The sequence below is a fragment of the Salvia miltiorrhiza genome, unplaced genomic scaffold (assembly GCF_028751815.1).
Source record: "Salvia miltiorrhiza cultivar Shanhuang (shh) unplaced genomic scaffold, IMPLAD_Smil_shh original_scaffold_404, whole genome shotgun sequence".
Classification (NCBI taxonomy): Eukaryota; Viridiplantae; Streptophyta; class Magnoliopsida; order Lamiales; family Lamiaceae; genus Salvia; species Salvia miltiorrhiza.
Genome location: NW_026651542.1, coordinates 539,835 through 611,923, shown reverse-complemented (window position 1 = coordinate 611,923; position 72,089 = coordinate 539,835). Strand labels below are relative to the sequence as shown.

Sequence of the window (72,089 nt, the reverse complement as noted above, 5' to 3'; positions counted from 1 at the left end):
ATAGGTGATTTATAGCTATGCTGAGTCATTTATAGACGTATCCATAGGTTAGTAGGTTTGATTGGTTTGTTTCTTAAATTCCTACACTTGTTTCGTAGCTTCATAGGTATGGTTAGTCACTTTATCAACTTCTTACACTTGTTCCTGCTTAATATATATATCAATACTTTGCATGATTGCTACGTAATGGTATTTTTGTCCATGCATTTATATATATATATGTTTAACTCTTATGTTTTCAATAACTATTATACACTTTTCGTTTATATATATGATAGCTAACTATAGCCATGCATGCACACGTACGTAAGTACACTTTCAAATTTATTAAGTTAATTTCATGCATTCCATGCACATATATGTATATATATATATATTATAATATACACACTACATGCTATTATATATAATATAACTAATTATTAACCTAAGGCTTTTTAGTATAGCTATATATATATATATATATATATATACGTATATAATAATCAGTTTAGGATATATATATGTATATGCTAGCTATACATTATATTATATATAAAATCAATTTTATAAGAATATATATTTATATATCTATTATATATATATAAGTATTTTTATTTCACAATTTCTAAATAAATTCTTTTAGGTAAAATATATCTTTAAGTTTAGGATAAATAAATAATATGACAATGTAATGCAATTGAGCTAATGCTGTGAAAATGCTTAAGAAATGTAAATGCAAATTCTAAATATGAGAGAAATGAGTAACGACATATTTATTCTAAAATCTAATTTATTCTAGGCTTAAATAAATCCCAGATTTTTTTCAAATCTCACCAAATATCCTATAGAATAATCTAATATTATCTTATGGAAAATCGGGGTGTGACAGAGTGGTATCAGAGCAGGATCCTGTCGGATCCGCGCTCCCAGTTTGGTACCAATTTAATATCAAAGTAATATTTTTGACTTGAGTCAATCAATAAATGAATAAGACTATATGATTAAGTATGTAAATGCAGCAACCCCCAGCTAGCTATCTCTCCACCAAGGTACAATATTTTTTTACATGCAGCATGAATTAAAAGTTGCATATGTTTAAATTACATATGCGTAATAGCGCGCAAGAAATGACTCTTCAGGAAATATTTGACATGTTCTATTTGAGTTTCTCATATGAGTTTCTCATGATGAATGAATCACAAATGACATAAAATTAGTATGCATTAAAGATATATTTAAAAATGATGATTGATTTCTTCCATGTATTATGATTGAAAGTTTGTGATTATTTACATGTTATATTATTAAAAGTGATAATAATGAGTTATAAAGGAATGATGATAAAAAAAATGTGCATTGATCACGAGACTATAAGAAGAGGTTTCGTTGTACCACTATACATAAGTTAGTGGTCTTTATAAATTAATTATGCTAGTTGATATATATTATATTTTCTATCGATTTGTTGTATCACAGATGGACTTATGGGATGTAGAATCCGAAAATGCTTGGTACATGAACCAACTTTTACAGTGTGATGTGGAATACTTCAAAACATATACGGTAAACCAAAACAAGTCCCTAGGACAGATGCTTGCCGATTTCTGTACTATTTGGCAACCAGTCAGATATTGGATTACAGATTGGGAAGTGGCAAATATGTTTTGTTCACAAGTACCACTGTCATGGAAGCCATGGGTGGAGCAAGAAATCATGAGGCTTAGAGAAGATGACTCAATGTACTACCCAGTCATTCACTTCCCAACTTTTGCAACCACTCTGTTCAAACAATGGGTAACTATTGGTGCACCGCCACCAGAAGTAGATGATATGAATATATATCAACAAATGACCCGTAAGAAATGTAGCGAGCAACAGGTCCAAGAAAGAAAATATATGCCAGTTTCCCCAATAGGTCTTCAACAACCTAATTATCCAATCAGGGCACATGACCACGAAGCGGGTTCTTCTAAGTATCAGTCTAGGAAGCCACGTTGCAGGATTTGTACGGATTTTGAATATTTTCGTTTTGAAGCACCGCGTGAAGAAGATATCAAGATGAAAGATAGTGATGATGAGGAAAATTGGTCAATGATTGTGGAGACTGCATCAAATACAACACCGGGAAGTCAGAAACGTCCGCTCGAAATCTCTAGCGACAACGATAATGATGAAGTTAAGAGTTTGGGTTTAGGCTATGGAGGGGAAAATAAGAAGAATAAGAAGAGTCAGGGATAGATTGATAAAGCAAAGTTTTGATGTCAGGGATTGACAATTTTACTTCGTCACCTTGACACTAGATCGGCTATATTTGTGTAATATATCTAAACATGTATCTGTGCTTCCAAAGACCTTAGTTGAGGCATTGTAAAATATAAAGTTTGTATGTGTATTACCTTTGAATTTGTTCACGTAATACACGTTGAATACTATAAAGTCTTATTATTACTTCTTTTGACAGATGACAACTAGAACTCGAGCTAGAAACAACGAAAATCCCGAGGGTGACGAACTAGTTAATCACATCCCAATCCGTGATACCGAAAACATGTTTAGAAAACAACACCCTCCAACTTTTGACGGCTTAGGCAATCCGTTAGACGCCGAAAAATGGGTTAGAGCGATAGAGCGAATATTTGCATATATAAGGTGTGAAGATCGTGAGAAGGTAATATATGCAAAATACCAGCTGATTGATGAAGCTGACTTTTGGTGGGAGTCAGTCGAAAGGACTATGACTCAAGCGCAAAAAGACACTTTGACTTGGGAAGGCTTCAAAGAAAAGTTGTTTGAAAAATTTATTCCAGAATGTTATAGGCAAAAGAGACAAAATGAGTTTTGGAATTTAAGACAGGGAAAAAGTACGGTCACAGAATATGATCGTGCATTTAATCGATTGTCAAGATATTATCCACAACTGGTGGATACTGATGAAAAGAAAGCTGACAGATTCAGAAAAGGGCTGCGTCCTGAAATCGCAGTTTCATTGGCTAGTCAGGGAACACTAACCTATGCCCAATCACTAACAAGGGCATTAAACATTGAGACATTACTGCCAAAAGAAAGAGAGAAAGGAGCCATACAACAATTTGAGGGGGATAGAGGAAAAAGGAAATGGGAGGATCGAGCATCGGGAGAAGAAATTGTAAAAAGGGGATTTTGGAGAGGGCCACCACAACAACAATTCCTGCCACAACAACTCCAACAACAACAATTTCAACCTCGACAGCCACAACAATTTCAACAGCGGCCATCGCGACCCCAACAATATTATCAACAGTACCCCCAACAGTGGGGATTTTCGGGACAGAAACCTGTGTGTCCCCAATGTAAGAAACCTCACTTAGGAGAATGTCGGATTGGAACAAATGTTTGCTTTAGATGTGGGAAGTCGGGATATATGATTAAAGATTGCACCAATGGAAAATGGTCAATGAAGGGTCAGCAACAGCAAGGTCAAGGACCTACTAAGACTCACGGGCCAATAATGAGACAACCTCAACAGGCAAGGGCTTATGCTTTGAACAAGCAACAGGTTGGAAATGCGCCCGAGAACTTAGCAGGTATGATCTATATAAACGAAACTCCAATCTTAGCGCTATTTGATACAGGAGCTTCACATTCGTTTATATCTAAGGTTGCGTGTGAAAAGTTATCTATAGTAACTGAAGTACCTGAATTGGCATTGAGCGTGAGTATACCAACAGGAAATACGGTTACTATATTAGAAGTTAGTAAGGGTCAAGATGTTAAAATTGGAGACCTAATATTTAAAGCTGACCTGCATGTCATCGACATGAAAGGAATTGACGTTATTTTCAGAATGGACTGGTTAGAAAAAAATAGAGCAACGATATGTTGTCAGGAGAGGGAAATTTTGTTCCAAACACCTAATGGAGAGAAAATTATTTTTCAAGGAGGGAGACTTGGAACAGAAGTGCCTGTTATAACCGCAATGAAAGCCAATAAGATGTTGAGAAAAGGAAATTGCCAAGCATTCTTGGTAAACTTAACGGCGGAAAAGGAAAATGAATTGAAAATAGATGATGTGTCAGTAGTATGAGACTACCTAGATGTGTTTCCCAATAACTTACATGGATTACCACCAGATAGACAAGTGGGATTTTCCATTGACTTGGAACCAGGAGCAGCTCCAGTATCAAAAGCTCCCTACCGTATGGCACCAAAGGAATTGCATGAATTAAAGGTGCAATTGCAAGAATTATTGGATCTTGGATTTATCCAACCAAGTGTATCACCATGGGGAGCGCCGGTTCTCTTTGTGAAGAAGAAAGATGGAACCCTGAGAATGTGCATTGATTACCGTGAACTGAACAAATTGACCATTAAGAATAGATACCCATTACCTCGGATCGACGACTTGTTCGATCAATTAAAGGGAGCGGGCGTGTTCTCCAAGATTGACTTGAAATCGGGATATCATCAGTTGAAAATAAAGAAAGAAGATATACCGAAAACAGCGTTTAGGACGAGGTATGGGCATTATGAATTTACAGTTATGCCTTTTGGGTTAACAAACGCTCCCGCAGTTTTCATGGATTTGATGAATCGAGTTTTTCATCAGTACTTGGATAAGTTCGTATTAGTTTTCATCGATGACATATTAATCTACTCGAAGGATGAATTACAACACGAGGAACACTTGAGAATCGTGTTGGAAATTTTGCGAGCAGAACGACTCTACGCTAAGTTTAGTAAATGCGCATTTTGGTTGAAAGAAGTTATGTTTCTTGGGCATATAGTATCAACCGAGGGAATTAAAGTTGATCCCGCTAAAGTAGAAGCCGTGAGTGGATGGAAAACACCAACAAGCGTGAACGACATCAGAAGTTTTCTAGGATTGGCAGGTTACTATAGAAGATTCATAGAGGGGTTCTCGAAAGTAGCAAAACCCATGACACAACTTTTAAGGAAAGGAGTTAAGTTTGAATGGACTAAAGAATGTGAGAAAAGTTTTCAAGAACTCAAGAAAAGATTGACTACAGCACCGGTATTAGCAATACCAAAAGAAAATGAAGAATTCGTAGTATATACCGATGCTTCGAAGTTGGGGTTAGGATGTGTGCTAATGCAAGATGGGAAAGTAATAGCCTATGCGTCACGACAGTTGAAACCTCACGAAATGAACTATCCTACCCATGACTTGGAATTGGCCGCAGTAGTGCATGCGTTGAAGATTTGGAGGCATTATCTTTATGGAGCTAAATGTGAAATTTTTACGGATCACAAGAGTTTGAAATACTTTTTCGAGCAAAAAGATCTGAATATGAGGCAAAGAAGGTGGCTCGAATTAGTAAAGGATTACGATTGCACTATTAGTTATCACCCTGGAAAAGCAAATGTGGTAGCAGACGCCTTGAGTAGAAAAACAAAAGTGAATTTGGGTTATCTTCTCACTAAGCAGAGAGAATTGATAAAGGAATTTGAAGGATTGAGTCTAGAAGTGGTATGCCCGCCCGAATCCATAACAAGTTGTATCGCAACCTTGGTAGCAGAACCCGATTTAAGAGAAAGAATAGTAATTACTCAAAGATCAGACTCATCTTTAGCAAAGAAAAGATTAATTGCAAGGACTGATCAGACAAAAGGGTTTACCGAGGGCAAGGATAACGCTTTGTTATTCAAAGGAAGGTTGTGTGTACCAAATAGTGAGGAGTTAAGAAAAGAAATCTTGACCGAAGCTCATGAGACGCCCTACACAGCCCACCCAGGAAGCACTAAGATGTATAGAGATCTAAAAAGAAACTTTTGGTGGGAAGGTATGAAGAAAGACATCGCCTCATTCGTTGAACGATGTTTAGCATGTCAACAAGTAAAAGCAATACATCAACGACCATCAGGTATGTTGCAACCCTTACCTATACTCGAGTGGAAATGGGAGCATATCACGATGGATTTCGTGACAGGATTACCAAAAACTATCAAGGGGAATACTGCGATATGGGTAATAGTAGATCGTTTGACGAAATCCTCACATTTTGTTCCAATCAAGATTACATTTGGGCTGGAACGTCTAGCTCAATTATATGTTAAGGAAATTGTACGTCTTCATGGAGTACCGGTGTCAATTACATCAGATCGTGATACAAGATTTACTTCATGTTTTTGGAAAAGTCTGCAAGAAGCCATGGGTACGCAACTAAATTTCAGCACAGCATTTCATCCCCAAACTGACGGGCAATCAGAAAGGACGATTCAAGTTCTAGAAGATATGTTGCGAACGATCATTATAGATAAAGGTGAAAATTGGGAAGATGTTCTGCCTTTGGTCGAATTCGCTTATAATAATAGTTATCAGGCAACGATCGGAATGGCACCTTTTGAAGCATTGTACGGGAGAAAATGTAGATCGCCTCTTTATTGGGATGAAGTTGGTGAACGAAGAATTCTAGGGCTGGATCTGGTTCGACAAATGGTTGAGCAAGTTGACCTTATCAAGAAACGAATTAAAGAAGCTCAAGATAGACAAAAATCATATGCTGATAGGCGTCGAACCGATTTACAGTTTAATGTTGGAGACCACGTGTTTCTGAAAGTTTCTCCATCAAAAAGAATAACAAGATTTGGTAAACGAGGAAAATTGAGACCCAGATTTATAAGACCTTTCGAGATCTTAGAAAGAATAGGCCATGTCGCGTATAGATTGGCATTACCTCCGAGTTTGCCAGATGTGCATGACGTATTCCACATCTCAATGCTAAGAAAGTATGTTTACGATCCAAAGCATATCGTAAGATATGATGAAGTTGTTTTAAACCAAGACTTAAGCTATGAAGAAAAACCAGTAAAGATACTTGACCACAAGGTCCAAGTCTTGCGGAATAAAGAAATACCTATAGTAAAGGTTTTGTGGAATCGTCATGGCCAAGAAGAAGCTACATGGGAACTAGAAGAAAAAATGTTAGCTGAATACCCTGAATTGAGTAACCAAGGTACGCAAATTTCGAGGACGAAATTTTTACAAGTGGTATCAGAGCCGAACCTCTCCCAGTACGGTGTGGTTCGGGGACGAACCAAGCGGAAGCTGGTGGGCCTGTGACGCCCGGGGACGAAGTACGGAGTGATCGCCGGTGCAAAGAGGCACGGACAAAGAGCGGCTCCGATTAAGACTTCCAAGCGGAGGAGCGCAGGGATGAACCAGAACACACCCGAACGAGAGGGATTCCGAGAATATGCAGGTATGGGACTGCATATTCGAGGAGAGCTTAAAGGATTTGATTGGGCTACTCATATCAATAAGATGCATCTTCTTTTCTGGTGTCCACACGAAAGAAACTCCAAGGTTAAGCGTGCTTGGCTTGGAACAATTCCGGGATGGGTGACCCCCTGGAAGTTTCTCAGGGAGCGTGCGAGTGAGGACAAAACACGCTAGAAAAGACTCGTATTGATTTGTGGGGACAGCCGTCAAGTCTGGAGCCGGGCTGTTACAATTACATTTCATTGTAACAATAATTACTTTTTATTACGACAATAATTAATTGATCAAATAGCTAAGAATAAAAGTTATAGAAAGTAAAAATAATATTACTTTTCTTCACATCAATACTTACTTTTGCTTATAAAATTAATTACTTTAACAAATAACTAAAAATAAAAGTTATTATGAATAAAAATAAAAATTATTGTGAAGAAATTTTATCTTGTTAAAATATTACCTTTCATCATATCAATGGTTACTTTTTCTTAAGATAATTTTTACTTGACTAAATAACTAAAAATATAAGTTCTAATGAGTAAAAATAAGCACTACTTTTATTCATATCAATACTTATTTTTTCTTATTATAATAATTACTTAACCAAATAATTAAAAGTACTAGGTCTAATAAATAAAAGTAACAATTACCATAAACAAATGTAATAATTTGAAACATTTGTTCACGATAATTGCTATTTTTACTCACGGGAACTTATACTTTTAGTTATTTTCCTCAAGTAATTATTGTCGTTATAAAAAGTAATTATTGTTATGAATAAATGTAATATTTTAAAAATATTACATTTTTCACAAAGATATATATATATATAAAAGCAAAAGAAAAATAATAAATAAAAAAACCAACAAAAAATAAAGAAAATACCGAAAGGATAAAAAAATAAAATATCTAAAATAATGCAAAAGAAAAACAGTAAAATTTAAAAAAATGCAATAGAGAAACAGTAAAAAAGAAGAAGAAATCATTGAAAAGAAAAGAAAAACAAAATATATAAAAAATGCAAAAAAAATAATAAAAAAAAGAAAACTGAAAAAGGAAAAAAAAAACGTATAAAAAAAGAAACAAAACTAAAAAAAGAAAATCCAAAAACTGTAAAAAAAAAAAAGGAAAAAGAAAAAAGAAAAAAAAAACAAAATACCAAAAATGTAAAAAAAAAGGAAAAAGAAAAAAGAAGAAAAAAACAAGGGGTTTGAGGTTTCGAACTTGAAACCTGCACGAAGTGAGGCATTATGAGCCTCATGCCACTGCGCCACCATGTAATTATGCTTATCTCTCTTGAAATATCTATATAAACCTTGAGTGGCACATGCAAGTTTTTGCGTTTTGTATAATGCTACTCAAATCGCTGGCAAACCTTACATTACAGCAACAGAACAATCTATAAATTCCAACAATACATGACAGATGGCATAACAAAAACTAACGAAGCCAATCGCCTTGCCTGAAGTGGGGATGATGCATCAACGGCTAATGATTTTTAATGCCTCAAATAAACTCAAGACTCTGATTTGCAACTAAAGATGGCTGCAACGCTGTACAGAGTCTCACTGCAAAATATTACAAATGCAGCACATAATTTTCTTCCCAGAGCGCAATAACAGTAATGAGTCCATCATATGTCTTCTAGGTTTGCTGTGGCAGCAGAGAGGTGGTCTGCCACAACGGCCTTCCTAAGATAGCTCTTCCATGAACAGCAAGGTAGGCAGCATTTAACCTAGGTTACATTCAATGAAAAAGGATCACAAAAGCCATCTAAAAAAGAAAATTCTATCAAGTAAATCACAGTTTGAATATTACTTGTCAACATCAGGCGTAGCCAAAGGATCATAAAGTTCCTCTGTGTGTTCCACTGGTTGAGCGACTCCCGATAAGGCAGTCATGTCTGGAGCTCCTTCGGTCTATATAGGAAGAGAAAATGTTAATTCAATATACTAACACCAAATGTAAATTCCACAAAAACATATCGCAACATTCTACCAATCAAATTTTTTCTTCAAAGTGATCTTTCAGTGAGTAAATGAATGGCTTTTTCTAGAACAATTATATCAAAACAGTCGAGCTTGAAGACAGTTCAGAAAAACATAATATTACTCCTACTACACCTCAACTTCGATACTTCTTGGAGTGAGGTAATCTTAGTTCATATGTCAGTGTCCCTAAAAGAAGTACCAGGGTTAAATATATATTCAGAAACTTTTGAGATATGATACGTGTTGTATGAAGTCCATACATTTTTAGTAATAAAGATCTTCACTGAAGTGATACAAGGAACAGTGACAAGTGTGATCGGTATGAACCAGCATTGATCGGTCTTCATTGTGTCACTTTAAATTTTTGAAGCAGCATTGATCGGTCTTCATTTTTTTCTCTCCGCTGAGAAAAAATCTTTACTAACAAGTATGTCTGTGTTGGCCTAGTGGTAGAATGGTTAATGTTTTCAATTTATCCACATAAAAAAAAAAAACTTCACTGCCAAAGAGAATATTTTCATTCTATATATATGGTTTATGACCAAGGATTAACGTAAAATTTAAAGACTTGTAGGATTCAATATCCCAAGTTAGAATGATAAACTAAGTGTGTTAAACAAGACAAAAACTTCTGAAGCTTGGCAATGTTCATACACAATAGCTGATTTAGCACCTATCTATTCTCATGAGAACAAACGATTGAAAGACAATGGTGCATGAGTTCAACAATTCCATTACCCAAGTATTAGAAGTTTCTAGGCATATCTCTTCCTGCCCTGTATCGAAATTTTTAATAGAATTCATATATTATAAGTACGAGAGGGCACCAATCTATAATCACAGATATGTACCATTAGCTGCATTGCAGAAATTATTTTTCATTTATTTTTTTTTTCTTTTTTCTTTTCCTTTTTTAGATAGGCATTGCAGAATATAGAAAAAAACAAGTTGATGATCACCTGATGAGGGTACTGTCCGTAACCAGCATATGCACCATATGCATATGCTGAAGGATCTTGCGTGACACCATATGCATAGGGATCATAGCCTTGTCCGTATGCATAATATGCACTCAATTGATTTGGATCTGTGTGACCCCAAACACCAGCAACATCCTACAGTGTACAGTGATAGACAAGTATTATTGAAAAAGATGTTTGTCCTGTTCCCATCTTGTGTGTGTATGTGAAATTAAGTATTGCAGCAAAAGCAACAAACAAGCCATGCTCAACTTGTACAAAAGATTGTATCTCAAACCAAAAAAAAAAATACACAACTTGCCCAAAAGATAATTGATGCATCAGAAATAAAATTTACACAATGGTTCAAGCTAGATGACCTGTTTTGCCATTGGACTCCTTCCCCAAGATAGCCGGACAACTTGTTGACCAATCACAGTACCCTGCATTCTCTGGATTGATTCTTCTGCTGACGTCCTGTCCAAGTAAACAGCACGGAAGCAAAATGTTCAGGTGGGGAAAAAGACTAATCAATTTTAAGGGAATGACATTGTCCACACTGAGAACGAGGCTCCTTTCCATTAGAAATTCAATGAGATCAGATTAAGACATGCCAAAAGTAGAGGATAAAATAGGGAAAAGAGATTACATTTCACACAAATAATTAGAGATTTAAGAGTAAGTTTGCTTTTCACTTATTTCTGAAAACACAACTGCCTACCAATATTACCTTGTAGCAAATTGCACAAAACCACATCCCTTGGCTGCAGGGATTTTAACGTAAACAATATCCCCAAACTGCAGGAATATCTGCCTCAATTCTTCTTCAGTAACATTAGGGTCCAGATTACCAATAAAAACCTGTAATTTCTAAAGGAAATGAGATCAAGCGTATGCCACAATATTTAGAGCTTAGAGATAATCTTACAGTAGTGTTGTTGATATCGTTATCCACTGGGACTGCCTGCACAGGAGTTGTGTAAGCGGGAGCTGGATATACTGCTGCCATTAGGAGAAAAAGGTCCTTCTAAGAGCACAGAAATTAAGTACTACTCCCTCCGTCCCACTTATCTTGCACACTTTCCTTTTTAGTTTGTCCCATTTATAATGACACTTTCCAAATAAAGTATGTGGTCCCTACCTTCTCTACACACATAAAATAAGTGGACCCTACCCACTTTATACTCTTAACCCTTTATTCTTAATTTTCGTGCCCAAAGCAAATGTGCCAAGATAAGTAGGACGGAGGGAGTACAACATAATGAATTCATAAACATGGTGAACATGGTGCAATCTTTTACAAAAACGGCACAGAATTCACTCGTATTATAGCATTAGTTCAAGTACAACTAGACTCTAAAGAGTGAGGGGTTCCCCAACTAGAAAAAGTCTAAAGAAACTTTGTCAGCTCCAAATAGCTGACAATAAGGACCTGTGTAACTGTTTCTCTGAGTGTGGTCAATACACCCACGCACTCGACAGAACAAAGCCATTAATGTCAAATAACCCAAAGGAGTAGGATGAGATAAACCCAACAAGAAAGAAAACAGATAGAGAGACTACTGACATGACTTAACGTGCAACAGTGGCTAAAAGCTATCAGAAGCCATAAGATGCAATCATGTCAAAAGCATGCAGTCACAACCATTCCAATGAACTCACCTTTAGTTGCAGCATACTGCAGCTGGACGCCAGTGGCTGTTTTTTTTGGAGCTGCTGCACTAATTCTCATGGGCCTAGTTGAGCAATAGAGACCATTCATCTCAACCATTGCTCGATTCCTTTCCGCTTCATCAGCAAACTTAACAAATCCATATCCCTTGGAACGCCCAGTATTCGGATCGGTGACAACCTTGGCCCCTCTAACTGATGGATAACTAACTCGGAAAGTTTCCTGCAACAGATAATCTGTAACATCTGGTGCTAAATCTCCAACGAAGATGGAGTGTTCAGGGCCTCCATCAGTACGCCTTTCCCCTATCCCAGAAGATGCCCAATTCAACCTGAAAGTTAGTTCAGTTCCAGGAATTTGGGTTCCATTATAGGACTGAAGAATACTTTCTGCAACCTGATGTGATGTGAATTCTACAAACCCATAACCCTCTGGCTGTCCTGTTATTTTGTTGCGAATTACTTTAATTGAGAGGACCTGCTGACAATTTTGGGTTCAAGTGTTCAACAAAACAATAGACCAAAAATCAATCTAGTTTCAATTTCATGTAGAGAAAAACACAATAATAGTATCTTTATGGTAAGAGGCAATAGAAAATGTTATCCTTGAACCTTCAGGAGGAGTTGGTTTGAGTGATAACGCATGATTGATAAAATAATTCAACTTAATCAAGTGTTTGATATGCATGATTCGGCCCATGATGGATAACTTGCCTAACACTCTAATCGTCCAATTAAGTGATTATTTATCACCCCAAAGTTGGATCGATTATTTAATCACCCTCTAATCCTATCAATCTCTATCCACCAAACCAAATGCCCCCTAAACTTATAAAAAGTTCCAATTACAGTAAACCCTAAAATATCCAGACTAAATCTAATTGGACTCGAGCTAAGATGAGAACGGAAGAGGCAATTCAGCATTTTTAATTTCTACGGCAATCCCTAAAACCAAAACTTGAAACTACCAGCAACTGCAGAAAGTACAAAGGCAGAACTGGGGTTTGCAAACTGCAGAATAACAACTATTGGTTCCAAATAAAATCTAAAAGAGATTTTCAAGAGTCCTAGATAAAATTGTGTTGCCGACATCGAACTCAGTGTTTTGCAGCACAGCACTGTAATCAGCTCAGAAAAACAGTTCAAAAAGAGTAGCAATAAAATAGAGTGAAATATTAAGAAGCGCCAGCAAATATGGTAAATAGGCATGCATAAGTGTGTGCAAATAGAGAGAGGAAGATACCTCGCCGGTGTGGGAAAACCAGGCACGGAGATAGTTCTCGTCAGCCCAATAAGGCAAATCTCCAATCCAGAGAGTGCGGACTTCTTCCAGCGTCGCTGGCTGGTGATACGGCGCCGTTTGTGCGCTCATTTTCTACTTGTTCTTCTCTTGGTATTTATGCAAGAACCTCACATTCGATCGTCTTTGTTACAGATATGAACTCTGCTGTTGCGAGTTTCTACGACGATGTCAAAAGGGGTTTCGGTTATTCCTTATTAGGGCGGATGACAAATGGAAGTTGATAGACCCATTATATGGAGTATCTATTACTCCCTAATTCTCCACCAATGGGTTAACATGCAAAAACACCCTATCGTTACCGCCTCAACTATATTTAAACCTCTAATTTAACGTTGATAGCAACTAACATTTCAAAGTTCATTAAGTACTACAATTAAATTTATAAACAAATAATTTCTTTTACAAAATTAAAAAATTCATTTTTTTTTAAATCTATATAAGTATATAAAAGAGGAATTTTCTTCCTTCATTTTTTGCCACCATTTTTTCTCTCTCTTCTCTCATCAATTTTTTCATTATTTTTCATCTCTTTTTTCTTTTACAATTTTAACACCTTTCTAAATAATAACAAATTTAATTTATGAAGAAATATTTAATAAGCATCTTATGTTTAAGTTTGTAACAAAATATTTAATATGGTATAAAAATTATTAAAAATAAATTTGAAACAAATAAGTTATTAAAATTTTAAAATATTCTATTTTCTTTCTCTTTGTTAAAATTTTGCAATTCTTTTATTTATGTCTGTGTATGAAAATATTTATTTATATGAAAAAATTGATTGGAGAAGAGAGAGAACAAATGGTGGGAAAAAATGGAGGGAGAAAACTCCCCTTTTATACATTATATAAATAAAAAAAATGAATTTCTTAATTTGTAAAAGAAATTTTGTTTATGGGTTTAATTGTAGTACTTAATGAACTTTGTTTATGCGTTAGGTTAGAGGTTTAAGTGTAGTTGGGGTGGTAACGTTAGGGGTGTTTTTGCATATTAATCCTCCATAGAATAATACTCCATCCGTCCACCAATTGGTGTATTAAGGGAAAGGGACATAGATTTTAAATATATATATATATATATATATATATATATATATATATATAGGGGAGGGCTAGAATAAAAACACTCTTAAGTGTATAAAATATAAATGATTTCCAGCCCTTAGATCATCAAGATCTACGGTTGATTCGTAACCTTGTTGGATGAATTCGTGGTCCTGAGTTCGAATCCCAAAGGTAACAAAAAATTATTTTTCGCAAGTCGTAACTCTGTTGGATAAATTCATACGTGTTCGTACATTAAAAAATGTTTATATTTTATACACTTAAGAGTGTTTTTATTCTAGCCCACCCCTATATATATATATTATTTATTTATTTATTGAGTGGAGAAGGAGATTCATAATTAGTAAAGATCAATACATTATTTAATGAATTAGGACACGAATTGATGAACGAACCAAAATAGCAAATTAGAACACGAATTGGTGAATGTATGAAGTATATATACATACAGGGGAGGGCTACGATATAATCACTTCTTAACATATAAACTACGAATTACCTAAAATGTATGAATTTTATGTAGAATACTATGAATTTGCTTTACAAATGTATGAATTGCGAGAAATAAATTATTTTCTACCTATGAGATTCGAACTCGGGACCATGAATTCATTCAATAAGGTGATGAACCAATCGTAGATTTTGATGATCTAAGGGTAGAAAATAGTTCATCTCTTCATCCCAATTCAATAGGCCACATGATTGGGCATAAATGTTAAAAAATGGATAGTACTTTATAATAAACTAAGAGAGAGAAAATAACTTTTTTTGGCGATATATTTGTCCAAAAGTAGGAGAGATAAATAAAGAAAAAATAATTATGTGTGAGGTAGAATGGCATTTGTTATAAATAATGAGTTATATGAGAATATTTGTCCGTCGAGCACTTGGTTCGAGTTGGTTCGGTTATTTTATCAAACATTTGGTGGTCGGACTTATTTCTGGATTTCGAGTCTCAGCGGCCGCTTTCTTCAGCTGCTCGTAACTTTGGGAGAGTTATGGTTCGTGGAGTACTACCGGCGACGGCGTATAACCGGCCGTGTAGTAACTTTACTTGTGTGGTTTTTGGGTTTGGTTTTTGTGGTGAACTCACGGCGACAGCATATAACCGGCCGTGTAGTTTTTGTGTGGTTTTTGGGTTTGGTTTTTGTGGAGAACTCACGGCGACGGCATATAACCGGCCATGTAGTTTTCCTTGTTTTTGTTTGGTTTTGTTTGCGCTTACGGTGACGGCGTCTAACCGGCTGTGTAGCTCGTTTTGTTGGGAGAGAGCCGGGATAGTTTGGGGACGATGGTTAGGCCGGAGTTCCGAAAACTTTCCCTTCCGCTCTCCCCTTTTTTCTTCTTTCGTTTTAGACGAGTACTCTTTTTCCTTTTCACGGTTTTTTCCACTGGGTTTTCCGTGAAAAGGTTTTAACGAGGCTCGGCCCTTAGTCTGCTTCTCCTGTGCTTTCAAGGGTTTTTTTTAGGTTTCTCTTTTCTTTTTCTAATAAAATCGCAATTTAATAATAATGTATTGACGTTTGACGAGCCCAAGTTTTGTGCTCTTTTTATTTGTTGTGTCTAGGTCTAAATAGAGCCTTTTGTGTGTGTTTTGTGTATTTTTGTGTCTGGGAGGACACTTGTATGGACAGGGACTCGTGGGAGCTATAATGGGCACGATGGAACGAATTCTGATGAGATCTGAGAAGGCGTCTCAACGATCAAGTGTAACGAATACTGCAAGTTGGATGCAATCCAAAGATCAAGAGTCACATATACTGACCTGTTAGGTATGATGTTGATCAAGAAGGTAGTACCGCTCACAAGAGGAGTTATGCCGGGTCCTGGGCATTCTAAAGCCGATTTCCAGGAAAGAGTATTGCAGCCAAAGCTATCTGCCGCTGACCAAGAGGTTGGCCTGACTTACGCTCGAAAATCAGCATCCACCACGAGAGGTACCGAGGGCACGAGAAGGTTAGGATGAAGGACATGAAGGGTGAACAGGGAATGATCCATCATGACCAGGTGTCCAGGGCAGTATGCTGACGTGACAGATCCGGTGCAAGAGGATAAGGCGCGGAAATATTCATTTTCCCATGCGCAGAATGGATATGTCCAAAGCTTCAGAATATGCACCGATCAAGGGCGGAAATTATCCAAGGAAGAGTCCTCGCGCTTGAAGACTCTGTCTAAGGCAGAACCTGGACGCTCCAACTAGAGTCGGACTTTTCCGATGCTCTAGCTGCGTGTTGGCCTTCGGCCCACGCTTGGATCCCTATAAATATATGTTCCCATTTCATTTTCTATGTATGTGCACAAACATAGAGTAGTGAGGGTGTTGCCAAAAACAATCCTTTATTTTCTGCATTTAGTGTTTAAGTCCCGGTTTGGGCAAGATAGTTAGTTTATACTTTTTGTTGGTAGTGTAGCATCCTACCTTATTTTTAGATTTTAGATTTGCAATAGATAATTAATTAAATTATTAAAAATATTAATAAAATAGATATTTATTAAATATAGCAGTTCGGTCCGGTTCAGCAGTTCTGGTCCGATTTTGTTCACCCCTGGTGTTTTCAGTTTATTTTCGTTATTGTGAGTCAAGTTGAGTTTAGTCCCGAGATGTGTCTCGTGACCAGGACGATAGTCCACCCTACCATTTTTTTATTTTTGTTCGTGACAAGAGAGAAGCTACACCAACTCTTTGTGGGATCGACCCTAGCTTACCACTGGAACTACACCTGTATTGAGCAAGGTTTTATAAATTTATTTGTACGTTAGCTAGAACGACAACTTCGAATAAAACCCAAAGTTCAGCTGTCATCAAATTGACGCTGTTGCCGAGGAGTTGCAGTTCTAGTAGAAAGTCTCAATTTCATTTGTTTTGTTATTTTGGTGTATGTTCATTCCTAATCCTGCAGGAGAACACAAAGAACCTTGGGACTGATCCTGAGATCAAAAGAACTTTAAAGGCGAGGAAGAGAGTAGCCAAGAAGGCAAAGCAAGTGTACAAAGCTATCCTGGACAGAGGAGTCCCAGAGGACGAAGGTCGACCGGCGAGCCCGGGCAGAGAGGACAATCCGCCAAACAATCATTTCATTCTTCTTGATCCAGAGGACAACGAGATGGGGGATCAAGAAGGAACACTGCGAGAGATGGTATTCTCTACTAATATCAGTTTGAGACCATCAGGCATCACTTTGCCCACGATAGAAGGAAATTGGGAACTGTAGCATTCCTTTCTTGCCCAAGTTTAGTGACTACCCAAGAGAGGACCCTCAGGGGCATCTCCAGGATTTCGAGATGGTATGTGGCATGGTCCGGAATGCAAGGTGTCGGATTTGTATACTGAAAGCAAGAACCTTTTATGCTTGTATACAATGATTCCTATGTTCACTGTTTTAATCTCCTATCTGTTTGTGTTCATGATTGCATATGTATGTTCTATATCTCTATATAAGTAGATTATATGGTGTGTTGTAGATCACAGAAGACCATATAATTGGAATAACCTTAAGAGATATAATATGATCACAACCGAGATGACTTTAGGACGAGTCATCGGTTTAGGCTGCGGTATAGATGGAAGTAGTTTGTCTTGACTACTTGTCTATACTGGTACGTCATAACGTATTGATAGGACCACAGCGAGATGTATTCTTCTATCTGAATTAAGTGAAGAATCAAGATCTTGGTGACTTAATAAAATCTTAATACTAATAAGATTTCAGATATATATGTTAATTCGTGTATCACCTTGATTTACTATGAGTGAGAGTTATATAGTAACTTGAGTACTCTGTATCTTGGGTGATAGCGGTTAATATATGATATTTGATTATCTGTATTAGTACCCGTATCCGACATAGGATAATGACATCCTCTTAAGGAACTCAATAAGGTTTATTGTGCTAAACCCTGCAGGTTGATTAAATTCAGGCGCAATAATAAAGTTTGAGTGGTACTGTTTAAGGATTACAAAGAAATTAATTAATTTAAGCTGTCAGAGCTCTAATTAATTAATGGATGTCAGATATTTTAAATACGGGGATTTAATAAGTCTAAATACAAGCCCCGACTCATCACCAGCAATAAAGGGGTAAGTCAATATTGGTTCTCTAGTGGAATTTATAAATTAATTATGGTCTGGGCTGACCATGAAGAATTAATTTTTTTGAGGCCCATCTTTATTCCTTGTATCTGGTCCCTGGACTGGCCCAAAGTCTCCTAGCCCTAGAAGGAGCAAAAGTCGCCCCTCACTAGAAACTGGCGCCCCCTCTATGTATTTAATTATTTAAATACAGCTGTCTGCTCTCAGGAAATACACACACTAATTAATTAGGGTTTGAGAGAGCAGGAGGGCGCCTCCCACGTGAATACGCGACATTCTACCTTGGGACTTTCATAGCTCGTTGTCCATCCAACGGTGAAAGCTGAGCGGGATACAGTTCAGAAAATCAGAACTGGAGTCTTTCGATTTGATCATCGACAGCCTCTGCATAAGCTTCTCAAGTAAGTATTCCTAACACCAACGTGCAGCAATTAAATTCATAGGAGCATGTTAGGATTAATCGTTGTATGATAAATTAATAATAATCCAAGAAACGATCATCGGGCAAACGGAGCATTAATTCAGTTTAATATTCCTTCAATTGGTATTAGAGCCCAGGATTAATTTCTTGGCTCTATTATTAATTTATGTACGATTAATAATGTGCGTTGTTTTTACTGTTGTTGTTCTTCGTGGTCTGTTGATTCGTGGGATACGTCGTTTTGACGTTGTAATCATTTTTCACCGCGAGAAAATCTGTGGTTAGATTAGGTTTTTCAAATTGTATTTGTTTTTCCTTTGTAATCTGTAAATCTGTGAAACGAGACGAGGACGACGAATCAACAACGATTGAACGAAGTTTGGAGAAGGAGTCGGTAGGCGGCGGGCGCCGAGGGCATGGAGGGCTGCGCGCCGTGCGAGCCCCGTGCGCCGCGGCGTGCGCTCACACAGCCGAGGAGGCTACTGCCGGGTGCTGGAGCAAGCGAGGCCGCTGGGCGCCGAAGGCAGCGCGCGCATAAGTGTTTGCGCGCTGTGCGCCGCGCGCCTGGTCAGGCGCCGTGCAGGCTGCTGCTGCTCTCGCCGATGAAGACTGCGCGGTCAGGCGAGCGAGGAGACGGGCGGTGAGCAGGGGCTGTGCGCGCCCGGGGTAGCGCCTGCACGCTGCGCGCCAGACAGGCGCCGTGCGGCCGCTGCTGCCACTGCTGCTGCCTGTGCCAGGACCTGCTGCCGCTGTTGCGAGGCTGCTGCAGCTGTGCGCCGGATGCCGGGCCGAGGGTGCCCGTGCCGGGCTGCTGCTGCGGCGCACGCCGGGAGTTGCTGCGGCGGCGCTGTCCAGCAGCTGTCGAGGAAGGGAGGGGGGGCGGCGCCTAGGGTTCCAAACCCTAGGTGGCCGATCCTCAAACCCTAGGGAGCCCAAATCCTATTTTTCCAAAGACGGGCCTGATGAAGCTATTCGGGCCAAGTGTTTAGTTTTTGGGCTTTTCTTTTCTGTTTTAAATGTAATAGATTAGAATTTAGGATTCCACGAATGGGTCACGAAGAATTTAATTCTTTTATTCTGTTCTTTGCATGTCGTGGTGTTTATCCCTTATGCTCTTTACATGCTTTTCTTTGTCTTTGCTTGTTAATATGTGTTTATTAACTGCGCTTAGACAAGCATGCTAGTAGGTTTATCATTTTTGTTAAGCATGTTTTAGAATTCTGCGAGCATGTTTTACATGTTGCGTTCTAGATGAGCATGTTTAGGATTATGTGCTAGAGCATGTACAAACCTTTTGAAAGAAAAATGACTAAGCAGTTTTAATAATTTTTAAGCAATTAAAAATTATTTTATAGACCTCCACATGCGGTCTCTAGACAAAGTGATTGGCGATATGAGTAACGTCCACCCGCGTGGCTTACTTCATATTTGTTCTTTCATAAGTTTGTCAGATGAGATTTCTATAAAAATATTTAAATCCATTAAAGTAGTGGGAGTTATGCAGTAAACGTCCACCCGCGTGGCTTACTTGTGTAATTCTCACAAGTACTTTGGAGAATGGAATTAAATAAGATAACCAAAGTAATTAAATTGAAAGCGACATGGTCCGAGTGAGTATTTCAATTTTGAGAATTTAATTATTAAGGTTAAATTGTGGTCATTGCTTAGATATCATGTCAAGTACAATGTACAACTCCCCGCGGAGTCCCTTCTTGATTATGATATGGTCTAGTTAAAGTCCAACTATTAATTTCCTTTGTCAAAAGGTTAAGTTGACATGAATGGAAATTAAACGACTAGGTAAATAGTCTGGTTGTATGTAAATGTCCACCCGCGTGGCTTGCACATGGAATTCTTTGTGCGGTTGGAGGTTTCATTAATATTGTTTTATCAAAAGGTTACAATATTATTGTTACGAATTATGTGCTTCATGTTCTTACATATTTATTTTGTTTACATTCAGATATGTTTATGTCTCCAATCATCTCTATTCTTGCAAACAATCCTCTCACCGGTCCAAACTATACTGAATGGAAACGCCACATTATGTACATTCTTGACGCTGAGGAGCACAGTTTTGTGCTTACCACTCCACGTCCCGCGGCCCTAACTGATGAGTCGACTGATGCGGAACGTGAGGTGCATAAAAGGTGGCACAAGTCTAATAATATGGCCAAGTGCTATATTATGATGACTATGTCACAAACTTTGCAACTCCAGCATCAGGTCATGGTTGACGCGGCTGGCATCATGTTGAACTTCTTTGAGGTTTATGGGGAGTCCGAGAGATCTGCTCGCTTTAACATGATGAGAGAAATCTTAGCATGTAAGATAAGCGAGGGCAGTTCTGTACACGATCATGTCATGAACATGATAAATCTGTTTGACAAGCTCGACTTGCTCGGAGGAGGTATCGAAGGCGAAGCCAAGATCAATATCATCCTGAACACTCTCCCCAAATCCTTTGAGAACTTCCGTCTCAATGTCGTTATGAGCAAGGTCAACTATACTCTTAATGAGTTGTTGAATGCTCTAGTTACGGCAGAGGGAGTCTTGGGCAACAGGAAAGAAGTACTTGTCACTACTAAGGGACCTGCTTCTTCGTCGAAAGACGGGAAAAAGAAGCGCAAAGGTCCAAAGGGCAAAGGTGGCAAGGAAGCTAGTGGGAGTGGCAAAGTAGTAGGCCCTACTGGTGGCGTGAAGAAGCCAACTGGAAAGGGAAAGTGCTTCAAGTGCGGCAAGACTGGGCACTGGAAGAAAGATTGTCCGGTGCTCAAGGCAAAGGGACAAGGTACGTCACAAGTTCTAGTAACTAAGACATGCTTAGCTTCGTTTTCTACTCATTCTTGGGTAGTGGATACGGGGGCAACTGATCATGTTTGTTACACCTTGCAGGGCTTCAAGCCGACAATGAGTCTGGAAAGTGACGAGATCACCATCTCCATGGGCAATGCGTCGAAGGTCGCAGCTGTTGCTATTGGAGATTTATCTTTATATTTTGGTGATGACATTTTAGTTTTGAGAGATATTTTATATGTGCCGGATTTTCGGCGGAACATAATTTATGTTTTAAAATTATTTTTGGATGGATATTCTGTTACTTTTGATAGAGGTGTCTCTATCATGAAAAATAACATGACTATTTGCTCCGGAATTTTGAACAACTCTCTCTATACTATTACATGTCCAGCTAATAACTCTGTCCATGTTGCATCTACATCACAAATCTGTCCAAATTCAAATAAAATGAAACACTTTTCTCATGAACAATATACACATGCATGTCACCTAAGATTAGGCCACATCAATCTAAATAGGATCCAAAGGCTCGTGTCAAATGGAATCTCGAAAGACTTTCAAGCTGTTCCATTTAGAACCTGCGAATCCTGTATAGAAGGAAAGATGATGGCAAGGCCTTTTAAGGCTAAGGGGAATAGGGCCTCGCATGTGTTAGAATTGATTCACTCTGACTTGTGTGGACCCATGTCCACAAAAGCTCGTGGAGGGTATGAGTATTTCGTCACTTTCATTGACGATTACTCAAGATATGGATACGTTTACCTACTTCAACGCAAGTCTGAATGCTTTGAGAAATTTAAAGAATTCAAGGCAGAAGTGGAGTAGAAGTTGGGTAAATCTATCAAGTCATTGCGGTCTGATCGCGGTGGCGAATACCTCGGGAACGGATTTTTGCAATACTTGTCAGATTCTGGGATTACATCCCAATTGACTGCACCGGGTACTCCCCAACAGAATGGTGTAGCGGAGAGAAGAAACATGACGCTTTTGGAAATGGTACGATCAATGATGAGTTATGCATCGTTGTCTATTTCGTTTTGGGGATATGCCTTGGAAACAGCGGTATACTTACTGAATCTAGTGCCGTCCAAATCGGTTCCTAAAACTCCTGTCGAGTTATGGTATGGGCGCCAGCCCAGTCTAAACCATATAAAGATATGGGGTTGTCCTGCATACGTGCTAGACAAGGAAGCGAAGAAATTGGAGCCTAGATGCGAAGTAATGTTGTTTATAGGATATCCTAAAGGAACGAAAGGTGGTTATTTCTATAATCCTAAGGATCAGAAAGTGGTTGTTAGCACCAACGCACGATTCTTGGAACAGGATTATATAGATAAACATAAGTCTAAGTCCGAGATTGTTCTTCAAGAAATCGAAGGCAATGGACAGGCAATTCCATCACCCCAGCCAAGTGTGCAAGTGAATGCACCACAGGATACTGCACAAATCATTGTCACAGCTGTACCACCACCGCTTCGTCGTAGTGGGAGGGTTATAGTCCAACCCGATCGATTTATGTTCTTGGGAGAATCTTCGAATCTTCTTCCTGCTGATGAACAAAAGGATATCGACCCTGATAACTTTAGACAAGCGATGGAAGATCTAGATGCAGATTCATGGTACGACGCCATGGTTTCTGAAATAAAATCCATGACAACTATGGATGTATACGAGAAAATTGAACTGCCTGATGGCTTTTTAGCTATAGGTACAAGAGAAAGAGAGATTCGGATGGCGAAGTCGCAGCTTTTAAAGCTAGACTGGTGGCGAAAGGATATACCCAGGAACAGGGTATAGATTATGATGAAACCTTTTCGCCGGTTGCCATGCTCAAGTCTATCCGAATACTCCTTGCCATAGCAGCCCACATGAACCTTGAGATTTGGCAAATGGATGTCAAAACTGCTTTCTTAAACGGTTTCCTTGAAGAAGGAAGGGACATCTATATGCAGCAACCCAAAGGGTTTGTAAAAAAGGGCGAAGAGCATCTTGTATGGAAGCTGAAGAAGTCCATTTATGGACTTAAGCAAGCTTCGAGGTCATGGAACAAGCGTTTTGATGAGGTCATTAAATCATATGGATTTACTCGTTGTGAAAATGAAAGTTGCGTATACCGTTTAGATGCCAATGGCGATGTGGTTTTCCTTGCACTTTATGTAGATGATATTATCCTCATTGGCAACAATGTTGAGCTATTATCAGACATAAAGAAATGGTTATCCGAACAGTTTCAAATGAAGGACTTAGGAGATGCAGCATACATCCTGGGGATCAAGGTCGTTCCTGATCGCCTAGAAAAAGATGTTGAGCTTGTCTCAAGCGTCCTACATTGATACTGTGATTGCTCGTTTCAGCATGCAAACTGCCAAGAAAGGCTTGCTACCTTTCAGACATGGCATTCCTCTGTCTAAGGACATGTGTCCTAAGACGCCTAGTGAGGTTGAGGAAATGAGGAAGGTACCATATGCTTCCGCTGTAGGTAGCCTCATGTATGCAATGCTTTGCACGAGACCTGATATTTTCTACGTCGTTGGCATGGTTGCTAGATATCAGTCAAACCCTGGACCAGGACACTGGACTGCGGTAAAGCATATTCTCAAGTACCTGAAAAGGACTCGAGATTATAGGCTAGTTTACCAATCAGACAGTCTAACTCCTTTGGGTTATACCGATTCAGATTTCCAGGCTGACCGGGATGAGAAGAGATCTACCTCTGGATATGTGTTTACCTTGGGAGGTGGAGCCGTATCATGGCGGAGTGCAAAGCAGAAGTGCATTGCAGACTCTACCATGGAAGCCGAATATGTAGCTGCTTCTGAAGCTGCTAAAGAGGCTGTATGGTTTCGGAACTACCTCTGGGATCTAGGAGTGGTACCTAATTTGCCTAAGAGTATCATAATTTATTGTGATAACTCGGGTGCAGTGGCAAATTCTAAGGAACCAAGGACTGACCCACAAGGCAACCAAACACATAGAAAGAAAGTACCACATCATACGAGAAATCGTAAACAGAAGAGATGTGCTGGTTGAGAAGATTAACACCTTGGAGAACTTAGCTGACCCTTTCACGAAGACCTTGCCACAAAAGGCCTACGAGAAGCATGCTCGAGGAATGGGATTGCAGTTGATGCCACCCACTTAGAGAAAACTTTCAGTATAAGTGGGAGAAAAAGTGAAGTGATTGTGTAATAGCTAGTATTTAGACACATTGTATACTAAAAGTTTGCTTTAGTATAAGTGGGAGATTGTTGGATTTGTATACTGAAAGCAAGAACCTTTTATGCTTGTATACAATGATTCTTATGTTCACTGTTTTAATCTCCTATCTGTTTGTGTTCATGATTGCATATGTATGTTCTATATCTCTATATAAGTAGATTATATGGTGTGTTGTAGATCACAGAAGACCATATAATTGGAATAACCTTAAGAGATATAATATGATCACAGCCGAGATGACTTTAGGACGAGTCATCGGTTTAGGCTACGGTATAGATGGAAGTAGTTTGTCTTGACTACTTGTCTATACTGGTACGTCATAACGTATTGATAGGACCACAGCGAGATGTATTCTTCTATCTGACTTAAGTGAAGAATCAAGATCTCGGTGACTTAATAAAATATTAATACTAATAAGATTTCAAATATATATGTTAATTCGTGTATCACTTTGATTTACTATGAGTGAGAGTTATTTAGTAACTTGAGTACTCTGTATCTTGGGTGATAGCGGTTAATATATGATATTTGATTATTTGTATTAGTACCCGTATCCGAAATAGGATAATGACATCCCCTTAAGGAACTCAATAAGGTTTATTGTGCTAAACCCTGCAGGTTGATTAAGTTCAGGCGCAATAATAAAGTTTGAGTGGTACTGCTTAAGGATTACAAAGAGATTAATTAATTTAAGCTGTCAGAGCTCTAATTAATTAATGGATGTCGGATATTTTAAATACGGGGATTTAATAAATCTAAATATAAGCCCCGACTCATCACCGGCAATAAAGGGGTAAGTCAATATTGGTTCTCTAGTGGAATGAACTAATATTTATAAATTAATTATGGTCTGGGCTGACCATGAAGAATTAATTTATTTGAGGCCCATCTTTATTCCTTGTATCTGGTCCCTGGACTGGCCCAAAGTCTCCTAGCCTTAGAAGGAGCAGAAGTCGCCCCTCACTAGAAACTGGCGCCCCCTCTATGTATTTAATTATTTAAATACAGCTGTCTGCTCTCAGGAAATACACACACTAATTAATTAGGGTTTGAGAGAGCAGAAGGGCGCCTCCCACGTGAATACGCGACATTCCGCCTTGGGACTTTCATAGCTCGTTGTCCATCCAACGGTGAAAGCTGAACGGGATACAGTTCAGAAGATCAGAACTTGAGTCTTTCGATTCAATCATCGACAGCCTCTGCATAAGCTTCTCAAGTAAGTATTCCTAACACCAACGTGCAGCAATTAAATTCATAGGAGCATGTTAGGATTAATCGTTGTATGATAAATTAATAATAATCCAAGAAAGGATCATCAGGCAAACGGAGCATTAATTCAGTTTAATATTCCTTCAATTGATATCAGAGCCCAGGATTAATTTCTTGGCTCTATTATTAATTTATGTATGATTAATAATGTGCGTTGTTTTTACTGCTGTTGTTCTTCGTGGTCTGTTAATTCGTGGGATATGTCGTTGACTCAACCTAAACACTACTCTTGTTAGGTCCTGAGGGTCTCGAATATGTGTATGGGGGGGGAATACACCTATAGGCTATTTTTCAATTAATCTACCGACCTCAATCAGAGGGATCTCAGTCAGAGATAAAAACGAAACTTTACATACAAACACAAACGCCTGTTTAACAGAAATCAGTTTTGACCGAACAGGGTTGACGACTGATACTGAAAGCTCTTCAGTAAAGAGTTATCAGTTAAGTTGCTGGAACTTAACTGATGCAAATAAGGGCTTCAGTCGTGTTTGCTAAAACAGAGATGATATCACTCTTCCTGACTATCAGAGGATAGTTCAGTCAGACTGATATCATACGCAGCGGAAATTAAACTTAGTTTCGTAATAGCCTCGGTGGAGCAAGTTGTTGGTTAAGGTTTCTCTTTGCTGTTAGTCAGTGTTCAGTTTTATCAATTGAAATAACACTAGTAAGAATGTAAAACTGAAAGCTGTAAACAACACAGAGACTTTTACGTGGTTCGGAAAAACCCTTTCCTACATCCACGGTTGGTTGATCAGACCAACAATCCACTCCGCAAGTGCTTCACAGGTGCACTACAAACCGAACCGTGTGCTTGCCTGGTGCACACAACCACTCCACTGAAGAAAACCCTTCTTCAGTACCCACGCTTCACTCGCGTCGGATTTCTCTGCTAAGCACAACACGTGCTCAGACTTCTCTGCTCAGCACAACACGTGCTCAAACTTCTCACTCAGAGTTCAGAGTACCTTCCTGAACTCCGAATCACTCAAACACTCTTATGGGGGAGAGGTTTGAACGAGTGCCAACTATACTTACAAAGAACAAGTTCTTTGAAGCAAGTTTGACCTTTGGCTTCTGGGTAAACAGATATATGCCTAGGGTGGGTCTAAGAGAATGTATGTAATCAGCAGTGACTGATTTAGGCTTTGAAATTCTCTTCTTCGATTCAAACTTTGGGGAGGTTAAGCTTTAGGCTGAGTAGCAATTTCGGCAGAGCTTCAGCTTATGTCGTTGAATCGGTGAAGGTTGAAGTGATCCTCGAGTGCTATTTGTAGGAGAACTCTTGAATAGATCCGTTGGCGTAGATCGTCCTCAAGATTTCTTCCGTTGGAGAGCAATTCGAATTTGGGCTGAGGCTTCAATCTTCGAGGTTCCTTGTCTGGGTGAAAACGACTCTCTTTGATGGACAGGAGATGTGACGTCTCTGAAAAGTAACCACCAGATAGGAATGACCTCTGGTGGTTAATGATATATAATTTTCGTCTGCTTGATTATTAACATAAAATCCAGCACAAGACCAAGGTGGTTAATGATATATAATTTTCTATAGTGTTGTTGAAGTAGAGAGATTTCTCTTTCTTTAATGGGCTTTATAAATTTAAAGGAGATAGATTTTCCTAAAATATTAGTGGTGATTCCTGTTCCGTTCACTTCGAAAGGATAAAGGATAGTAAGGAATGGGTTTCCAAGAATTATATCTTGATTAAGATCTTTGACTAATATGAATGGAGTTTTAAAACAATATCCTTCATTGCATATATGAGCATTAGAAAGTTTATATTTTATATTAAGAGGAGTGGCATTTGCAGCAGTCAGTTTCTCATTTGTTTTTTCATAATATTTGGAGGGAATAAGTCCTTCTCTAATACAATTTTGACCGACGACAGAGTACCAAATTTTCAAAAGCAAATGAAGACTTTCATAGCACGATTACATAAAGTGGCCGACAAACGTACCAAAATTTCAAAAGCAGATGAAGACTGATGATCCACTTTCGTATTCATTGATACTGATGTCTCAAAGAATTCTCTATATAAGAAGACTCTCATTCATTTCAACATTCAGACGAAAATTGACGGAGCAAGTCATTTTCTAAAACCTTCAAACCATTCCCTCAGCTTATAAAGCCTTGTTCATTGTATTTCTCATATATCTCTGTACGAATTCATAAATTCTGTAAGTCAAGACACTCTGATTAAAGTTTATCAAAAGTTTGTTATTTCAATACTTCCGCTTATTTTTCAAAATCACTATTCATCATGCATATATTCATTGATATTATACATTACATAATTTTCAATTTATATTTAGCACTCATAAATATAGCACTCATAAATATCATTCTATCCCTGGGTTAGGATAGGACATAAAGCAGATGTCTGTCCTCTCAAAGGCAAAATTGATGAAATATTTTTTTAATCTATTATCTCTAAGGGCAAGATAAACAGGAGCATCAACTCCAATATGAACTAAGGGTTTGACTGCAACTTTAAGGATACAATCACTTCTTTCAAGGATACTGTCAGCTTAATGATATTAATAATGTTTACAGTCTGGATCAAATAAATGTTCAAACAAATCTTTATAAAAAATGGAAATTAGCTACTGGTTCTATATTAACTTCCATTCATCCTTGTCACAGCCCGCCCTAACTAGGGATAGTTAGGCCGAGTGATCCACGACTAGGGATGGGGTTAAAGATGAAGGGGAAGAAAAGGGGCGTCATTTATAGCTGTAAAACTTACTCATCTTAATAAAACTCGTCATTTTTATTCATTAATACTCAATTGAAAACAGTCTATGAAAGACTGCATAAAAGTTAATTAATATCATTAATCAAGTTATACATCATATGCAACCATTCTCTTAAAACTCAAAGTATGACATAACATACTATAACATCAACAACATCTTGCAGCGGAAAGTAGCTAGACATATGTATGAAGACATATTCTAGACAGGTTAACTATTTATTAACAACCCTGGAGACTCCGCTCATTGCAGCACCATCATCACATCAGCTCAACCTGCACATTTAGAAAACATATGCAGGGCTGAGTACAAAAGCACTCAGTGGGCACGTATGCCTAGGTATAAAAATACATGCTTCAAAACTATAAATTGTCATGCCATCATAATCAGTACAGCAAGGGAGTTTTTCGCTGAAAAGGCCCAAGCTTACTAAGTTCATTTGTGATTCTTAAAGTTCGTCTGATCAGACTAAGTTCTTTTGTAATCTATCATATCTGAAACTGTGTGCCGGAGAGGTGGCCACCTCTCACGGTCACTTGACCGGCCAACCCGCTAGATGACTCACGGTCACTGGTGTACACTAGCCCTGGCAGGATAGCTATCAACTGCTCAGGACCCGAATTCGATTGCATCATTGGCAAAGCCAAAGCAGATAGATATCATACTAAAATTTAAACATTTTATGGCAAGACAATACTTGAAATAACTTTAACTCAAATATTTTGTAACGAAATAACTTGCTCAAATGTAACATTAAACTCATTTGATAGATATATATAAAACTGAAATTAACAGTTAAATCATTTCATGCATTCATTCGTATAAGAGGCCTACGACACGCAGGGGATCTCTATATACGTATAGTAAAAGTAATGCCCACCTCGTTGTGTCTCTGTATCAATGAGTAACGTCACTCTCTCCCTCAAGTCGTTACTTCTCAAAAGGACCTTCATCGTTATGAAGAATTGGTGAGAAGTTATAAAAGAAACCTCGATTAATAATCTAATCTCTTTTATGAAACATTAGTATCTCTAATGTTCATCTCTCTTGATTGTTAATCAATATAACAATTATTATCTCTCGTCATTACTCATTAATTATAACATCCTTATGTTATAATTAGCAGCGCTTCAATTAAAAGAAATATTTAACACATCGAAAAGTCCACTTTCTTAGCAGATCTATTCGCTCCCATCTCGTCTAATTAACCGATTAGAAAGTTAAACTTTCCATTAGGCATGTATTTGAGTCACGGGTCAACAAGAATTGACTATGCTCAAATTCTAATTTCACTAAAAATTTCGGCATGACCTATTCATATATAATGTCAGCCACGAGATTTCAACGCGCGAATCTCACTACGTGAACTCGTCTCTCGACTCAAAACTTAACATCTTGACATCTTTTCAACGCAAACCAAACAATTCAAAATCATCAAAACTCTTTATCAGTAAACTATCATTTATACTCGACACCAATTGTTCGAGTGTCAGATACCAACATTTATGTGCGTTAATCATAACTCTCACAACTCACACCATTTAGTCATATCGTATCATCCATCAAAACAAATATAATCAAGTTGTTTTCTAGAAAGTTTTGCTGTTTTTGTGTCATCTTTAAAAATTCATAACAACCAACTCAATCATCATAAACTATCATACCAATTGATCTCAAAAACTTCATGAAGTGTAGTTCACTCTAAAAATGGTAGTTAACCAAAAAGGTTAAAGGTTTTTGGAGATATTGCTCTTTTAGTGCAGGTTGTCAAAGATTGACAGTTTCTGTCGCAGCCCGATTCCCGACACTAATGATAGTGGGGTACGAGTATCGATACGACTATTTTTAAAAGAATAAAAGATAAGAAGAATAGGTCGAACATCAAGCGGAAGCTCGCATCAAAAGGTGTTAAAGAAATCATTATAAATGAACCCAAGGGTAAAATCGTCAATGTCGTTATAACTTTTTAATTATCAGGAATTTCACGAACAAAAACAAAACGGGTATCGCTCATTTTTCGTAAGGAATCATAATATGCAGAGTATCGCAGCAAAAGGCGAACCGATTATATGTATGAAGACATATAACCGTGAGTACATTGCTTAACTTCAAAAGAAAAATAAAGTATATCAATCATCAAGACTTTATCGTCAAAATGGAAATACGATAAAGTAAATACATCCTCCAACATTTCCCCGCCAGCACCAGACCAATCTCGCTCCTCGCTTAGTCTGCACATTTAGAAATACATGCAGGGCGTGAGTATATAATACTCAGTGGGCAAACGCCGAAAAACAAGAAAGGTGCTCATAGAGCTATAAGTTTGAAACTTGCCACATCTCAGCAATACACAGAAATAAAGTTAGCGTAAATGAATCTGTGCATGCAGTTTTCATAATTATGATATCATAAAGAAACGATAGCGCTATCAAAGTACTCATCATCATGCATGTACCACATCTACAACTCATCATTATTAAGGTACTGAGAAGTAGGCCTCCTTCTCAAGCACCGTGACCGGCCGACCCGAAGACGGCTCACGATCACCTCTGTGTACACAACCCCGCTTTTGGCAGGATCCGAATTCGTCTCATCAGTAGAGGGTAACATACAAGCTCAACATCAAAAATTGGCAAGTCAAACAGTTCTCAAACATCATTTATCTCAAAACATTTGTTAATCTCATAACATCATTAAACAATTTTAGAAAGCTCATATAATATTCGTATACTCAAAATATTGCCCACCTGAAGACCTTACTCAAAAACTCCCGTCAAAGCGGAGTTACTTACTTCCCTGCTCTGCTCGTGTCTTCAGGGATCATCGTCATCATCGTAGGTTCATGTCATAAAATGAATCTCGATTAGAAACTCAACGACAAAAACTCATGCCTCAACTCATGTTCTATCTTATATTCTATCTCTTAATCAACTCTACATAAACTCTTTACTCATTTCAAATCCTTAAGTCCAAGGATAGGGTTCAAGAAAATCATGGTTCTAGGTCTCGATTCATCTCTCATATAAGACTCGTCTAATCTCATTCAAACACTTGGGCAACATAAACACATAAGGCACATAAGAGAATACAATCAAACATCAACAAATCATGTTCTGTTTTTACACAGACTCGACTTCAAACTTTAACACGTTCTGACTCCGACATCCCCTGGATTCCAGACTCATACCAAAGAAAGGTATTTGAGTCTAGTTTCATTTAAAAAAAAAGTAGAGTCAGAAACTCCAAGTGGTTTGGGAGATATGGCGTTTTTACCACGGTCTACCATATTCGGCAGTTTTGAGCAATCGGAAACATTGATTTTTGAAAAATAGTAAACGTTGTCAAACTGAGCTCAAATTTGGTGGATATCTAGCCCATACAGTAAGGTTGATACAATAAAAATTTGGAAAGCTAGATCATACAGGAAGTCACTGAAATGAATGACTTTGTCCCCTGTTCTCTGAAATTCCCGGCAGAAATGTGCAGATTTGGTTTTGCATTTTATAAAAATAGCAAATCAAGTCCAAATGACTTGAAATTTTACAGAGGTGCTCAAGACTCATGTAGGGACATTCTGTAAAATTTTCAAAGCTTTTTGACATCGACAAACCGTCGATCACAGTAGGTCAGTAGCCTACGAAAAATCATCAAAAACTCATCTCAAACTCTTAAATGCTCAATTCAACATTCCTTCAAGGAAAACCAATCAAAGCTCAATTTAAACACATATAACACTCAAAAACATTCAAAAACATTAAAATACTCATCATACTCAAATTAACTCTCCTCTTTTACATCTTAACTCAAATCTCAAGGGAAACGTTTCAACAACGTATCAATCAATTCTCTTTCTCAATTTCATGCTCGAAATTTCTCAAATACTCAAATATGATCATTTACATCATATAACTCATTATTCTCATATTTACTCTCTTTTTATCATAAAAACTATATTTATTACATTTTTATGAAAATCCATGTATCAACATAAAACTCTTAGCAAAACATGGATAAAATTCTCATAATGATCATAGAGCAAATAAACCTCATTTTATAAAGCATCAAACTCACATCATATAAAAACTCAAAACTCATACAAACTAAACTTAGTCAAAATTTTATTTAGCCTACAATAGACTTAATCAAAATACAAAGACACTACTATCATGCTTAAAAACATATATCTCAAGCAAAAACACTTAAATAACACATAGACTAAAAGTCCTAATTTTTACTAACTAACTCTTTGAAATTTTTACAACACATACAAATCTTTAATCTACTCATAGATCTTTCATTTTTAACCAATTAATCTCACATCAAAACCATCAATTCACAAATAGGGGCATATATACACATATCCCTAATTTTTAATAAACTAACCCACATCAAAAACTCCAATTGACATCATATACTTAAATTAATCCATCAATCATCATCATCTACACCTCATAGACTCATTTATATCATCAATTCATCATTTAACTCATTAACTCAAAAGTTACCATTTTTGGGGTAAACTAACTTCCATCAAAGTTTCACATCTCATGACACATATTTCACAACATATATCAAACATCAATACACATCACATAACTCTCATTTTTCACCCCCAAACAAGAAAAGAAAAAGAAAAATTTTGAAAGGGGTGAAGACCCATTTTTCGAAAATTTGGGAAAGAAAAGGGAGGGGTGATTTTCTCGCTCATCCTTCAAGAATACACTTACATAACATCTTTCAAACAAGATTTTAGGAAAGACATGGTTACTTACCCAAGTTCTTACCAAAGTTTACACTTTCTCACTCTACTTTGGAGCTTCTTCTTCAAGGATTCTCTTGAATAAATGAGGATAGATAGTGTTTATGGAAAGTTTTAGAGTGGTTTGAGGTGTTTGGTAATTTTGTTGGAAGCTTCGAAGGTTTGCTCTAATGGTGGAAAATGGTGGAATAGAGAAATGGAGAAGATGAGTGTGTGTTGGGAGAAAATGTGTGTGAGGGAGAGAGATGATGTTGGCCGAAAATTGTAAGTGAGGGAGAGAGAAATTAGCTTTGCAAGATTGAGAATGATCTTGCAATCTTTAAAGGAGATTTGCAAATCTTATGAAATATTTGCTAATTAATGAATGATCTTTCTCTCTCTAATCTCTCTCTAATCTCTACACTCTCCCATCTCATACTCTCAATTCTTTACTCTCTCAATTCCATACTTAGCAAAATTGAGACATATAACATATGGTATGGGAAAATAAATAAAGTGTGAAGGGTGATTAAATAAAAATCACAAAACTATGGTAAAGTCACTCATTAATAAAATACCATAGTATAATTATTCATGTGACCAAAATAATGATCATAGCACTATTATTAGTGCACTCACTCAATTATAATATTCCTCTTCGTAGGAAAAATAATTTAAAAAAATTATGCCCGGAAAAATTTTCATAAACCGGCATCATTCGATTTCTCGATAAAAATAACCCATACCTGCTTTGGAAACTCAATCAAAATTCCAAATGCTAAGGTCTCGAATAAAAATCATAATAACTCGGTCACAGTGACACACATCACGAAAATCACATAATCGATCAGTCACGTAATTTCACATAATGTCACATTAAAGCAGTCGGCAAACAAACAAACTAGACATCTCTCGGACCGACTCTTTTCATCAAGGTTCTCACTCTTTCTTCCTCGACTCTAGGTCGGACTCATTATACCTATTCTCTTTAATAGGTCAGTCAAACTCTGATAACTCAGTATCTGTAAATTTATTCCCGGTAATCGGAAATAAAATCTCAACTCAATTCAATCAGCATCTCTATCTCAGCTCATTTCTCGAATCTCATCATTCTAACTCTATCCTCGGTTTAGTCACTCGTATCTCTATTTAAATGACAATCTGTCTTATCTAATCATAAAAAAAATAGTCTCGTATTTCGACATCTCCGGTACTCTTATTAGTGTTAAGACACTATCTCACAACATGAGGAAAAGTACGGGGTGCTACATCCTACCCCCCTTAAAAAAAATTTCGTCCCGAAATTTGAGTTATTCTTCTTCGGAAAAAGCTCTGGGTGCTTCTCTTTCATCTTCTCTTCAACTTCCCATGTTGATTCTTCTTGACTATAATATCTCCATTGGATTTTCATCAAAGGAATCGATTTGTCCCTCAATTATTGGATCTTCCAGTCCAGTATAGCATCAGGTCTATCTCTTCGTAGCTCAAAACTGGTTCCAGGGACACCTCTTCTTGATAGATGACATGTTTTGGATTAAACACGAACTTTCTCAAATGAGAAAATATGGAAAACGTCATGGACGTTCGCGAAGCTCGGAGGCAACGCTAGTTTATAGGCTACATGGCCTACTTACTCTAATACATCATAAGGTCCTATGTATCTCGGTTTGAGTTCTTGTTAACTCGAAAATAACATGCTCCCCCGAGATAGGGAAAAAACTCACATAATCATCGTTTCTATCATCAACAGAATCTATTCACAATTACTCAATTGTTGAGTTTTCTTTTCTCGATTTTGCTAATCGATGCCATAATTCATGGCTAAGTGGTCTCACTTCTATTGTGGAAGTCTCTAATAGGTATAATTGTATAAGGTTGCCAAAGTGGCGCCTTCACGTGTTAACACGTTAAATATCCTTCTACGAAAGATGCCCTTTCTCGCTTCTTATTCTCCTATCAAAGCGTCGTTTCAGTCTTGGCATATTTTTATACTGCTCACATGTGTGGTGTAAGGGTGTCATGAGCTTCGCTCATAATCTCATTCCTCAACTCTTCTTTATCGGGTATACACACTCTCTTTTTAAACAAAAAGGCATTATCTGACATCTCTCCATAATTCTCTACTTTTTCGGTTCGAAACTTTATTCGCAATCTTTCCATCTTCTCATCCACTCTCTATGCTGTGACCAGTCTCGATCGTAGGTCAGGGGGTAACGTTCAGCGCAGAAATTATTATTTCTGTCGTTCGTGGTGGTATTACTACCTCCAAATTCATCTTCTCGAATTCCTCGATTAGGTTCTCTTCTCGAGTAAGGAGAAATCCTAACTCTCTCTGATTCTTTCTGCTCAACGCGTCGGTTACAACGTTAGCCTTCCCAGGGTGATAATTTATTCCACAATCGTAGTCCTTCATCAACTCTAGCCATCTTCTTCGTCGTATATTCGGATCTTTTTGCTCAAAGAAATATTTGAGACTTTTATGATCGGTGTACATCTCACACCGTGCTCCATAGGAATGGTGTCTCTAGATCTTCAAAGCATGCACTACGGCTGCTAATTCTAAATCATGCGTCGGATAACTCATCTCGTGTGATCTCAGTTGTTGCGAAGCATACGCTATAACTCTTCACTCTTGCATCAGTGCACATCTTGGACCGTTTCTCGATGCATCAGTATAAACTGCATACTCTTGATCCCCTTCTGGAATAGCTAACACTGGGGCTATAGTGAGCCTCTTCTTTAACTCTGAAAACTTCGCTCGCATTTGTTCGTCCAACGAACTTGACTTCTTTCTTCAGCAGGTGCGTCAATGGCTTAGCGATTTTCGAAAAGCCGTAAATAAAACGTCGATAATACCCTGCTAATCCCAGAAAACTGTGAATCTCGTGCGGTGTGGTTGGCGATCTCCGCTCCTGTACCGCTTGAACTTTTGCTGGGTCTACTTCAATTCCTCTCGCAGAAACAATATGGCCGAGAAAATTGACTTCTTCAGGCCCGAACTTTCATTTGCTAACCTTGCTTAAAGCTTTTCAGCTCGTAATCTTTCTAACATGATCATCATACGCTCTTTGCGTTCTCGTTTACTCTTTGAGTAAATCAGGATATCGTCAATAAAGACTATCACAAACTTGTCTAGGTATTCGCGAAAAACGCGGTTCATGTGATCCATGAATACTGTCGGGACGTTCGTCAAACCGAAAGACATATCTTCCAAACATCTTTGAGTTTATAGTAATGCCATAATGCATACGCGATGCCGTCTTCGGAAATATCTTCCGATCATATCTTCAGCTGATGGTATCCCGTTCTCATGTCAAACTTTGAAAAAGTGCTCGCTCCTTGTAGTTGATCGAATAGATTATCGATCCGGGGTAACGGATATTTATTCTTTAACGTCACTTTGTTCAGCTCTTGATAAACGAAACACAACCTCAAGCTTCCATCCTTCTTTTAGAAAGAACTGGTGCTCTTCCACGGAAAAACACTGGGTCGAAAAGAAAATCATATCTGGATATTCTTGGAGTTGCAGCTTTAACTCTTGCAACTCTGTGAGGGTCATTCTGTACGACGCTTTCGACGTCGGTACGGCGCTAGGTTCTAACTTGATCGTAAACTCAAGCTGTCGATCTGGGGAAAACCCGGTAAAGTTTTAGGGAAAACGTTTTTGTAATCTCACACGACTGGCGCGTCATCAACATTTGCCTTGGATTCGTCTCTCTGGTTCAGATATACAACATACGCGGTTGTATCTTTTCTTTGCAAGGGATTTCTTGTTTACAGTGCCGAGATAATCGGCGTCTTCTTCCATTTTCTCTCAATACCAATGAAGGAAATTGGTTCTCGGCCAAATAGCTGAAAATATATTCATCTCTCCGTGCATTGTATCTTCGCACGATTTTCTTCTAACCAGTCCATTCCTTACATTTATATCCAAGTACCACATATGCATCAGTCTCAGATTTCTAATCTCGAGCTTAATCGATTCTAACTTAAATTCTAAGTTAGAGCATACGGATGATACCGTAGTAATTCTGTCTATGGGTATGGCTACTCTTTAGAGGTTGTGGAGCAAGCTCTATGTTCAGTGTCGAACAAACATACTATGGGCACATCTTTCAACTCGCCTATATCTAACGAATTTCCTCTATTCTTGTCCGGTGCTTCCTACTCAAGCGCGAACAGTTTCTGGCGATGCGGTTGATACGCCCACGACGATGCAGTCGATTCGCCTGCGGGGCTGGTAGTTGCCTTCCTGACTGACGCGGTCGATAGGTTGGCTGTTGTCGCTGTGGTGGAAATAGCGGTAGATTCCCTCCATTGCTTTGAGTTGCGGTCGAAACTGAATCGGTCGTCTTTCGCTTCCACTTTGCTGACGATTCGGACACTGGTTCGAGTAGTGCCCGATCCTTCCGCAGGTATAATTGCTATTCTTTCTCATCTTGCATTCTCTCAGACGTAATTTATTGCTCTTCGACAAGGCGATAACCCTCGCGGTCCCTGAAAAACTGCTGCTGGGGCAGCTGGGCCAATTTAAAGCCGTTCGTCTCGGTTCTGATATTGTGGTGGCGTATTTTGACTCCGCCACGGCTCCTTGGGAATCTTGACTTCGGTCGTCCTATTTTCTCTTTTCTTCTTGCTTGCATCCAGTAAAGGATGGATTGCACGTCTGAGTGCTCTAACTCGTTTGGGTGCTGAAGCTCAAATCACGTTCTCTGGCTGCATTGCCAGTTTTATATCAAATGCTCTATTTAATGCTTCAGTACACATAACCGCATTCTGACTCGTTAAATCGTCTCGTACTTCTTGTCTCAAGCCTGATCGAACATTTTCTCGTTCAACTCTTCTCGACAAGTGGCATACCGAACCAAGTCGCGAAACTGACGTTCGTATTCAGCTACGGTTTTATTGCCTTATCTCATATCATCAACTCTATTTCTTTCTTCGATCGGTTTTCTCTTTCTCGGTAAAAGTCTAAGGGAACATATATCAACCTTAGAACTAATTCTCATAACTCACGAATCATAAGACTCTTACTCAACATCATACTATTTTCTCAATTCTCATAACTCATCGTCAAAGACATATTTCATGTCTATCAATGCAACATCAGCTCAAAACTCTACTCAAGCATAGAGACTCTCTGGTCATCGTCATATAGACATATAAGAAAATTTTCTCTTTCGAGAACTCTTACTTAATTGCGGGGCAAAACGAAAATAAAACATCCCCTATTATTACGACGATGCTACTTCTATACTAGTCATCATCCCAGTCTGCTATCGTCGAAAACGTTATCTGCTCTAATCTGTAATCTCGATCTCCTTGTATCTGCTGTTGCCTATTCTGGCTTAGCATCACTTCTTCTCATCCTCGAATTAGTTAGCTTTCGGCATACTTGGCTAATATAAGAAAATCCATAATCAAACAGTCATGCTCGTCCCGTAATAAAATATATTCTACGACTGCTCCCCTAAATCGGGTTTCTTCCATACACTCTTCTTGTTATACCATCCTAATTACCTAGACGATCCTAACTCTTGTCGGATGTGGTAGGGAATAGGATGTGATGAATAAAAATGTCTGATCTTGAACAAGACGAGCTCAAGTAATGGAATGATTCCATAATAGCCAGTACTATTTCAAGGATAATGAAGAAGTTACAATCAAGGTAAGATCAAAAGCTAGAACAGAATCTAGAATGAAAACTGAGATACGATATGATAGGAATAAATCAATACTGGAGGTAGAAACAATCCACTAAGTGGAAAATGAATATATTGTCCACTGTTAAAGCAAGGGGTAAAAATTTCCAACACAAACGGGTCAGGCTCAAATACAGTGGATCTGGAAAAAAAATTTCTCAATAGTAAATAGTTCTTCTCCTGCGGGAGTTCAAATGGATGCAGAAAAATTTAAATACGACCAAGCGGGATAGGGACTCAATAAGTCTACTCTCATGACTACTCTAGCGATGATACGCGCGGTCCCGGTGAAAGTACCTCTATTGCGAAGTACAATTGGTCAATAGTATCTATGCATCCCATGAGTCTCCATTATACGTTCGTCCTATTAGGGTCGTGTCCCTAAATCGCGATGAAATCTCTAACTCTCGTCGTATTATCTCAACGGTTGGTTTCTCTGTTCCTCTTCTTCATCTTCTTCTCGATTTATGTTCCTTCTGTTCCCTCTTCTTCTCGGAGGTATACTATAAAGGAAAAAGAGTTATATATAACTATCGGCTTCTAAACTAACCGTTCGTCGTTACAAAATACAAATCCTCGTTTCTCATTTCACTTCTATATCTTATTTGTGATCTCAAAGTTCTCAAAACTCTCATCCAGTCTATTTCTCGTCTATCATCGTTCGTAATTCTCATCAATCTTTATTTCTCATTTTTCATCAAGCATCAACATCATCATCATTCTCAAAGCTCTGATAAAGATAGTGAAACTCACTAATCAACTACATCTCTGTATATACATATATAAGGAAAATTGCCTCTCTCTCGAGGTCTTTTACAAAAGTAGGATCCTATGTACAAAGGTCCTAACACTATAATGATGCTCTAACTATACAAGCATCATAGGTACTAAGCACCTATAGATATATACTATATGCACATACACACTATACTATGCCTCTCTTCCTATATATATACATATACGTATATATCGACTATGCATCCATACGTATGTACGTGTCTACTAGATACACGTGATCGCTAGTCGTCGTCTTCTGAAATCCTACTCATCGCATCGTCAACCTCCATATCCTCACTCGGCTCCGTCTCCTCGCTCGGCTCCGACTCCTGACTCTCGTACTCGTCGATCAGTCGGTAGACACTATCGTCGCTCGGCTCATCCTCGACATCGGTGTCCATCATCGGACCATAAATCGGCACCTCGGGAACAGGTACCCACGTCTCGACTCTGTCGGCAGTAATATGACGCTGTAATGGCTGGGTCCTTCCGTGGCCAACCGTCATCTCTGGAGTTTCCTCATCCGGGTCCTCCTCATCACTGTCCAGGTGTACTGGCCGAGACCTTCCCTCATGGGCGTCTCGGGACGGTGAATATAAAATCGAGTGTATATACGTCTGAAAAGCCAAAGTGCCCGGCTCAGGCAACGGGGCAACCCTCGGATAAGGATCAAAGGGCACATACTGTATCTGAGGCTCAACAGAAACAATCGGCTATGCCGACTCAACAGGTGGCAATGGCAAAGGTGCCGTTGCCAGAGTCAAATCCCAAGGCGGTAACTCAGCGCTGGGAAAAGGAATAAGGGATAGAAACGCAAACGGGTCATGCTCTACCACTGGAGAGTACGCCTCGAAGTCCATTGGCTCTGAAACATCAGGCTCAAAAGAAACTGGAATCGGATCAGCTGGGGGTAGAGGGGCAATCGGAAATGGCTCCTCGGGAAGTGGGGGCACAACAACAAGCTCCCTTCCCTGGGCTGGTCCCTCAGACTCTCCATACGGCGGTGAAGGTGGCTCGCCATAAGCAAGGTAGCGGTGGCTCAACGTTGCGATGAAACCACGAAAATCGGCGCTCACGAAACGCCTAAACTCAGTCCTCAAGATATGTTACGGCACTAGCGGAGCCGCCCAATCATGCCACTCGGGTGGCAGCTGTGGAATCAGGTGAGTGATGGCCTCAGACTCGTCAATCCTGTGGATACTAGCCTCTAACCAACGACGGTGGTAATGCGCTAGAAATTCTCCAAGAGTATCGCCCTCTCTCGGTCCATTAGTCCTGAACCAACGGCACATCGTCTCGCTATATCGTCTCTGTATCGCTGCCTCTTCTCGACTTCATCCTCGTTTGGTACTGTAGGGCATCGGCTATACTAGCCTCAACATCTCTCCTCGTATTCCACATCAACTGCCTCGTATCGGAATTCATCATCTCAAACAATTTCGTTATTAAAACAATACATGACTCATTAGTGAATCAAACTCAGCTCTCAACAAGAAAGCAACAAGAAACAACATCAACCTCTTACCTCGTTAAGCCGGAGGAGATGGGGTGCTGGGGTTTCGTTTCAAACTGACTCTCTCAAACTAGCCTAAGAATTCAAATTAGACTAGTACTCAATTTAAAAAGATATCACTAATCAAAGGTTCAACTCAGTCAAGCAATAGACTCAGAGCAGATGACCTGCTCTGATACCACCCTGTCGCAGCCCGATTCCCGACACTAATGATAGTGGGGTACGAGTATCGATACGACTATTTTTAAAAGAATAAAAGATAAGAAGAATAGGTCGAACATCAAGCGGAAGCTCGCATCAAAAGGTGTTAAAGAAATCATTATAAATGAACCCAAGGGTAAAATCGTCAATGTCGTTATAACTTTTTAATTATCAGGAATTTCACGAACAAAAACAAAACGGGTATCGCTCATTTTTCGTAAGGAATCATAATATGCAGAGTATCGCAGCAAAAGGCGAACCGATTATATGTATGAAGACATATAACCGTGAGTACATTGCTTAACTTCAAAAGAAAAAATAAAGTATATCAATCATCAAGACTTTATCGTCAAAATGGAAATACGATAAAGTAAATACATCCTCCAACATTTCCCCGCCAGCACCAGACCAATCTCGCTCCTCGCTTAGTCTGCACATTTAGAAATACATGCAGGGCGTGAGTATATAATACTCAGTGGGCAAACGCCGAAAAACAAGAAAGGTGCTCATAGAGCTATAAGTTTGAAACTTGCCACATCTCAGCAATACACAGAAATAAAGTTAGCGTAAATGAATCTGTGCATGCAGTTTTCATAATTATGATATCATAAAGAAACGATAGCGCTATCAAAGTACTCATCATCATGCATGTACCACATCTACAACTCATCATTATTAAGGTACTGAGAAGTAGGCCTCCTTCTCAAGCACCGTGACCGGCCGACCCGAAGACGGCTCACGATCACCTCTGTGTACACAACCCCGCTTTTGGCAGGATCCGAATTCGTCTCATCAGTAGAGGGTAACATACAAGCTCAACATCAAAAATTGGCAAGTCAAACAGTTCTCAAACATCATTTATCTCAAAACATTTGTTAATCTCATAACATCATTAAACAATTTTAGAAAGCTCATATAATATTCGTATACTCAAAATATTGCCCACCTGAAGACCTTACTCAAAAACTCCCGTCAAAGCGGAGTTACTTACTTCCCTGCTCTGCTCGTGTCTTCAGGGATCATCGTCATCATCGTAGGTTCATGTCATAAAATGAATCTCGATTAGAAACTCAACGACAAAAACTCATGCCTCAACTCATGTTCTATCTTATATTCTATCTCTTAATCAACTCTACATAAACTCTTTACTCATTTCAAATCCTTAAGTCCAAGGATAGGGTTCAAGAAAATCATGGTTCTAGGTCTCGATTCATCTCTCATATAAGACTCGTCTAATCTCATTCAAACACTTGGGCAACATAAACACATAAGGCACATAAGAGAATACAATCAAACATCAACAAATCATGTTCTGTTTTTACACAGACTCGACTTCAAACTTTAACACGTTCTGACTCCGACATCCCCTGGATTCCAGACTCATACCAAAAGAAAGGTATTTGAGTCTAGTTTCATTTAAAAAAAAGTAGAGTCAGAAACTCCAAGTGGTTTGGGAGATATGGCGTTTTTACCACGGTCTACCATATTCGGCAGTTTTGAGCAATCGGAAACATTGATTTTTGAAAAATAGTAAACGTTGTCAAACTGAGCTCAAATTTGGTGGATATCTAGCCCATACAGTAAGGTTGATACAATAAAAATTTGGAAAGCTAGATCATACAGGAAGTCACTGAAATGAATGACTTTGTCCCCTGTTCTCTGAAATTCCCGGCAGAAATGTGCAGATTTGGTTTTGCATTTTATAAAAATAGCAAATCAAGTCCAAATGACTTGAAATTTTACAGAGGTGCTCAAGACTCATGTAGGGACATTCTGTAAAATTTTCAAAGCTTTTTGACATCGACAAACCGTCGATCACAGTAGGTCAGTAGCCTACGAAAAATCATCAAAAACTCATCTCAAACTCTTAAATGCTCAATTCAACATTCCTTCAAGGAAAACCAATCAAAGCTCAATTTAAACACATATAACACTCAAAAACATTCAAAAACATTAAAATACTCATCATACTCAAATTAACTCTCCTCTTTTACATCTTAACTCAAATCTCAAGGGAAACGTTTCAACAACGTATCAATCAATTCTCTTTCTCAATTTCATGCTCGAAATTTCTCAAATACTCAAATATGATCATTTACATCATATAACTCATTATTCTCATATTTACTCTCTTTTTATCATAAAAACTATATTTATTACATTTTTATGAAAATCCATGTATCAACATAAAACTCTTAGCAAAACATGGATAAAATTCTCATAATGATCATAGAGCAAATAAACCTCATTTTATAAAGCATCAAACTCACATCATATAAAAACTCAAAACTCATACAAACTAAACTTAGTCAAAATTTTATTTAGCCTACAATAGACTTAATCAAAAATACAAAGACACTACTATCATGCTTAAAAACATATATCTCAAGCAAAAACACTTAAATAACACATAGACTAAAAAGTCCTAATTTTTACTAACTAACTCTTTGAAATTTTTACAACACATACAAATCTTTAATCTACTCATAGATCTTTCATTTTTAACCAATTAATCTCACATCAAAACCATCAATTCACAAATAGGGGCATATATACACATATCCCTAATTTTTAATAAACTAACCCACATCAAAAACTCCAATTGACATCATATACTTAAATTAATCCATCAATCATCATCATCTACACCTCATAGACTCATTTATATCATCAATTCATCATTTAACTCATTAACTCAAAAGTTACCATTTTTGGGGTAAACTAACTTCCATCAAAGTTTCACATCTCATGACACATATTTCACAACATATATCAAACATCAATACACATCACATAACTCTCATTTTTCACCCCCAAACAAGAAAAGAAAAAGAAAAATTTTGAAAGGGGTGAAGACCCATTTTTCGAAAATTTGGGAAAGAAAAGGGAGGGGTGATTTTCTTCGCTCATCCTTCAAGAATACACTTACATAACATCTTTCAAACAAGATTTTAGGAAAGACATGGTTACTTACCCAAGTTCTTACCAAAGTTTACACTTTCTCACTCTACTTTGGAGCTTCTTCTTCAAGGATTCTCTTGAATAAATGAGGATAGATAGTGTTTATGGAAAGTTTTAGAGTGGTTTGAGGTGTTTGGTAATTTTGTTGGAAGCTTCGAAGGTTTGCTCTAATGGTGGAAAATGGTGGAATAGAGAAATGGAGAAGATGAGTGTGTGTTGGGAGAAAATGTGTGTGAGGGAGAGAGATGATGTTGGCCGAAAATTGTAAGTGAGGGAGAGAGAAATTAGCTTTGCAAGATTGAGAATGATCTTGCAATCTTTAAAGGAGATTTGCAAATCTTATGAAATATTTGCTAATTAATGAATGATCTTTCTCTCTCTAATCTCTCTCTAATCTCTACACTCTCCCATCTCATACTCTCAATTCTTTACTCTCTCAATTCCATACTTAGCAAAATTGAGACATATAACATATGGTATGGGAAAATAAATAAAGTGTGAAGGGTGATTAAATAAAAATCACAAAACTATGGTAAAGTCACTCATTAATAAAATACCATAGTATAATTATTCATGTGACCAAAATAATGATCATAGCACTATTATTAGTGCACTCACTCAATTATAATATTCCTCTTCGTAGGAAAAATAATTTAAAAAAAATTATGCCCGGAAAAATTTTCATAAACCGGCATCATTCGATTTCTCGATAAAAATAACCCATACCTGCTTTGGAAACTCAATCAAAATTCCAAATGCTAAGGTCTCGAATAAAAATCATAATAACTCGGTCACAGTGACACACATCACGAAAATCACATAATCGATCAGTCACGTAATTTCACATAATGTCACATTAAAGCAGTCGGCAAACAAACAAACTAGACATCTCTCGGACCGACTCTTTTCATCAAGGTTCTCACTCTTTCTTCCTCGACTCTAGGTCGGACTCATTATACCTATTCTCTTTAATAGGTCAGTCAAACTCTGATAACTCAGTATCTGTAAAATTTATTCCCGGTAATCGGAAATAAAATCTCAACTCAATTCAATCAGCATCTCTATCTCAGCTCATTTCTCGAATCTCATCATTCTAACTCTATCCTCGGTTTAGTCACTCGTATCTCTATTTAAATGACAATCTGTCTTATCTAATCATAAAAAAAATAGTCTCGTATTTCGACATCTCGGTACTCTTATTAGTGTTAAGACACTATCTCACAACATGAGGAAAAGTACGGGGTGCTACAGTTTCTGCCAATTTTGTTTAGGCCATTAGAAACCAAGGCAAACCTTAATAAAATTCCATCAAATTTAATCAGCCAAAACTAAAGGTATCCTTGAAGATTTGGTTAAAATTTCACAAGAGAAAACGTTCATATGATCTGCCAAATAAACAATGAAACTCATACACTTTTACTGTTGGAAAAATATGACAGCAGAACAGGGCATTTTTGAAATAATATACTGCTCTGTTTCAGAGGTCATAAAAATCGAAATCTTATGTTTTTAGAAAAGTATTGAAGTCTAGTTTCGTTTAAAAAAAACGGTGATGCAAAATCCTTCATGGATTAATAGATATAAACGTTTTTGTGAAGTCTACCAACAGTTGACAGATTCTGTCAAGGATTTTTCAAAATATCTTTAAAATAGCAAACCTCATCCAAAAGACATGAAATTTTGGAGCGACGAAATACACATATCATAGATAAACATACTAAAATTTCAGAGCCATCAAGCAATGAAAACTCATCGAAACATAAGCTTGAAACTGCTGTAAAATTTTGACAGAATTCCAATTTTAATTTCGTTCAACAATTATCATCCATAAATTGTAAATCAATTAGCATGCTCATGTGATATCGTAGAACACATATACGCAATAATATTCATTATGCAACATCCCAAACTTCACGAATTTAAATAATCATACTCTAAAAACTTATACAATTTTTGTGCTTGAAAAAATACGAATTTAATATATATCGATTCTAGCATACCCCTAAGCACAAATATCAAGTCAAAACGATCAAACAAAAATCGAAAGACAAGCTAATGTGTGAAAAACGGGGCTGCCCTCATGAGTTTCATAGCTACGGTTCATTCCGTTCTTACTCTCTTCATTAAACATGCTCGACATCTACCCAAGAACAACATACTAAAATTTCACGACGATCCGACGTCGTTTCAAAATAAAGTTGAGAATCGACATTTTTCGACGTCGACGAAAATCGAAAAGAAAACCATGAAATCGTAGGTAGAGATGTTACCTACGTAAAAACGTGATCAAAAAGATGATCAGCGCTCGTCTCGGTGCTCAAATCGGAGCTCAAAAGCTTGAAGAAGCTTTAATGGAGGGAGTGTGTGTTCTTGGTGTTTGTGTGTGAGAGAGAAAAGATGATTGGAGTGTGTTGGCTGAATTCAGCCGTGAGTGAGGTAGATAAAGGGGTGTTGGGCGGTTTGGGGGGTGGTTTTGGTGGGGTAGCCTTAGATATTTAAGATATTAACCCGTTAGTCGTTAAATATCCCGTTTCGTCTCGTTTTAACGACTAATTACCCACATTCTTCGTTACTCACACTCTTAACTCCTACTCACTTTCATTACACTCGTAATTCTATATAAATATAGAAAACGCAAGCTCGTTCTCGAAATTCTAATAAACGAGCTCGGTTCGTTTATCGAGAAATCCCGATTTACTATTCACTCGTCGTCCACAAATAAAAACTTTCATTATTGGACTCGTATCGAAAAACTAAGAATATTTCTCGACGACGTGCACGTAAGATTTTGAAAGTCGACAAAAAGACGAAATAGCAGTATTTTACTATTCATCGTCAAAAAGTCAAAAATTTCAAAAACGTCTTAACGGACTCAGATCTCACTTCCGAGTTCACCGTTCTCATTCAAATAATTATCTCGAATTATTCAAATACTCAAACTCAATTACGGATATAAAATCACACATCATCCTCACATCATCAAAAGAACATCTCAACATCTTTAAAATATAACAACAAAACTTCATATAACTCCTCATCTCTATACAAAGTAATCAAACAAGGGATCTATACCCTAATTACTCAAACTTAAGCAATTAAACACGTCATCAAAAGCCCGGGTATTACATACCCTCCCCCTTAAAATAAATTTCGTCCCGAAATTTGTACCTCCTGTAAATGTTTCGGGCACTTCTCTCACATCATATCATCAAGCTCTCTTTCCACTTCTTTCTAACTATAACGTCTCCACTGGACTTTAACCAGTGCGATCGACTTATTTCTCAATAGTCGATTCTTATGATTTAGCATCATCTGAGGTCTCTCTTCATAACTCAAGTCTGGTTCTAAGATCATTTCTTCTTAGTAACCCACATGGTTTGGGTCGAAAATTATATCCTCTCAGTTGTGACACGTGAAACACGTTATGCACATTTCCAAAGCTAGGTGGCAAAGCCAACCTATATGCTATTGGACCTATCTTTTGCAAAATCTCATAAGGACTTATAACTCTGGGTCTAAGCTGTCCTTTAACTCCAAACCTATTCATTCCCTTTGAGGGTGAAACCTCCAAGAAAACTTTGTCTCCTACCTCGAAACTTTGTCTCACATCTTATAGGCAAACTCAATTAGTGGCAATACATTCTCCCGATGTACTCCTCTATCAAGGATAGTAGTTCTTATCATATCTTCTATCGTCTGCTATGCTAAAATTCATCCTTGTACCCAACTCTTTCTGTAACTCATCCAAAAACGTGATGTAAATTTTTTTTTTATTGATCTCTTTCTGAGGTGATCTTACATCGGTACTCAAAGCAATCTTATAATCTCACGAACGTACAATTGTGCTAACTTATCTGGTCCATACGCGATTAGGATCAGTATGAAATGTGCAGATTTTGTTAGTCGATCTACAATCACCCAAATTGATGTATTTCCTATTTGACTTTTCAGTAAAGCTATCACAAATTCCATCGCTATGTGATCTCATTTCCACTCGGGAATCTCCAACAGTTTTAACTTCCCATAGGGTCGTTGGTGTAATGCTTTCACTTGCTGACAAACTAAGCATCGCTCTACAAACGAAGCTATGTCTCGTTTCATTCCGTCCCACAAAAATCTCTTTTTCACAACCTAATAAATCTTTGTGCCTCCTGGGTGGGCGGTGTAAGGCGTATCATGAGTCTCACTCATGATCGTATTCTTAAGTTCATCATCGCGGGGAATGCATATTCTCCCCTCAAATAAGATAGCATTGTCTGATGCTTTTTGGTAACTCTTGAGATCTCCTGCTGTTATCCTTTCTCGTAACTTGTTCATTGCCTCATCTTTCCTTGTGCTTCAATCATCATTTTCCTCAAACTAGGCATCGTCGCAACAATACTCGCTATCGTCCCTGGTGGTTTTATCATTTCTATCCTCATCTTGTCAAAGTCCTTTATAAGCTCATTCTCTCTCGTGAGAAGACATCCTAACTTTGACGAGACCTTCCGGCTCAATGTATCGGCTACTACATTGGCCTTGCCAGGGTGATAATTAATGTTGCAGTCAACATCATTTACTAATTCGAGCCATCTCATTTGCCTCATGTTAATATCCTTCTGCTCGAAAAAGTATTTCAAACTTTTGTGGTCCGTGAAAATCTCACATCTAACTCCGTAGAGATGATGTCTCCAAATTTTCAGGGCATGCACAACGGCTGCAAGCTCTAAATCATGCGTTGGATAATTTATCTCGTGGGGTCTAAGTTATCGTTATGCATAGACTGTAACTCTTCCTTCTTGCATCAAAACACATCCTAGCCCATTCTCTAACGCATCTGTGTAGATGGTATACTCTTTATCCATTTCCGGGACTAGCGGCACTGGTGCTGTAGTCAATTTCCTTTAAGCTCTTAAAAACTCTCTACACACTCCTTTTTCCAATTGTACTTAGCTTCTTTTCTAAGTAATTGTGTCATCGGTCTTGTTATCGTGGAAAATCCTTCAATAAACATCTGATAGTATCCTGCTAAGCCTAAAAAGCTGCAAATCTCGTTAGGCATAGTTGGTGATCTCCACTCATGTACAGCTTGTACCTTGGCAGGGTCAACTTTAATTCATTCGGATGAAATAATATGTCCTAGAAAAGTTACTTCGTTCAACCAAAACTCGCACTTGGTGAATTTGGCAAAAACTTCTCAACTCTTAGCGTTTCCAACATCGTTCTCAAATGTTTTGGCGCTCCTGCTCATTCTTCGAATAGATGAGAATATCATCTATGAAAACTAGGACAAATTTATCCGGTTATTGATGGAACACTCGATCATGTGATCCATGAAAACTATTGGTGCCTTCGCCAAACCGAATGGCATAACTATGAACTCATAGTGCTCATACCTCATTTGAAAAGCTGTCTTACGTATATTCTTCTGTCAAAATTTCAACTGGTGGTAATCTGATCTCATGTCAACTTTCGAGAAAAAGCTCGCTCCTCTTAATTGATCAAACAAGTCATCTATCCTCGGTAAAGGATATTTGTTCTTGAGTGTCAATTTATTCAGTTCTCGATAATTTTTGTACCTTCTCAACGTGTCATCCTTCTTTTTGACAAAAAGGACTGGTGCTCCCCACGGGGATACACTAGGTCTAATAAAACCTAACTCGAGCAATTCTTGTAGCTGAATCTTCAGCTCTCGTAGCTCCTTAGGCGCCATTCTATAGGGTGCCTTCGACACTGGTGCTGATCCAGGTTCTAGGTGGATAGTGAACTCCAACTGTCTTGTTGGTGGCAATCCTGGTAAGACATTGGGAAATACATCTCTATATTCCCTTACCACTGCTACATCCTCAAAGTTTTTACTTGATTCTCCTTCATCATTCAAGTAAACTAGGTAAGCTTGTGCTCCTTTCTTCTTTACCAATTTCGACGCCTGAAGTGCCGAAATGATTGGAACTCTCTTCTTTCTATCAATGCCGTGAAAACATGTATGTTCCTTCCCAGGTGGTTGGAAAGCTATCTGTCTCTTCTTACAATCAATCGGGCCAAAGTTCTCTGCTAACCATTCCATCCTTAGAATAATGTCTACGTTCCACATATGCATTAAGTGCAAGGTTCTTGCTTTCATCTTTAGTGATCCTAACTCAAGCTCTAAGTTAGAAATCATGTGAGAAACTGTAGTAGCTCTTCCTACAGGAGTGATTACTCTCAACTCGGGACTAGCTTGTTTTGGTTCGAGTTTGAAGGTAACATGCTTCAACCAATTAAAGAATGCGAGGCTCTTGTATTAAACAGGATTCTAACTGGTGCATCCAATAACTTGCCCATACTACCTTAAAGTCCTGCCTTAAACCGGCACTTAAAACTCAGACATCTCTTCATCAGTATCCATCTTCTGATGAGCGAACGTGTTAGCTCACAGAATTCTCGATTATACTCTACAACCGATTTCTTTCCTTGCATCAAACTTCGATAATCAGCCTCTCGCTGCTTACTGTACTCCTCTGTACATACTTCTCAAGAGTAGTCTTCAATTGTTCTCAAGTGTAGTTTGCCAGTTGCTTAGGTGTTAAAGTCCTCTGACGTGCCTCTCACTAGTCTTATACATAAAAAAAATCTACTAGGATAACTCAAAAGTTGTAAGGGTTCAACCCTAGAATGACATCAAAACAAATTGTTCAAGAGACTCAAATGAATGACCAGATGGTAGAATGAAGTAACTACCAGGTCGAACAAAAATGACCTAGAGTAAGAACCCATCTGGCTTTTCAACCGAAAGTTGAAACACATGGGTTTATAAACCCAAAACACGTCTACTGAGATTTGGATCATGCGGACTGGCCAGGTCCAACATAATCACTCCCCAGTCACACGGGATATATTATCCCGAACTTGGAAATTCTGTGTCTTCTAAACCCTCAACATACTATACATAACAAAACTTAAGTTCACACCAGCAAGCTAAAAGCTTAAACTCAGGGTCCTATGTTCTAGACTCTTGTTTCGAAAGTTCAATATTTTTCGACTCTCCTCTCATGTTGCGGTGGTGGTGGCGGAGTATTATCCCGCCTATCCTTCACATCACACTCTTGATGACATCTTTGAGGCATTTTTGAAATCACAAAAGGAAAACTCAACTCGACCAACGCTCTAAGCATCCTCAAAACTCAAGTTCAATTTACTAACTCAACTTTAAGGAAACCCTCACGGTCACCTTAACATTCATCTGTAAGGCAATAAGCACTCACGAAATGCTAACAAAAAGACCACTCTGGTCAACCTAATATATCCATCAGTAGAATGCCTCTTTTTAGAGGGCTTACATAAAGGGGTTATTTAAACCCTACAAAAACCATAGTATCTATCGTAATGTCCCTTCTAAATCGACACCATTAATAGTACTATGTCTCGGTCTGGACCTCCTACGGTAATTGCTACCAGTTAACTCATCTAGTTGCTACTTTAGCACACTAGGAACATCCATCTATTTAACATCAGTAGGGTACTAAATTCGCATGCTTATCTATCATCATGTCAAAATCTCAAGTACCAGTATCTCCTAAGTAAGTTATATACATCGCAATGTAATTGCAACTAATCAAAAACGAGGGTGTACCGCGCATACTCTCAAGATCATCCTTAGCTCTAGCCTACATCGACTTCTCTTCTCATCCTTATCAACTCTAGCCCTCCTCGGCTACTTCTCATCCTCATTATCGTTTATCATTTTATCATCTTTGGTAACTGATATTCAAGGATCAAATCGATATCTACTACACTCTTCTAGAGTCCCTGGTAGAAAACAAGCATCCGGTCAGTAGATCCGCATAGAAAATCTGGGTATCTGTAACAAATCCCATCTCTTGTGGGTCCAATGCTCAAGACGACATGTCCCATCATATTGAGTGACTTTCTTCCTTGCTCAATCCTACCACTCGATTGGTAGCACGGGGACTAGGTGCACGATGCCATCCAGTCTAGTAACAACCATAAGGCTTTCATCCTTTCATAGTCTATGAACATGTGTTTGAAAATCTGCTTGGGTATCTCTGTACCACATACTGTACGCCTCGTCCTCGTATCCGATCTTTCCTGAGTTCGATCTCACAACAGTCCACTTTCGTGCAGTGCCAACAGTCCTGGCCAACCTATAAGGAGAACTTAAAGGTGACTCTAGGAACTAACTCTACTTGGCTCCAGCAACAGAAATAAACAAAACATAACTTAGCAAAACTCCTATTAAGTAGTACTGTTATCTTAAAACTCAAGCTCAAAACATCTAAATTCTCATCTCGTCCCGTCTTTACTTAGTAGGGAATCTCTCTAAACAATGATATTAGATCCCTTAATCTAAATCACCGTGACTCAGTAAGACAACTCAACAATTCTCTCTCAAAGCCATCTCCAAAGACTATGGCTCATGATACCTCCTCAAGTACCATTAAGGTTGCGTGAGCAAAACTCGCGTCACAAAATAACTCAACATATCGTACAATATCTCATTGCAGCATGCTAATAACTCATCATTAATCATGCTATTATACTCAAGCTCATAACTCAAACTCATAACTCAAACCAACAAGTACTTAAAGCAATTGCTAATTCTCTCAAGCTTTAGCTCTAAGTTCTCATTTCATCCTTCTACTTAGTAAAAAAAATCTCTTTTAACAATGACATTAGATTCCTTCATCTAAATCATCGTGACTTATCACAACTGCTCAAACAATTCTCATCACAAAACATCTCAAATACATCACATCATAACTCATAATTATGCATCTCCATCATATAACATCATATGATATAAACGCTCTCATGATTCATCATGTAACATCAACATATGCTCTTACAACATAATAACTCATTATTAATCATGTTGTCATCCTCAAACTCAAACTATGCACCTTTAAAGTGTAACATCATAACTCATCATATAACCTCAACATCATGCTCTTCAAAATTTAACGTCAAATAAACTTTGAAATTTTACATACCTCGTTGAGCCTGGTGTGATGGTGCGCTGAGCTCACGGTTGTTAATAACTATTAGTCTAGTGACTCATTCTAGACTAAACTCAAGACTTCTAATTCAGAGCTTTCCTTCGTTCTGATACCACTCTGTCACAGCCCGCCCTAACTAGGGATAGTTAGGCCGAGTGATCCACGACTAGGGATGGGGTTAAAGAAGAAGGGGAAGAAAAGGGGCGTCATTTATAGCTGTAAAACTTACTCATCTTAATAAAACTCGTCATTTTTATTCATTAATACTCAATTGAAAACAGTCTATGAAAGACTGCATAAAAGTTAATTAATATCATTAATCAAGTTATACATCATATGCAACCATTCTCTTAAAACTCAAAGTATGACATAACATACTATAACATCAACAACATCTTGCAGCGGAAAGTAGCTAGACATATGTATGAAGACATATTCTAGACAGGTTAACTATTTATTAACAACCCTGGAGACTCCGCTCATTGCAGCACCATCATCACATCAGCTCAACCTGCACATTTAGAAAACATATGCAGGGCTGAGTACAAAAGCACTCAGTGGGCACGTATGCCTAGGTATAAAAATACATGCTTCAAAACTATAAATTGTCATGCCATCATAATCAGTACAGCAAGGGAGTTTTTCGCTAAAAAGGCCCAAGCTTACTAAGTTCATTTGTGATTCTTAAAGTTCGTCTGATCAGACTAAGTTCTTTTGTAATCTATCATATCTGAAACTGTGTGCCGGAGAGGTGGCCACCTCTCACGGTCACTTGACCGGCCAACCCGCTAGATGACTCACGGTCACTGGTGTACACTAGCCCTGGCAGGATAGCTATCAACTGCTCAGGACCCGAATTCGATTGCATCATTGGCAAAGCCAAAGCAGATAGATATCATACTAAAATTTAAACATTTTATGGCAAGACAATACTTGAAATAACTTTAACTCAAATATTTTGTAACGAAATAACTTGCTCAAATGTAACATTAAACTCATTTGATAGATATATATAAAACTGAAATTAACAGTTAAATCATTTCATGCATTCATTCGTATAAGAGGCCTACGACACGCAGGGGATCTCTATATACGTATAGTAAAAGTAATGCCCACCTCGTTGTGTCTCTGTATCAATGAGTAACGTCACTCTCTCCCTCAAGTCGTTACTTCTCAAAAGGACCTTCATCGTTATGAAGAATTGGTGAGAAGTTATAAAAGAAACCTCGATTAATAATCTAATCTCTTTTATGAAACATTAGTATCTCTAATGTTCATCTCTCTTGATTGTTAATCAATATAACAATTATTATCTCTCGTCATTACTCATTAATTATAACATCCTTATGTTATAATTAGCAGCGCTTCAATTAAAAGAAATATTTAACACATCGAAAAGTCCACTTTCTTAGCAGATCTATTCGCTCCCATCTCGTCTAATTAACCGATTAGAAAGTTAAACTTTCCATTAGGCATGTATTTGAGTCACGGGTCAACAAGAATTGACTATGCTCAAATTCTAATTTCACTAAAAATTTCGGCATGACCTATTCATATATAATGTCAGCCACGAGATTTCAACGCGTGAATCTCACTACGTGAACTCGTCTCTCGACTCAAAACTTAACATCTTGACATCTTTTCAACGCAAACCAAACAATTCAAAATCATCAAAACTCTTTATCAGTAAACTATCATTTATACTCGACACCAATTGTTCGAGTGTCAGATACCAACATTTATGTGCGTTAATCATAACTCTCACAACTCACACCATTTAGTCATATCGTATCATCCATCAAAACAAATATAATCAAGTTGTTTTCTAGAAAGTTTTGCTGTTTTTGTGTCATCTTTAAAAATTCATAACAACCAACTCAATCATCATAAACTATCATACCAATTGATCTCAAAAAAACTTCATGAAGTGTAGTTCACTCTAAAAATGGTAGTTAACCAAAAAGGTTAAAGGTTTTTGGAGATATTGCTCTTTTAGTGCAGGTTGTCAAAGATTGACAGTTTCTGCCAATTTTGTTTAGGCCATTAGAAACCAAGGCAAACCTTAATAAAATTCCATCAAATTTAATCAGCCAAAACTAAAGGTATCCTTGAAGATTTGGTTAAAATTTCACAAGAGAAAACGTTCATATGATCTGCCAAATAAACAATGAAACTCATACACTTTTACTGTTGGAAAAATATGACAGCAGAACAGGGCATTTTTGAAATAATATACTGCTCTGTTTCAGAGGTCATAAAAATCGAAATCTTATGTTTTTAGAAAAGTATTGAAGTCTAGTTTCGTTTAAAAAAAACGGTGATGCAAAATCCTTCATGGATTAATAGATATAAACGTTTTTGTGAAGTCTACCAACAGTTGACAGATTCTGTCAAGGATTTTTCAAAATATCTTTAAAATAGCAAACCTCATCCAAAAGACATGAAATTTTGGAGCGACGAAATACACATATCATAGATAAACATACTAAAATTTCAGAGCCATCAAGCAATGAAAACTCATCGAAACATAAGCTTGAAACTGCTGTAAAATTTTGACAGAATTCCAATTTTAATTTCGTTCAACAATTATCATCCATAAATTGTAAATCAATTAGCATGCTCATGTGATATCGTAGAACACATATACGCAATAATATTCATTATGCAACATCCCAAACTTCACGAATTTAAATAATCATACTCTAAAAACTTATACAATTTTTGTGCTTGAAAAAATACGAATTTAATATATATCGATTCTAGCATACCCCTAAGCACAAATATCAAGTCAAAACGATCAAACAAAAATCGAAAGACAAGCTAATGTGTGAAAAACGGGGCTGCCCTCATGAGTTTCATAGCTACGGTTCATTCCGTTCTTACTCTCTTCATTAAACATGCTCGACATCTACCCAAGAACAACATACTAAAATTTCACGACGATCCGACGTCGTTTCAAAATAAAGTTGAGAATCGACATTTTTCGACGTCGACGAAAATCGAAAAGAAAACCATGAAATCGTAGGTAGAGATGTTACCTACGTAAAAACGTGATCAAAAAGATGATCGGCGCTCGTCTCGGTGCTCAAATCGGAGCTCAAAAGCTTGAAGAAGCTTTAATGGAGGGAGTGTGTGTTCTTGGTGTTTGTGTGTGAGAGAGAAAAGATGATTGGAGTGTGTTGGCTGAATTCAGCCGTGAGTGAGGTAGATAAAGGGGTGTTGGGCGGTTTGGGGGGTGGTTTTGGTGGGGTAGCCTTAGATATTTAAGATATTAACCCGTTAGTCGTTAAATATCCCGTTTCGTCTCGTTTTAACGACTAATTACCCACATTCTTCGTTACTCACACTCTTAACTCCTACTCACTTTCATTACACTCGTAATTCTATATAAATATAGAAAACGCAATCTCGTTCTCGAAATTCTGATAAACGAGCTCGGTTCGTTTATCGAGAAATCCCGATTTACTATTCACTCATCGTCCACAAATAAAAACTTTCATTATTGGACTCGTATCGAAAAACTAAGAATATTTCTCGACGACGTGCACGTAAGATTTTGAAAGTCGACAAAAAGACGAAATAGTAGTATTTTACTATTCATCGTCAAAAAGTCAAAAATTTCAAAAACGTCTTAACGGACTCAGATCTCACTTCCGAGTTCACCGTTCTCATTCAAATAATTATCTCGAATTATTCAAATACTCAAACTCAATTACGGATATAAAATCACACATCATCCTCACATCATCAAAAGAACATCTCAACATCTTTAAAATATAACAACAAAACTTCATATAACTCCTCATCTCTATACAAAGTAATCAAACAAGGGATCTATACCCTAATTACTCAAACTTAAGCAATTAAACACGTCATCAAAAGCCCGGGTATTACAATCCTCCCCCTTAAAATAAATTTCGTCCCGAAATTTGTACCTCCTGTAAATGTTTCGGGCACTTCTCTCACATCATATCATCAAGCTCTCTTTCCACTTCTTTCTAACTATAACGTCTCCACTGGACTTTAACCAGTGCGATCGACTTATTTCTCAATAGTCGATTCTTATGATTTAGCATCATCTGAGGTCTCTCTTCATAACTCAAGTCTGGTTCTAAGATCATTTCTTCTTAGTAACCCACATGGTTTGGGTCGAAAATTATATCCTCTCAGTTGTGACACGTGAAACACGTTATGCACGAGACATAGCTTTGTTTGTAGAGCGATGCTTAGCTTGTCAGCAAGTGAAAGCATTACACCAACGACCCTATGGGAAGTTAAAACCGTTGGAGATTCCCGAGTAGAAATGGGATCACATAACGATGGATTTTGTGACAGCTTTACCCAAAAGTCAAAGAGAAAATACAGCAATTTGGGTGATTGTAGATCGACTAACAAAATCTGCACATTTCATACCGATCCTAATCGCGTATGGACCAGATAAGTTAGCACAATTGTACGTTCGTGAGATTATAAGATTGCTTTGAGTACCGGTGTAGATCACCTCAGAGAGAGATCCAAAAAAAAAAAAAAAAATCATCACGTTTATGGATGAGTTACAGAAAGAGTTGGGTACAAGGATGAATTGTAGCATAGCAAACGATAGAAGATATGATAAGAACTACTATCCTTGATAGAGGAGTACATCGGGAGAATGTGTTGCCACTAATTGAGTTTGCCTATAAGATGTGAGACAAAGTTTCGAGATAGGAGACAAAGTTTTCTTGAAGGTTTCACCCTCAAAGGGGATGAATAGATTTGGAGTTAAAGGACAGCTTAGACCCAGAGTTATAAGTCCTTACGAGATATTGCAAAAGATAGGTCCAATAGCGTATAGGTTGGCTTTGCCACCTAGCTTTGGAAATGTGCATAACGTGTTTCACGTGTCACAATTGAGAGGATATATATTTTCGACCCAAACCATGTGGTTTACTAAGATGAAATGATCTTAGAACCAGACTTGAGTTATGAAGAGAGACCTCAGATGATGCTAGATCATAAAATTCGGCAATTGAGTAATAAGTCGATTGCATTGGATAAGGTCCAATGGAGATATGATAGTTAGAAAGAAGTGGAAAGAGAGCTTGAGGATAAGATGTGAGAGAAGTACCTGAAACATTTACAAGAGGTACAAATTTCGGGACGAAATTTATTTTAAGGGGGAGGGTATGTAATACCCGGGCTTTTGATGACGTGTTTAATTGCTTGAGTTTGAGTAATTAGGGTTTAGATCCCTTGTTTGATTTACTTTGTAAATAGATGAGGAGTTATATGAAGTTTTCTTGTTATTTTCTTTAAGATGTTGAGATGTTCTTTCGATGATGTGAGAATGATGTGGGATTTTATATCCGTATTTGAGTTTGAGTATTTGAATAATTCGAGATAATTATTTGAATGAGAACGATGAACTCGGAAGTGAGATCTGAGTCCGTTAAGACGTTTTTGAAAATTTTGACTTTTTGACGATGAATAGTAAAATACTGCTATTTCGTCTTTTTGTCGACTTTCAAAATCTTACGTGCACGTCGTCGAGAAATATTCTTAGTTTTTCGATACAAGTCCAATAATGAAAGTTTTTATTTTTGGACGACGAGTGAATAGTAAATCGGGATTTCTCGATAAACGAACCGAGCTCGTTTATCAGAATTTTGAGAACGAGCTTGCGTTTTCTATATTTATATAGAATTACGAGTGCAATGAAAGTGAGTAGAGGTTGAGAGGGCGAGTAACAAAGAGTATGGGTTGTTAGTTGTTAAAACGAGACGAGACGAGATATTTAACGACTAACGGGTTAATATCCTAAATATCTAACCTACCCTACCCCTAACCACCCCCAAACCTCCCAAAACCCCTTTCCCCTCACTAACTCACGCTATATCAGCCCACACCACACACACAACTCACATATTCACACACACAACACCTAAAACACACACTACACACGCCATTTTCCATTTAAGCTTGGACGGAGCTTTTGACCTCCGATTTGAGCACCGAGACGAGCGCCGATCATCTTTTCGATCACGTATCTAAGTAGGTAAGATCTCTACCTACGTTTTAATGGTTTTCTTTTCGATTTTCGTCGACGTCGAAAAACGTCGATTCTCGACTTTATTTTGAAACGACGTCGGATCGTCGTGAAATTTTAGTATGTTGTTCTTGGGTAGATGTTGAGCATGTTTAATGAAGGGAGTAAGAACGGAACGAACCGTAGCTATGAAACCCATGAGGGCAGCCCCGTTTTTCACATATTAGCTTATCTTTCGATTTTTGTTTGATCGTTTTGACTTGATATTTGTGCTTAGGGGTATGCTAGAATCGATATATATTAAATTCGTATTTTTCCAAGCACGAAAATTGTATAAATTTTTAGAGTATGATTATTTAAATTCGTGAAGTTTGAGACGTTGCATAATGAATATTATTGCATATATGTGTTCTACGATATCACATGAGCATGCTAATTGATTTACAATTTATGGATGATAATTGTTGAACGAAATTAAAACTGGAATTCTGTCAAAATTTTACAGCAGTTTCAAGCTTATGTTTCGATGAGTTTTCATTGCTTGATGGCTCTGAAATTTTAGTATGTTTATCTATGATATGTGTATTTCGTTGCTGCAAAATTTCATGTCTTTTGGATGATGTTTGCTATTTTAAAGATATTTTGAAAAATCCTTGACAGAATCTGTCAACTATTGGTAGACTTCACAAAAGCGTTTATATCTATTAATCCATGAAGGATTTTGCATCACCGTTTTTTTTAAACGAAACTAGACTTCAATACTTTTCTAAAAACATAAGATTTCGATTTTTATGACCTCTGAAACAGAGCAGTTTATTATTTCAAAAATGCCCTGTTCTGCTGTCATATTTGTCCAACAGTAAAAGTGTATGAGTTTCATTGTTTATTTGGCAGATCATATGAACGTTTTCTCTTGTGAAATTTTAACCAAATCTTCAAGGATACCTTTAGTTTTGGATGATTAAATTTGATGGAATTTTATTAAGGTTTGCCTTGGTTTCTAATGGCCTAAACAAAATTGGCAGAAACTGTCAATCTTTGACAGCCTGCACTAAAAGAGCAATATCTCCAAAAACCTTTAACCTTTTTGGTTAACTACCATTTTTAGAGTGAACTACACTTCATGAAGTTTTTGAGATCAATTGGTATGAGAGTTTATGATGATTGAGTTGGTTGTTATGAATTTTTAAAGATGACACAAAAACAGCAAAACTTTCTAGAAAACAACTTGATTATATTTGTTTTGATGGATGATACGATATGACTAAATGGTGTGAGTTGTGAGAGTTATGATTAACGCACATAAATGTTGGTATCTGACACTCGAACAATTGGTGTCGAGTATAAATGATAGTTTACTGATAAAGAGTTTTGATGATTTTGAATTGTTTGGTTTGCGTTGAAAAGATGTCAAGATGTTAAGTTTTGAGTCGAGAGACGAGTTCACGTAGTGAGATTCACGCGTTGAAATCTCGTGGCTGACATTATATATGAATAGGTCATGCCGAAATTTTTAGTGAAATTAGAATTTGAGCATAGTCAATTCTTGTTGACCCGTGACTCAAATACATGCCTAATGGAAAGTTTAACTTTCTAATCGGTTAATTAGACGAGATGAGAGCGAATAGATCTGCTAAGAAAGTGGACTTTTCGATGTGTTAAATATTTCTTTTAATTGAAGCGCTGCTAATTATAACATAAGGATGTTATAATTAATGAGTAATGACGAGAGATAATAATTGTTATATTGATTAACAATCAAGAGAGATGAACATTAGAGATACTAATGTTTCATAAAAGAGATTAGATTATTAATCGAGGTTTCTTTTATAACTTCTCACCAATTCTTCATAACGATGAAGGTCCTTTTGGGAAGTAACGACTTGAGGGAGAGAGTGACGTTACTCATTGATACAGAGACACAACGAGGTGGGCATTACTTTTACTATACGTATATAGAGATCCCCTGCTTGTCGTAGGCCTCTTATACGAATGAATGCATGAGATGATTTAACTGTTAATTTCAGTTTTATATATCTATCAAACGAGTTTAATGCTACCTTTGAGCAAGTTATTTCATGACAAAATCTTTGAGTTAAAGTTATTTCAAGTATTGTCTTGCCATAAAATGTTTAAATTTTAGTATGATATCTATCTGCTTTGGCTTTGCCAATGATGCAATCGAATTCGGGTCCTGAGCAGTTGATAGCTATCCTGCCAGGACTAGTGTACACCAGTGACCGTGAGTCATCTAGCAGGTTGGCCGGTCAAGTGACCGTGAGAGGTGGCCACCTCTCCGGCACACAGTTTCAGATATGATAGATTACAAAAGAACTTAGTCTGATCAGACGAACTTTAAGAATCACAAATGAACTTAGTAAGCTTGGGCCTTTTTAGCGAAAAACTCCCTTGCTGTACTGATTATGATGGCATGACAATTTATAGTTTTGAAGCATGTATTTTTATACCTAGGCATACGTGCCCACTGAGTGCTTTTGTACTCAGCCCTGCATATGTTTTCTAAATGTGCAGGTTGAGCTGATGTGATGATGGTGCTGCAATGAGCAGAGTCTCCAGGGTTGTTAATAAATAGTTAAACCTGTCTAGAATATGTCTTCATACATATGTCTAGCTACTTTCCGCTGCAAGATGTTGTTGATGTTATAGTATGTTATGTCATACTTTGAGTTTTAAGAGAATGGTTTCATATGATGTATAACTTGATTAATGATATTAATTAAGTTTTATGCTGTCTTTCATAGACTGTTTTCAATTGAGTATGAATGAATAAAAATGACGAGTTTTATTAAGATGAGTAAGTTTTACGGCTATAAATGACGCCCCTTTTCTTCCCCTTCTTCTTTAACCCCATCCCTAGTTGTGGATCACTCGGCCTAACTATCCCTAGTTAGGGCGGGCTGTGACAGAGTGGTATCAGAGCGAAGGAAAAGCTCTGAATTAGAAGTCTTGAGTTTAGTCTAGAATGAGTCACTAGACTAATAGTTATTAACAACCGTGAGCTCAGCGCACCATCACACCAGGCTCAACGAGGTATGTAAAATTTCAAAGTTTGTTTGACGTTAAATTTTGAAGAGCATGTTGTTGAGGTTATATGATGAGTTATGATGTTATACTTTGAAGATGCATAGTTTGAGTTTGAGGATTACAACATGATTAATAATGAGTTATTATGTTGTAAGAGCATATGTTGACGTTACATGATGAATCATGAGAGCGTTTATATCATATGATGTTATATGATTGAGGATGCATAATTATGAGTTATGATGTGATGTATTTGAGATGTTTTGTGATGAGAATTGTTTGAGCAGTTGTGATAAGTCACAATGATTTAGATGAAGGAATCTAATGTCATTGTTAAGAGAGATTTTCTACTAAGTAGAAGGATGAAATGAGAACTTAGAGCTAAAGCTTGAGAGAATTAGCAATTGCTTTAAGTACTTGTTTGTATGAGTTATGAGTTTGAGTTATGAGCTTGAGTATAATAGCATGATTAATGATGAGTTATTAACATGCTGCAATGAGATATTGTACGATATGTTTGAGATGTTTTATGACGCGAGTTTTGCTCACGCAACCTTAATGGTACTTGAGGAGGTATCATGAGCCATAGTCTTTGGAGATGGCTTTGAGAGAGAATTGTTGAGTTGTCTTACTGAGTCACGATGATTTAGATTGAGGGATCTAATATCATTGTTTAGAGAGGTTACCTACTATGTAAAGATGGGACGAGACGAGAATTTAGATGTTTTGAGCTTGAGTTTTAAGAGAACAGTACTACTTAGTAGGAGTTTTGCTAAGTTATGTTTTGTTTATTTCTGTTGCTGGAGCCAAGTAGAGTTAGTTCCTAGAGTCACCTTTAAGTTCTCCTTATAGGTTGGCCAGGACTGTTGGCACTGCACGAAAGTGGACTGCTGTGAGATCGAACTCAGGAAAGATCGGATACAAGGACGAGGCGTACAGTATGTGGTACAGAGATACCCTAGCAGATTTTCAAACACATGTTCATAGACTATGAAAGGATGAAAGCCTTATAGTTGTTACTAGACTGGATGGCATAGTGCACCTAGTCCCCGTGCTACCAATCGAGTGGTAGGATTGAGCAAGGAAGAAAGCCTCTCAATATGATGGGACGTGTCGTCTTGAGTGCTGGACCCACAGGAGATGGGATTTATTACAGATGCCCAGATTTTCTATGCGGATCTACTGACTGGATGCCTGTTTTCTACCAGGGACTCTAGAAGAGTGTAGTAGATATCGAGTCGATCTTTGAGTATCAGTTACCAAAGATGATAAATGATAAAAGATAATGAGGATGAGAAGTAGCCGAGGAGGGCTAGAGTTGATGAGGATGAGAAGAGAAGTCGATGTAGACTAGAGCTAAGGATGATCTTGAGAGTATGAGCGGTACACCCTTGTTTTTGATTAGTTTCAATTACATTGCGATCTATATAACTTACTTAGAAGATACTGATACTTGAGTTTTTGACATGCTGATAGATAAGCATGCGAATATAGTACCCTACTGATGTTAAATAGATGGATGTTCCTAGTGTGCTAAAGTAGCAACTAGATGAGTTAACTGGTAGCAATTACCGTAGGAGGTCCAGACCGAGACATAGTACTATTAATGGTGTCGATTTAGAAGGGACATTACGATAGATACTATGGTTTTTGTAGGGTTTAAATAACCCCTTTATGTAAGCCCTCTAAAAAGAGGCATTCTACTGATGGATATATTAGGTTGACCAGAGTGGTCTTTTTGTTAGCATTTCGTGAGTGCTTATTGCCTTACAGATGAATGTTAAGGTGACCGTGAGGGTTTCCTTAAAGTTGAGTTAGTAAATTGAACTTGAGTTTTGAGGATGCTTAGAGCGTTGGTCGAGTTGAGTTTTCCTTTTGTGATTTCAAAAATGCCTCAAAGATGTCATCAAGAGTGTGATGTGAAGGATAGGCGGGATAATACTCCGCCACCACCACCGCAACATGAGAGGAGAGTCGAAAAATATTGAACTTTCGAAACAAGAGTCTAGAACATAGGACCCTGAGTTTAAGCTTTTAGCTTGCTGGTGTGAACTTAAGTTTTGTTATGTATAGTATGTTGAGGGTTTAGAAGACACAGAATTTCCAAGTTCGGGATAGTATATCCCGTGTGACTGGGGAGTGATTATGTTGGACCTGGCCAGTCCGCATGATCCAAATCTCAGTAGACGTGTTTTGGGTTTATAAACCCATGTGTTTCAACTTTCGGTTGAAAAGCCAGATGGGTTCTTACTCTAGGTCATTTTTGTTCGACCTGGTAGTTACTTCATTCTACCATCTGGTCATTCATTTGAGTCTCTTGAACAATTTGTTTTGATGTCATTCTAGGGTTGAACCCTTACAACTTTTGAGTTATCCTAGTAGATTCTTTTGATGTATAAGACTAGTGAGAGGCACGTCAGAGGACTTTAACACCCGAGCAACTGGTAAACTACACCTGAGAACAATTCAAGGCTACTCTTGAGAAATATGTACCAAGGAGTACAGTAAGCAGCAAGAGGCTGACTATCGAAGTTTGATGCAAGGAAAGAAATCGGTTGTAGAGTATAACCGAGAATTCTGTAAGCTATCACGATTTGCTCATCAGAAGATGGATACTGATGATGAGATATCTGAGTTTTATGTGCCGGTTTAAGGCAGGACTTTAAGGTAGTATTGGGCAAGTTATTGGATGCATCAGTTAGAATCCTGTTTAATACAGGAGCCTCGCATTCTTTAAGTGTTTGAAGCATGTTACCTTCAAACTCGAACCAAAACGAGCTAGTCCCAAGTTGAGAGTAATCACTCCTGTAGGAAGAGCTACTACAGTTTCTCACATGATTTCTAAATTAGAGTTTGAGTTAGGATCACTAAAGATGAAAACAAGAACCTTGCACTTAATGCCTATGTGGAACGTAGACATTATTCTAAGGATGAACTGGTTAGCAGAGAACTTTGCCCCGATTGATTGTAAGAAGAGACAGATAACTTTCCAACCACCTGGGAAGGAACAGACATGTTTTCACGACATTGATAGAAAGAAGAGAATTCCAATCATTTCGGCACTTCAGGCGTCGAAATTGGTAAAGAAGAAAGGAGCACAAGCTTACCTAGTTTACTTGAATGATGAAGGAGAATCAAGTAAAAACTTTGAGGATGTAGTAGTGGTAAGGGAATATAGAGATGTATTTCCCGAGGTCTTACCAGGATTGCCACCAACAAGATAGTTGGAGTTCACTATCGACCTAGAACCTGGATCAGCACTAGTGTCGAAGGCACCCTATAGAATGGCGCCTAAGGAGCTACAAGAGCTGAAGATTCAGCTACAAGAATTGCTCGAGTTAGGTTTTATTAGACGTAGTGTATCCCCGTGGGGAGCACCAGTCTTTTTTTGTCAAAAAAGAAGGATGACACGTTGAGAATGTGCATAGATTATCGAGAGCTGAATAAATTGACACTCAAGAACAAATATCCTTTGCCGAGGATAGATGACTTGTTTGATCAATTACGAGGAGCGAGTTTTTCTTGAAAGTTGACTTGAGATCATAATACCACTAGTTCAAATTTTGACAGGAGGATACACCTAAGACAGCTTTTAAAATGAGGTATGAGCACTATGAGTTCATAGTTATGCCATTCGGTTTGACGAAGGCACCAGTAGTTTTCATGGATCACATGAATCGAGTGTTCCATCAATAACTGGATAAATTTATCCTAGTTTTCATAGATGATATTCTCATCTATTCGAAGAATGAGCAGGAGCGCCAAAACATTTGAGAACGATGTTGGAAACGCTAAGAGTTGAGAAGTTTTTTTTGCCAAATTCACCAAGTGCGAGTTTTGGTTGAACGAAGTAACTTTTCTAGGACATATTGTATCATCCGAAGGAATTAAAGTTGGCCCCGTCAAGGTACAAGTTGTACATGAGTGGAGATCACCAACTACGCCTAACGAGATTCGCAACTTTTTAGGTTTAGCAGGATACTATCAGAGGTTTATTAAAGGATTTTCCATGATAGCAAGACCGAGAAAAGAAGTTAAGTACAATTGGAAAGAGGAGTGTAAAGAGAGTTTTTAAGAGCTTAAAGGAAATTGACTACAGCACCAGTGCTGCTAGTCCCGGAAATGGATAAAGAGTATACCATCTACACAGATGCGTCAAAGAATGGGCTAGGATGTGTTTTGATGCAAGAAGGAAGAGTTATAGTCTATGCATCACGACAACTTAGATCCCACGAGATAAACTATCCAATGCATGATTTAGAGCTTGCAGCCGTTGTGCATGCCCAAAAAAAAAAATTTGGAGACATCATCTCTACGGAGTTAGATGTGAGATTTTCACGGACCACAAAACTTTGAAATACTTTTTCAAGCATAAGGATATTAACATGAGGCAAATGAGATGGCTCGAATTAGTAAAGGATGTTAACTGCGACATTAATTATCACCCTAGCAAGGCCAATGTAGTAGCAGATGCATTGAGCCGAAAAGTCTCGTCAAAGTTAGGATGTCTTCTCACGAGAGAGGATGAGCTTATAAAGGATTTTGACAAGATGAGGATAGAGATGATAAAACCACCAGGGACGATAGCGAGTATTGTTGAGACGATGCCTAGTTTGAGGAAAATGGTGATTGAAGCACAAGGAAAGATGAGACAATGAACAAGTTACGAGAAAGGATAAGAGCAGGAGATCTCAAGAGTTAAAAAAAAAAAAAAAAAAAAAAAAAAATCAGACAATGCTATCTTATTTGAGGGGAGAAGATGCATTCCCCGCGATGATGAACTTAAGAATACGATCATGAGTGAGACTCATGACACGCCTTACACCGCCCACCCAGGAGGCACACAGATGTATCAGGTTGTGGAAAAAAAAAAGAGATTTTTGTGGGACGGAATGAAACGAGACATAGCTTTGTTTGTAGAGCGATGCTTAGCTTGTCAGCAAGTGAAAGCATTACACCAACGACCCTATGGGAAGTTAAAACCGTTGGAGATTCCCGAGTAGAAATGGGATCACATAACGATGGATTTTGTGACAGCTTTACCCAAAAGTCAAAGAGAAAATACAGCAATTTGGGTGATTGTAGATCGACTAACAAAATCTGCACATTTCATACCGATCCTAATCGCGTATGGACCAGATAAGTTAGCACAATTGTACGTTCGTGAGATTATAAGATTGCTTTGAGTACCGGTGTAGATCACCTCAGAGAGAGATCCAAAAAAAAAAAAAAAAATCATCACGTTTATGGATGAGTTACAGAAAGAGTTGGGTACAAGGATGAATTGTAGCATAGCAAACGATAGAAGATATGATAAGAACTACTATCCTTGATAGAGGAGTACATCGGGAGAATGTGTTGCCACTAATTGAGTTTGCCTATAAGATGTGAGACAAAGTTTCGAGATAGGAGACAAAGTTTTCTTGAAGGTTTCACCCTCAAAGGGGATGAATAGATTTGGAGTTAAAGGACAGCTTAGACCCAGAGTTATAAGTCCTTACGAGATATTGCAAAAGATAGGTCCAATAGCGTATAGGTTGGCTTTGCCACCTAGCTTTGGAAATGTGCATAACGTGTTTCACGTGTCACAATTGAGAGGATATATATTTTCGACCCAAACCATGTGGTTTACTAAGATGAAATGATCTTAGAACCAGACTTGAGTTATGAAGAGAGACCTCAGATGATGCTAGATCATAAAATTCGGCAATTGAGTAATAAGTCGATTGCATTGGATAAGGTCCAATGGAGATATGATAGTTAGAAAGAAGTGGAAAGAGAGCTTGAGGATAAGATGTGAGAGAAGTACCTGAAACATTTACAAGAGGTACAAATTTCGGGACGAAATTTATTTTAAGGGGGAGGGTATGTAATACCCGGGCTTTTGATGACGTGTTTAATTGCTTGAGTTTGAGTAATTAGGGTTTAGATCCCTTGTTTGATTTACTTTGTAAATAGATGAGGAGTTATATGAAGTTTTCTTGTTATTTTCTTTAAGATGTTGAGATGTTCTTTCGATGATGTGAGAATGATGTGGGATTTTATATCCGTATTTGAGTTTGAGTATTTGAATAATTCGAGATAATTATTTGAATGAGAACGATGAACTCGGAAGTGAGATCTGAGTCCGTTAAGACGTTTTTGAAAATTTTGACTTTTTGACGATGAATAGTAAAATACTGCTATTTCGTCTTTTTGTCGACTTTCAAAATCTTACGTGCACGTCGTCGAGAAATATTCTTAGTTTTTCGATACAAGTCCAATAATGAAAGTTTTTATTTTTGGACGACGAGTGAATAGTAAATCGGGATTTCTCGATAAACGAACCGAGCTCGTTTATCAGAATTTTGAGAACGAGCTTGCGTTTTCTATATTTATATAGAATTACGAGTGCAATGAAAGTGAGTAGAGGTTGAGAGGGCGAGTAACAAAGAGTATGGGTTGTTAGTTGTTAAAACGAGACGAGACGAGATATTTAACGACTAACGGGTTAATATCCTAAATATCTAACCTACCCTACCCCTAACCACCCCCAAACCTCCCAAAACCCCTTTCCCCTCACTAACTCACGCTATATCAGCCCACACCACACACACAACTCACATATTCACACACACAACACCTAAAACACACACTACACACGCCATTTTCCATTTAAGCTTGGACGGAGCTTTTGACCTCCGATTTGAGCACCGAGACGAGCGCCGATCATCTTTTCGATCACGTATCTAAGTAGGTAAGATCTCTACCTACGTTTTAATGGTTTTCTTTTCGATTTTCGTCGACGTCGAAAAACGTCGATTCTCGACTTTATTTTGAAACGACGTCGGATCGTCGTGAAATTTTAGTATGTTGTTCTTGGGTAGATGTTGAGCATGTTTAATGAAGGGAGTAAGAACGGAACGAACCGTAGCTATGAAACCCATGAGGGCAGCCCCGTTTTTCACATATTAGCTTGTCTTTCGATTTTTGTTTGATCGTTTTGACTTGATATTTGTGCTTAGGGGTATGCTAGAATCGATATATATTAAATTCGTATTTTTCCAAGCACGAAAATTGTATAAATTTTTAGAGTATGATTATTTAAATTCGTGAAGTTTGAGACGTTGCATAATGAATATTATTGCATATATGTGTTCTACGATATCACATGAGCATGCTAATTGATTTACAATTTATGGATGATAATTGTTGAACGAAATTAAAACTGGAATTCTGTCAAAATTTTACAGCAGTTTCAAGCTTATGTTTCGATGAGTTTTCATTGCTTGATGGCTCTGAAATTTTAGTATGTTTATCTATGATATGTGTATTTCGTTGCTGCAAAATTTCATGTCTTTTGGATGATGTTTGCTATTTTAAAGATATTTTGAAAAATCCTTGACAGAATCTGTCAACTATTGGTAGACTTCACAAAAGCGTTTATATCTATTAATCCATGAAGGATTTTGCATCACCGTTTTTTTTAAACGAAACTAGACTTCAATACTTTTCTAAAAACATAAGATTTCGATTTTTATGACCTCTGAAACATAGCAGTTTATTATTTCAAAAATGCCCTGTTCTGCTGTCATATTTGTCCAACAGTAAAAGTGTATGAGTTTCATTGTTTATTTGGCAGATCATATGAACGTTTTCTCTTGTGAAATTTTAACCAAATCTTCAAGGATACCTTTAGTTTTGGATGATTAAATTTGATGGAATTTTATTAAGGTTTGCCTTGGTTTCTAATGGCCTAAACAAAATTGGCAGAAACTGTCAATCTTTGACAGCCTGCACTAAAAGAGCAATATCTCCAAAAACCTTTAACCTTTTTGGTTAACTACCATTTTTAGAGTGAACTACACTTCATGAAGTTTTTGAGATCAATTGGTATGAGAGTTTATGATGATTGAGTTGGTTGTTATGAATTTTTAAAGATGACACAAAAACAGCAAAACTTTCTAGAAAACAACTTGATTATATTTGTTTTGATGGATGATACGATATGACTAAATGGTGTGAGTTGTGAGAGTTATGATTAACGCACATAAATGTTGGTATCTGACACTCGAACAATTGGTGTCGAGTATAAATGATAGTTTACTGATAAAGAGTTTTGATGATTTTGAATTGTTTGGTTTGCGTTGAAAAGATGTCAAGATGTTAAGTTTTGAGTCGAGAGACGAGTTCACGTAGTGAGATTCACGCGTTGAAATCTCGTGGCTGACATTATATATGAATAGGTCATGCCGAAATTTTTAGTGAAATTAGAATTTGAGCATAGTCAATTCTTGTTGACCCGTGACTCAAATACATGCCTAATGGAAAGTTTAACTTTCTAATCGGTTAATTAGACGAGATGAGAGCGAATAGATCTGCTAAGAAAGTGGACTTTTCGATGTGTTAAATATTTCTTTTAATTGAAGCGCTGCTAATTATAACATAAGGATGTTATAATTAATGAGTAATGACGAGAGATAATAATTGTTATATTGATTAACAATCAAGAGAGATGAACATTAGAGATACTAATGTTTCATAAAAGAGATTAGATTATTAATCGAGGTTTCTTTTATAACTTCTCACCAATTCTTCATAACGATGAAGGTCCTTTTGGGAAGTAACGACTTGAGGGAGAGAGTGACGTTACTCATTGATACAGAGACACAACGAGGTGGGCATTACTTTTACTATACGTATATAGAGATCCCCTGCTTGTCGTAGGCCTCTTATACGAATGAATGCATGAGATGATTTAACTGTTAATTTCAGTTTTATATATCTATCAAACGAGTTTAATGCTACCTTTGAGCAAGTTATTTCATGACAAAATCTTTGAGTTAAAGTTATTTCAAGTATTGTCTTGCCATAAAATGTTTAAATTTTAGTATGATATCTATCTGCTTTGGCTTTGCCAATGATGCAATCGAATTCGGGTCCTGAGCAGTTGATAGCTATCCTGCCAGGACTAGTGTACACCAGTGACCGTGAGTCATCTAGCAGGTTGGCCGGTCAAGTGACCGTGAGAGGTGGCCACCTCTCCGGCACACAGTTTCAGATATGATAGATTACAAAAGAACTTAGTCTGATCAGACGAACTTTAAGAATCACAAATGAACTTAATAAGCTTGGGCCTTTTTAGCGAAAAACTCCCTTGCTGTACTGATTATGATGGCATGACAATTTATAGTTTTGAAGCATGTATTTTTATACCTAGGCATACGTGCCCACTGAGTGCTTTTGTACTCAGCCCTGCATATGTTTTCTAAATGTGCAGGTTGAGCTGATGTGATGATGGTGCTGCAATGAGCAGAGTCTCCAGGGTTGTTAATAAATAGTTAACCTGTCTAGAATATGTCTTCATACATATGTCTAGCTACTTTCCGCTGCAAGATGTTGTTGATGTTATAGTATGTTATGTCATACTTT

The 72,089-nt window shown here is 37.7% G+C and overlaps 2 protein-coding genes and 5 long non-coding RNA genes across 10 annotated transcripts in view; 3 read left to right on the top strand and 4 right to left on the bottom strand.

Moving 5' to 3' along the window:
* The first annotated feature begins 2,443 nt into the window (after window positions 1-2,443).
* LOC131004467 (uncharacterized) lies at window positions 2,444-4,045 on the top strand. Its single transcript, XM_057931157.1, has one exon. The coding sequence runs from the start codon at window positions 2,444-2,446 to the stop codon at window positions 4,043-4,045; it is 1,602 nt and encodes a 533-aa protein (XP_057787140.1).
* Window positions 4,046-8,524: 4,479 nt separating this feature from the next.
* Window positions 8,525-13,378, bottom strand: LOC131004468 (polyadenylate-binding protein RBP47B'-like). Of its 4 annotated transcripts, none has more exons than XM_057931160.1 (8): window positions 13,063-13,378; window positions 11,811-12,297; window positions 11,077-11,150; window positions 10,879-11,009; window positions 10,529-10,625; window positions 10,149-10,304; window positions 9,017-9,117; window positions 8,525-8,933 (listed from the first exon to the last, which is right to left on the bottom strand). In XM_057931160.1, the coding sequence occupies exons 1-8, from the start codon at window positions 13,189-13,191 to the stop codon at window positions 8,843-8,845; spliced, it is 1,266 nt and encodes a 421-aa protein (XP_057787143.1). In that variant the 5' UTR covers window positions 13,192-13,378; the 3' UTR covers window positions 8,525-8,842. The 4 variants fall into 4 exon arrangements, with proteins under 4 accessions (XP_057787143.1, XP_057787144.1, XP_057787142.1 ...); XM_057931161.1 differs by having other exon boundaries at window positions 11,077-11,147; XM_057931159.1 differs by having other exon boundaries at window positions 11,077-11,147; window positions 11,811-12,300; window positions 13,063-13,346.
* A 17,302-nt stretch (window positions 13,379-30,680) lies between these two features.
* On the bottom strand, window positions 30,681-31,766 carry LOC131004462 (uncharacterized). Its single transcript, XR_009095026.1, has 2 exons — window positions 31,489-31,766; window positions 30,681-30,972 (listed from the first exon to the last, which is right to left on the bottom strand). It is a non-coding gene; the product is annotated as an uncharacterized LOC131004462 (long non-coding RNA).
* Window positions 31,767-41,809: 10,043 nt separating this feature from the next.
* LOC131004494 (uncharacterized) lies at window positions 41,810-43,678 on the bottom strand. The gene is made up of 2 exons (XR_009095036.1): window positions 42,619-43,678; window positions 41,810-42,102 (listed from the first exon to the last, which is right to left on the bottom strand). It is a non-coding gene; the product is annotated as an uncharacterized LOC131004494 (long non-coding RNA).
* A 10,164-nt stretch (window positions 43,679-53,842) lies between these two features.
* Window positions 53,843-56,779, bottom strand: LOC131004493 (uncharacterized). Its single transcript, XR_009095035.1, has 2 exons — window positions 56,647-56,779; window positions 53,843-54,119 (listed from the first exon to the last, which is right to left on the bottom strand). It is a non-coding gene; the product is annotated as an uncharacterized LOC131004493 (long non-coding RNA).
* Window positions 56,780-58,917: 2,138 nt separating this feature from the next.
* On the top strand, window positions 58,918-62,218 carry LOC131004461 (uncharacterized). The gene is made up of 3 exons (XR_009095025.1): window positions 58,918-59,642; window positions 61,496-61,562; window positions 62,166-62,218. It is a non-coding gene; the product is annotated as an uncharacterized LOC131004461 (long non-coding RNA).
* A 6,471-nt stretch (window positions 62,219-68,689) lies between these two features.
* LOC131004495 (uncharacterized) overlaps window positions 68,690-72,089 on the top strand; it is a 3,472-nt gene continuing 72 nt past the window's right edge. The window contains exons 1-3 of the long non-coding RNA XR_009095037.1: window positions 68,690-69,414; window positions 71,268-71,334; window positions 71,938-72,089. The exon at window positions 71,938-72,089 is cut by the window's right edge and continues 72 nt beyond it. This is a non-coding gene — a long non-coding RNA (uncharacterized LOC131004495). The remainder of the gene's footprint in view (window positions 69,415-71,267; window positions 71,335-71,937) is intronic.

Bases quoted from the DNA above. Each gene is read 5' to 3' on its own strand.
- LOC131004467 (XM_057931157.1), top strand. From the start codon at position 2,444: ATGACAACTAGAACTCGAGCTAGAAACAACGAAAATCCCGAGGGTGAC.
- LOC131004468 (XM_057931158.1), bottom strand. From the start codon at position 13,191: ATGAGCGCACAAACGGCGCCGTATCACCAGCCAGCGACGCTGGAAGAA. The intron at 11,010-11,076 runs GTAAGATTATCT...TAGAAATTACAG, and splicing joins ACGATATCAACAACACTACT to GTTTTTATTGGTAATCTGGA. The intron at 9,118-10,148 runs GTGATCATCAAC...CTTCCTATATAG, and splicing joins ACGGACAGTACCCTCATCAG to ACCGAAGGAGCTCCAGACAT.